This window comes from Triticum aestivum, chromosome 7D, assembly GCF_018294505.1.
Source record: "Triticum aestivum cultivar Chinese Spring chromosome 7D, IWGSC CS RefSeq v2.1, whole genome shotgun sequence".
Classification (NCBI taxonomy): Eukaryota; Viridiplantae; Streptophyta; class Magnoliopsida; order Poales; family Poaceae; genus Triticum; species Triticum aestivum.
This window is the reverse complement of record NC_057814.1, coordinates 59,905,923-59,975,324: the sequence shown is the minus strand read 5'-3', so window position 1 is coordinate 59,975,324 and position 69,402 is coordinate 59,905,923. Positions and strand designations below refer to the sequence as shown.

Sequence of the window (69,402 nt, the reverse complement as noted above, 5' to 3'; positions counted from 1 at the left end):
GATGTGATTCCTGTGGCGTTCTCCACGGATCTGGACCTCTGGGGCAAAAAAAAAAAGGTGTTTTATGGGGTTTGTTTGCCTGGGACAGGGGCAGGGAGCTGCTGTTTCTATAAAGCCACACCCAGGTATGTGTGGGTTTACAGTACTCAGAAGGACTAATTTAAGCATATCACACCAACTTGACAAACTCCAACATTTACTAATTGAAGGAATGAATGTCAAGATGGTTGAGTTTCATGCTGCTGATCTTGCCCATTTTGAATACGAAGGACAACGGATCCCTATAGTACTTCATGGTTGCTTGAAATTAGATAAGGCTACAATAATAATGTTTAAAGAAAGCAAAGGACTGGCCCATGTATTCACTTTAGTTCCAAGTATTTTTCCAGTGAAGATACCACATGTGCAAGCTTATATACATGGATATGAACAGGTTAACTGGTGTTTATTAATCTATTCATTCGTTCTTGTTTGCGTACATTATAGTTCTTGAAATTGGATTTTGATGTCATGCTATTTGTCCTTGTTATGTTTCAGTTGCAGTAGCTGGCAACAAGACGACATGGCATGTGTATGCATTTGAGGCATCTGACTTGTCCAATTAACTGTCTTCTCTAGGCAGCCAAATGCCGATAACGGAGTTCTTCAACTTACCCGCTGTTTGGATATTGTGCCCCGACTGGAGACGTTGCATTTGGATGTGAGTGCCATTTTATCAGTTTATATAAACAAATACATGGATCTCAAGTATACTGCTACTGCCTGATTGCATCGTTCTTCAAGAAAGACCTGTACTTGGACTGCTTTGACCGACTGATTGCAAACTTCTGAAATGCAGATGGTATATCTGAACCTTGACGATGGTGGGAGCGATGAGGTGGTGGAGGAGGAAGGCTCCCATATGAGCCACCATGGTCATCTCAGGACAGTCTACATGAGCGGGTTCCGGTGCTACAATGATCAGGTCAAGCTAGCGTACTGTATCTTGCAGAATGCTCGTGTTCTCGAGCACATGGAAATACAGCCAAGGGTCGCGGCCGGTATGTTCCCCATTTCAGGATCATGGCGCTGGCATTCTTGAGAGGCAACTGTCGGTGTCCACTTCGTATGTCTCTGCTGATCTGCAGGTATGGTCGCGTTCCAGTAATCACTCTTAGTAGGCAGTCAGTGTCCTTTTGATACTCTCTTGTGATTATTGTGGATTCCCCATGTAGTTTGATCTGGTGGTCGGCCTCGTCCGATAGTTTTTCTGTGAGTCGTTTGTGCGGCAATGTTTCCTTGTTTACGATCTATGGTAGGAACTTATTGCTCCAGGACTGTAGGTTTTTTTGCTAACTACAATGGGAGCCTGGGCGGTTGAGGCTCAAGTTGTCAGTTAAGCCAACCTTTTACTGCTGGGTTTGGAAGTAGTGCAGATCATGTAAATTAACTGCAGCCTGGGCAGGCAATGCAAAGCCTCGTCAACTGCAATCACATAGTCCCATACATCTATGCTTGTATTTCATGAAGTTAATTTGACACCGGGTGAAAATACCTGAATCGATTGGTTTGCTTCTGTTAGCAGCACACGTAGTTCTGACGGTACGTGTTGCTCTAGGTATTGCTTCACGAAGCTTATTCATATGCTGTAGACGTCCACTAGTCCACCCCTTCCATTTATAATTAAGTTCCCTCGGCGTGGATGGTGGAGAAAATCTAGCGTACGTATTCATCGCGTGGTCGTCCATGACCGACGATCGGCACCCATTAATTTCCACGCGGCATCATTGCTTGTTCTTTCCATGTTCTTGATATGATGACTTGGTTCTTCATGCTTGTGGCTGTCCTCAGAGTCAGATTCCGATGAATAAAAGTGTGCTGCCGGCCAGAAGCTTCTTGCAAGCTGCTACTGTTCATGGACCATGCTGGTAATTTTCCTTTTCTTGTATGGTCTGCATTTGAGAACGATTTCTGTCTTTGGCAATGCATCCGCTTGCATACAACGCTGCCATTATCCCACAAGTATTCCCAGTAACATTTGCACTTTTTTTTTTACTTCTGTGTTTTTGTCTCTTTAAAAAAAAAAATCCTTCGGTCTGCGTGGATTAGTTAGATCGTGTGACTGAACTGAACTGCGAATGTGAGGGGTCTCTGAACTGCGAAAGCTGAAGCAAGAACCAAATCCCGATCGAGTTAAGCTTGCCTGCTCATCGACGTCCACACCAGATCTAGCTACTACTAGCTAGCTAGCTCAAGCTTTGATCTCTGAGTGGGAATAGAATCGGAGAAAGGAGCATTCCCTGCCTTGCCTCACTGATTGCCGCCGTACGCGAATGGAACCGGAGGATAAAGGAGTGGATGTAGATCACGCACGCACGCGCGGGTACACCGTCCATGTTGTCGGAATCGCATTCCCCGTCCTCCCGCTCGATCGGCCTCCTCTTTATCTTGAGCTCCTCTCCCGCACCTCCTTTCTTCCCCAACACAACACAGGGACACACACAAGGTCCTTCCTCGTGAAGCAGAGCTCGCTCAAGCTCAACAACGAGGAGCTCCTTCCTTGTCGCCTCGCCTCGACTCGCACAGTAAGTTCGTCTATCTGATCTTTATGTTTCAACAATGTCCGTATGTCTGCTGTTGTGGTGCCGTTGTCGGTCTTCCTTCAGCGATTTCTATCTGTCTGTTGTTGTTGTGCCGTCGTCTGTCTTCCCCCTCCATGAGGCCGATGGGATCGACGACAGTAATAACTACTCTAACCTGATTGCCAGCATGTTCCAGGTCCCAGGCCGCTTTCTGCTCTGCTGCCACGCCATGACCGGAGACATCTTCCGGCGCATCGTCGGCAAAGATGAAGAAGAACATGACGATGAGCTTCCCGACGAGGAGCCGGCGTTTTTGCCGGTTGAACGACCTCACCATGCGCCTGCATGCATGCACGGCTCTTCCTCGACAGGTAGTACCTGCTCGTGCCTTGATGAGGTCGTTCAACCAGCAAAACGGCGGCGGTCGTCGGCGACGGCGGGTCCCGGCGGTGCCTAAGGCGGTCCGTCTTGAGGCACTCGTCAGTGACGACCACGCTGTTGTAAGCATATCTCTTGAAGCAGCTGCCAGCCGGCACCAGCGGCGGCGACCCCAATACTCTGCGGCGACCCCGATACTCTGCGAAGCTCCTTGCCTTCACCTCGAGGGCGCGGACGCGGGACGGAGCGCCTCTCTCCACGGTGTCGCGTGGGGCGGCGGCGGCTGCCGGAGCTAGCGTCGTTGCTCCGGCTCGAAACATGCGGCCGCCATGGCCCGGAGATGATATGATATTCGAGCCTATTGTTTTCTATATTTTGAATTTCCTGAGGAACGGCTGCATCCATGGCGTTGACTCTTTCTATCTTGTCTCATAAAGCAGACACCAATGATTTGCTCTAGTTTGAACCTATTCTTCTCTATATTTCGAATTCCCTCAGGAATGGATACAAATCTTGCAACGATTCATGGCTTTGACTCTTTCTTTCTTGTCTATTGTTCTCTATGTTTTGAATTTCTTGAGGAATAATTGCACATCTTGTAGCAATATTCATGGCTTAGAGCCTTAGACTCTCTTTCTCTTGTCCTGCAAAATAGATAATGCGCCAAATCATCTATTTACAGACCAATCTATTCTTTATATTATTCTAAGTCTTTTATTAATAGATTGTAAAATAGATAATTTGCTGGTGCCCGACAGGCAACAATAAGAGAGCTAATAATTCAGAGAGTACACCATCACAAGCAGCGAAATCACGCTCAACCAGTGAGGATAATCACGCTCAGCCAATCCTCACTCGACGCCTTGCTATATTAAATCACAAGCAGGGAAAGTTAAATCTCCACAACAGATATATATTAGCAATATATCATCAAACCTATACCGTTTATTTTCTGTCGCTTTGATTATCTAGCTAAAGATTAGCTTTATGATGACAACTGTGTGCAGAGTCACTTATGTCAGTCCTGATTTTTATAATTCTGCCTGATGCATCAGACTTTAATTAATTTTACCTTCCGACAATCTATCCCTCTAGTATGCAAGTCTGTTATTAGCCGTTGCCCGTAGCAGTTGAGTAATACTTGAACTGATTCATGTTGCTTTCGCATATTTTCATTAGTCTTATATATGTTCTGGGGATAATTAAGATTTTACTATTGGAGCATGTCGGGTGCTAGGCATGTAATCACATATAGCTCTGTAGACTCTTCCAAAGTACAGTATAATCTTGCAAAGACGCCTCCCTTTGGCCGATTTCTATTTGTAAACATAAACATACGCCCTTGAGGCGATGCGAGCGTCTCGTTATAAGCGAGATACGGGCATGTCATCATTTTTTTTCTGTTCGCGAACGGTTTTGTATTCATGAATATTTTTTATATTCACAAACACTTTTCAAATTATATTCATGAACATTTATATGAATTCACAAAAAAAAATGTATTCATGTATATTTTTTGAATTTGATTTTTTTTAAATTCACGAACATTTTTCAAGTTTATTGAAAAATTATTAAATAAATACAATTTAAAACAAAAAAGAAACGGAAAAAGAATGAAAAATTAAACAGGCGCCCGCGCCCCGCACTGGGCCGGCCCACAGTGCGCGGGGGTACGCGTTTGCTAACTGTCCCCCGCACAGGTCTCTCGTTGTACAGCCTCACAGATCTTCATATCAGCCCATTCCCAGCGAAAGCACAGAAGCCACGCTAAAAAAAACCTCGCCGTCGCCGTCGCCGCGGCGGCGGCAAACCCCCACATCTCCCGCCCCCCAAAAATGGCACCTCCCCGCTAGACGACCCCACCCACCTGCTCGCCAAGGTAGCCTCCCGCCTCTCCACCCCTTCTACCCCGCCGGCGACCCACTCTCTGCCTCCACCTCATCCCTCAACCCCAGCGCCTCCGCCTCCGCCTCATCCCTCAACGAAATCAAATGTGCCGCTGTGGTATTATGAAGCAGCACAAAGTTTGTGGAGGAGCAACTCCACCTTGCTGCTACAATGTGTACAGCACTAGTGTTGAAGGAACAGCTTCAACGTGCTGCGCTAGATATCGCTCTAGAGGCGAATGTAGGTTGATAGGGCAGCAAGAGTTCAATCCAGAACTCCTAGGGCACAAGATCTACTCCAAGATCTTAGATAAGAACAACAAGTTCTATTGTAGGTAGGGGTACATAGTCTGCCTCCAAAGTAGAGGCGAGGACCTCTATTTATAGGGCTTTGGGAAGCCTTCACATACTTCTACTTATAGCTGAAATACTCTAGAAAACATTATGTAAGTTTCACCATTCTACTCATAGCTACTCACAACTAGAAGACTCTAGAAAATAGTAGGTAGGATAGAAAAGAAAAGGAAAGAAATACTACACTAGAGTGGAAGCATCTAGAAGTAGCCAAACAGATCTGGCATGTGTTTTCTTTCTTCTCATCTAGTGTTCCTCATCATTCTCCCCTGGTTGTTTGGAACTCGCCCTCGAGTTATCTTCATAGAGCGCTTCTTCTGGATGGTAGAGAGTCAAGTCCGCAACATTGAAAGTGTTGGAGATACCCATGTCACTTGGAAGATCTATCACATAAGCATTATCATTTATCTTCCTCATGATAGAGAAGGGCCCATACCTTCGCTGCCTAAGTTTCCCTTTAACACCTAAAGGCAGCCTCTCTTTTCGGAGGTAGACCATCACCTTATCACCGACTTGGAATGATTTTGGCCTCTTTTTGCAATCAGCAAGTTGTTTATATTTCTGATTTTGTGCTTCCAAAGCGCCGCGAATCTCTTCAAATAACTCGGTGTAATTATCAGCAAAGGACAATGCTGATTTTGAGTTTCCCCTTGATGGCAGCTTCACCAGGTCCACCACATGTGTTGGAACTTTAGTATAGACAATGGAAAAAGGGCTCCTTCCTGTGGATCTATGCTTGGAGTTATTGTAGGAGAACTCTGCAAGAGATAAAGCCAAATCCCATTGCCCCTTTCTTTCTTCACAAATGCAACGGATCAGATTACCCAAAAACTTGTTCACCACTTCCGTTTGTCCATCTGTTTGTGGATGAGCAGTGCTAGAAAATTTCAATTCAGTGTTGAATTGCTTCCACAAAGTGAGCCAAAATGCAGCAAGAAACTTGCTATCACGGTCTGAGACAATGGACCTTGGAACTCCATGAAGTCTGACCACTTCTCGAAAGAATAGGTTTGCGACATGATGAGCATCCGTTGTCTTGCGGCATGGGATGAAATGAGCCATCTTAGAGAATCTATCCACGACCACAAATACAGCATCACTTCCTCGTCTTGTTCTTGGCAAGCCCAAGACGAAGTCCATAGAAATGTCCTCCCATGGAGCAACAGGAACAGGCAAAGGCATGTATAACCCTGTGTTCTGGACTTGGCCTTTGCAGGTCTGACATACGGGGCACCGTTGAACGAACTTTCCAGCATCTCTCTTTAGTTGTGGCCAAAAGTAGCGAGCTTCCAGGTTAGCGATAGTCTTGTCCCGTCCAACATGGCCACTAAGATCACTTGAATGGAGCTCTCTAACCAGCTTGTCACGTAGAGAACTTCTTGGAATGCACAAACGATCATTTTTGAAGAGATATCCATCTTGCATCAAATAGTCATCACCTAATGGTTGGCCCCTTGCGTGCTTTACCCAAACATGGCCAAAGTCTTCGTCACCCTCATACAACTCCTTTATTTGACCCATGCCCGGAAGTTCAGCTTCAAAAGAAGTCAAGAGGCATGCACGACGACTCAAAGCATCGGCCACTCTGTTAGTTATTCCAGATTTATGCACGATGAGATAGTTAAACCTCTCAAGATATGCTGCCCATCTTGCTAGCATGCGGTCAACATGCTTTTGATTTCTAAAATGCTTCAAGGATTGATGGTCGCTATAAACAATGAACTCTTTAGGCAGCAAATAGACTTCCCAAGTTTTCAACGCTCTGAAAACGGCGTATTATTCTTGCTGATAGGTACTCCATTTCTGTCTAGCTTCACTTAACTTCTCACTAAAGAAAGCAATGGGCTTCCTTTCTTGAGACAGGACAGCTCCAATGCCTACTCCACTTGCATCACACTCCAACTCAAAAGTCTTGTTGAAATCAGGTAGTACCAAGACAGGAGCTTGTGATAGCTTTTGTTTAATCTCATTGAAGCTAGCTTCAGCTGCTTCTGCCCATTGGAACTTCCCTTTCTTCAAACACTCGGTAATTGGTGCCATGATAGTGCTGAAATTCTTAACAAATCGCCTATAGAAAGTTGCAAGGCCATGAAAGCTTCTTACCTCAGAAATGGTCTTAGGAGTTGGCCATTCTCGGATTGCTTCAACCTTAGAATCATCAACACGAATGCCGTCACATGTTATGACGAATCCTAGGAAAAGAAGTTGTGTTTGCAGGAAAACACATTTCTTCAAGTTGACGTAGAGCTCATTTTCCCTTAGTACTTCTAGCACCTTCCGAATGTGATCAAAGTGTTCATCCTCATCCTTGCTATAGATCAAGATGTCATCGAAATAGACCACAACAAAGTGGGATAAGAAGGGTCTAAGGACTTGATTCATTAAGTGCATAAAGGTACTTGGTGCATTTGAGAGTCCAAATGGCATGACTAGCCATTCAAACAACCCTTCCTTTGTCTTGAAGGCGGTCTTCCATTCATCCCCGGGTCTTATACGGATTTGATGATATCCACTTCTCAAATCTAGCTTTGTGAACACTCTTGCTCCACTAAGCTGATCCAACATATCATCCAGACGGGGAATAGGGAATCTATACCTTACGGTGATCTTGTTAATGGCTCTACTGTCCGTACACATGCGCCAAGATCCATCTTTCTTTGGCGCGAGTAGGGCTGGTACAGCACATGGGCTAATACTTTCTCGAATGTGCCCCTTTTTGCAACAATTCCTCCACTTTCTCCTTCAATATACCATGCTCCTTTGGGCTCATTCGATAGTGTGGAAGATTAGGAAGACTTGCTCCCGGAATTAAGTCAATTCTATGTTGAATTCCTCTCATCGGTGGCAAGCCATGTGGCCCCCCAAGTATGTTCTGAAATTCTGCCAATAAACCACGTACCTTTGCTGGAATTTCAACAGTCAGGTGCTCTTCTCCCTTTACAACAAGTGCAGCACACAAATCTGCCTCCTTCAAGTCTTCCATAAACTCATGAGAGGTATGGGAGATAGTTAACATAGTTTTCCCCTCCTCCTTAGAGGTATTACCTTCGGGTTTGTTTGGTAAGATAATGATCCTTCTCTTGTTCCAAATGAAAGAGTAAGAATTTTCCTTGCCCTTGTGTGTAGTATCCACATCACATTGCCAAGGCCTCCCAAGAAGAACATGGCTGGCATCCATGTCAACCACATCACACAACACATTTGAGCGATAATGCTTACCCAAAGAAAGTGGCAGGTTGCATTGTTTGGTGATCCTCATATTCACTCCTTTCTTGATCCATCCAATAGTGTAGGGATTTGGATGATCATGGGTTTCAAGCTTTAAATGGTCCACCAACTTCTGGGAGATAAGATTCTCGCAGCTGCAACTATCAATCACTAGTTTGCATACCTTGCCATTCACCGTGCATTTGCTCTCAAATATTTTCTTCCGTTGTGTGTCATCGAGTTGTGGTGTGGAACATAGGACACGCTGGATCACACATACCACCTCTTCACCTTCTTCTTGACAAACCTCTTGTCCGTCTACATCTTCAGATTCATATTCTTCCTCATCGCTTTCACCATCATGGATAGTCGTGTTAACAAATTTCCTTAGTGGGCAGCCGCTGGATATGTGTCCCTCTTTACCACATTTATAGCACTTTGGGCCTTCATTTGCCTTACCCTTGCCTCTAGTTTGCTTCGGGATGGGCTGTTTTGTCTTTGGTGGAGTGGTCTTTTCTTCCACTCTATTAGGTTGGCTCCTAGATGAGCCTTCGGTATGAGGATATGGAGGATATGGAGCCTTAGTTGTCTTTCTCATCCTCACAAACCTCTCGGCCTTTAAGGCTAGAGTTTGTGCTTGATCAACAGACCAGATTTGTTGCATCATCAATCGATCTTGAATAGCATCATTGAGACCATTGATGTACCTTGCAACTTGTTGCTCTTCAGTTTCAGCAAGGTTGCACCTCACTTGTAGCCTTAGAAACTCCTCCGTGTAATCTGAAACATTCCTATTTCCTTGAGCACAATTTTGAAATTGGATAAATAGGATCTGGTCATAATCAGCGGGCAAAAATCTCCCTTTCACGAGGCCTTTCATTTGTCGCCAAGTTCTAACACGAGGTTCTCCTCTGAGCCTGCGCTCCTTTGTCGCCAAGTTCTAACACGAGGTTCTCCTCTGAGCCTTTCATTTGTCGCCAAGTTCTAATACACGAGGTTCTAACACGAGGCCTTTCATTTGAACGCGATGCCACCATGCACCGGCTCCTCCTTTCAGTTTGTATGCGACCAAAGGAACTCTACGATCTTCCGGAACCTCCATGACCTCAAAGAAAGTCTCCACTTCATATAACCAATCCAGGCACCCTTCAATGTCAACATTTCCATTAAAACTTGGGATCTCAGCTTTCACCTTGTATGTATCTCTTGCATATGTAGGGTTGGGTGCTCTCCGATATGCGTAGAGATTTGGCTCTTCAAGGGCATCATCATATTCTTCACCTTTAGAAGCCTCAACATAAATTGGCCTTATTGAAGCACGTTGAACAACATGTTGTCGTGGCGGTCTTGCTCCAAGATTACCTCTCCTTCTTCCTTGATGAACATCTTCCTCTTCTTTAGATGAATCTCCTTCATTGGTAGCAGGGGGGACACCCTTTCTTATCATCTCAACCAGCTGGTCAAATCTCCTATTAAGATCTTCACGCAGCTCTTTGATTTGTTGTTCAGCAGCATCCATCCTCTTCTCCAATTGCTCCATTGCTTGCTGCAACTTACTCTCGAAGAGGACAGCAAGAACTAGTATGGGTCAACGAGGCTCTGATACCACCTGAAGCAGCACAAAGTTTGTGGAGGAGCAACTCCACCTTGCTGCTACAATGTGTACAGCACAAGTGTTGAAGGAACAACTTCAACGTGCTGCGCTAGATATCGCTCTAGAGGCGAATGTAGGTTGATAGGGCAGCAAGAGTTCAATCCAGAACTCCTAGGGCACAAGATCTACTCCAAGATCTTAGATAAGAACAACAAGTTCTATTGTAGGTAGGGGTACATAGTCTGCCTCCAAAGTAGAGGCGAGGACCTCTATTTATAGGGCTTTGGGAAGCCTTCACATACTTCTACTTATAGCTGAAATACTCTAGAAAACATTATGTAAGTTTCACCATTCTACTCATAGCTACTCACAACTAGAAGACTCTAGAAAACAGTAGGTAGGATAGAAAAGAAAAGGAAAGAAATACTACACTAGAGTGGAAGCATCTAGAAGTAGCCAAACAGATCTGGCATGTGTTTTCTTTCTTCTCATCTAGTGTTCCTCATCATATTACCCGTTCAACTCTCTGCAGTTCAGTGCACACCTCAACATTTTATTTGCCCCATCAATCTGTGGGTCAATAGTATGCTATTTTTCCTGCGTTAGTGTTGATGTTTTGTGATTTTTTATTTTGTTGTGCAGTGGGCAGTGGCGGGGCATTCGTATGATCCGTTGCATGCTGTCGTGAAAACGGCGCTGTTGTCCCCTCTTTACCAGTGTGCCTCTTTCCTTTGCCATATTACAGAGAAGATGGAGAAACCATATATGAAATGGGTACAGTTGCTCTGGATGTAATGTAACAGCACATCTATCTTATCAAGTGATTTTCCAGTGATGGCTCAAACTCATGCAGGTATGCCTTGAATAGTTTTACATAGGCCAAAGTTGTACTAGCATTCATGAACTATTGTTAATGAAATTTAAGGATGTAGTGCAATATTTTTTAGCTGCGTCAGTGTTGTGCTGCCTTCTAGACTAGTAATGTTTTAGCTGCGGACATGATCTGGGAAAATATGGCAATACATGTTAATGCGCAACGAGAATCCTGGAAGTGTTACATTGATCTTTTGGTCTTGGACCTACCGTGTATGTATTTTCATTTGTTAACCCTCTCTCAAAAAGTTTTTTTTGTTTTGTTTTGTGAGTAGTAAAATACTTAGTTGTTGGCACTCTGTTACCTTTTTTTTTGTGGGAAGGCACTCTGTTACCTACCCTTATTTGTGCTTGCATTAGGTGATGATTCTCCTTGTTGCCTGACTTGAGAAAAGTCTGTCTCCATTTCTTGTGCATATTCTACTGATTTGCGTTGCATTTTTTGTTTGTGTGTGGCAGGGCCCTTTTGTGGCACCTCGATCCATCAAATCTAAACCATGACTTCAGCGATGTACTGGAAGTAATTAAAAGGCCCTTGTTTTGTCTGAAAAATAATTACATGGCCGGGTAGCATGGCGCGTGATTATCATATGCTTAGTTTGCTCCCCACCCGCGTTCTTGGAGATGTGATCATTCCAGATCTGTTTTCTTGCGACGTAATTTCACAACTCATAATACTTGGGACAAGCTTCTTTTTTGTTTTTGTGACTCTTCGTTCATCGTGGTTATGTCAGCTCACTTCTCCAAGCATATTTTACACTTGCAATTAAAGGTGCACAAAGTACAATCTAAGGTATTATTGTCTCGAGCCTGAAACCAGCAAAGTTGGTGTTCATTTAGAAAACAGAGTAATTGGCATGGCCAAGCGAAGTCTGTAAGACTCGGACTCAAAATGCTTGAAAACTCAATTAATAGGCATTCTTTGTATTATTTAGAAAATTACATCTTCTGTTAGTTATTTAATCTTCTGTAAGTGGGAACTTCATTAATCAGAGACTTAATTATTTAATCTTCTGTAGCATTCCCCACAGCACTATTATGGATGCACATGGTTCTGCATATTGTCTCGTTGCATTATACATTCTGGGTGTTGTTTAAGGAGATCACTCTATAATTTTTCCTCAGGTATATTATCTATGTATGCAGGGGTATTGGTTGGGTTCTATGCTCGGACTTTGCACAGCAGTGTTATCATCAGAGCATCTACAACCTGACTGTGCTACTTTGGCGCCTCATACGTCCGCAGACGCGTCCAGATGGTGTCCGGGCGTGTCTGCTTTGAACCCTCATTTATCCGTGCACGCAGCCATGTCTCCCAAATTGTCCGGTCAAAAGCATATGATGGGTGGGGATGGAGAGAAAGAGAAAAAAATGACTAAAGAAAGAGATAAAAGTGGTCCGGGGTGGGCTGCGTCTGACGTGGCAGACTGCCCGGACACCCTCATATCCTCCCCACATATGGGCTGAGTTTGAGGGACAGCCCGGACATATGAGGACGATTTGGGGGGTCCGGTTGGGTGGTATTTTTTTCTTATCTCTCGTATCCGGGATGTCCACCCGGACATATGAGGGCAGTTTGAGGGGTCCGGTTATAGATGCTCTCAGTATCAGTAGATGTTCTTCTTGAGCCTATAGGATGGGGAATATCCATGGAACTGGGACATAAATTTCTCTTCACACATGCTTATTTTCCAAGCCAACTAAGGGGCTTAATTTCCATAATAACTTGACCCATGCCATGCAGAAGAAGTTTCCATTTACACATGCTTATTTTCCAAGCCACAACAAAGGGACTTACTTGCCATAATAACTGCACCCATACCATGCAGAAGAATTTTGGATATTGTTTCTTACATATAAAATGTGTTTTTTCTTTCACCATAAAAAATTAAAAAGGGAAAACATACAATCACGGCCATCAAAGGGGTCGGTCATATTCAAATATAGTTCTGCTTCGTATGCTTATTAATATGCAAAGATTTTTAGCATCATGTTCAACTCATAGCTAATTGCTCCTGCTTTGTGGTGCTGCAGGTCAATGGTTGCAAATTTCCCTTTCTGGTTGGGTTTTCTACCGCTTTACTTTCTTAGTTTCTTATCAGGAAAGTTCATGTGCTTACTTATCAGAAATATTTCTGAGGAGAAAACTGCTGAATCAATAAGTGATAGCAGTCTTGCTCAGAGGGCACATTTTACCTTTCATGGTCTTGTGCCCTTCTAGTGTAGATGAATGCCACATGTTTGCTAACAATATGGAGGAGTTATCACATTCTTGGGCCAGGGACAACAAAAGATTCCCCAGTTGTGCATACCATAGTGTATTGTAAATCACAGGAGGAGACTGCGACACATTGGGAATACAGAAAAACTTCATGTGTCAACCAACCGTGTCAGTTTGTGAAGTTTTGTAGCATAACTGCTTTTGGTCAGGTGCAAAATGAACTATCAGACATCCCACTCCGATGGCCTAATTTTCTGCATTTATGGATTCCTCTAGGAGTTGTATTAGTAAGGCTGTAACATGCTAAGCAGTACACAAGCACTGATCTGGTTCTGGATTCAAATGAAGCGCAGACAAAAATTGAAAGATCATGGTCTCAATGATGATTTTTCATCCAGCTGTAGAGGTATGACTGTGGAAGATGGGCTTTAAATGGTGCATGTTTCATCTTTGTCTGGCTATTATTGACAATATTTTCTGTACAAATATTTGAATGTGAAGATGCATGGCGTCATTTTGTCAGTCAATTCAGAACCAAGGCCGGCACATATATACTTGCTCAAGTGTTAGAATTTATTGCTGAATGAGGCTCATACTCTTGATGTTTTGGCTGCAAACATGATATGGGAAAATAAGGCAATACATGTTAACGTGCAACGGGAATCTCGGAAGTGTACATTGATCTTTGGGCCCACTATGTCTTTTTTTAGTAGCACTATGTCTATTTCTCCTGTTGCCTTACTTGAGAAATATCTGCCTGCCATTTTTTTATACATATTTTACTGATTCACTTTGCATTTTCTGTTTGTGTGTGGTAGGGCTCTTTGTGGCATCTGTATTAATCAATTCTAAAACATTATCTTCGAGTGATGCTACGGGAAGCAATTACAAGAGCCTTGCCTTGTCTGAGAAAAGAATTACATGGTCTGGCAGCATGGCATATGATGGTACTATGCTCGGTTTGCTCCCCACCCGCGTCTTGGAGATACAATCATTATTCCATATCTGGTTTGTTGCACCGTAAGTTCCCACCTCATAATACCTGGTAATAGCTGCTTTATGTTTTTGTGTGTGACACTGAGTTTTATTGTGTTTATATCGGTTGGCTTCTCCAAACTTTTTACACTTAAAATAAACATGCACAATTATAATTTGAAGGTGTTGTGCCTCGAGCCAGAAACCAACAAAGTTGAAGTTTATTTTAGAAAACTGGGTCGTGAGCATGGCCAAGTGCACCCTGCAAAGCTTGGATACAAATACCTGAAAACTGAATTAATAGATGCATTATTTAGTATTTTTGAAAACTGCAAAGAAAGAGAAGGAGAGTAAAACAGTTTCATTCTTGATGAGGAAACGACTAGTTTGGTAATACCAAAAATTAGAAACAAGTAAAATCTCTGTTAGAGGCTTTAGTTGTTAGGTATGATGGGATTAGGTCCAATCATGCAACCGTGATAGTCTTAGTAATAAGTATCGAAAATTATGGTACGTTGATTCGGACAAGTTTGAATGCCGTCCTGGATCAAGCTTACGCATCCTTTCGCTCCGATCATGTTCATGTGGAACATTATGAGGCAGTTCTATGGATATTCTTCTTCTTTCCAGAATCAGCAGCTGAGGGATGATGTTGTGGAGAAAGAAACCACTCTAGGGGTTCAGGTTCTCAAAAAGATGCTGATGATAAATCAAGAATATTTGGTTGACGAGTTCAATGAGTATGTGAATAACAAGAGTTACCTGATTGTTCTTAACGCCTGAAAAGTAAGCAAGGAGAAAAATAAATTACAAGGATACTTGTGTTGGCACAGGCCCGATCAAAAGTTGCACGACGGCTCCTTGACGAGTACTTTCCGTCGGCCGAACACGTACGTACGAAACCACGCTTGATTGATTCTTCCTGAGGCAACGTGCACGTACAAAACTAGCTGATGGATGTTGAAGCTAGCTAGCTTAGTACGTAGCAACGGCTGGATACTTAATCGATCTGGACTAGCACAACTCGGCGAAACACAAGATATTTGATGGCTAATAGGTGCGTGTCGTACCTATGCTTTGTATTGCTTTGATCTGAGTTAATATTACAACGTAGGGGTACAGCAGTATATAAAGAAGCTAAGCTAGCCTACTCTAAGTACAACTCGGTGATTGCTCCTAGTCCGTACCGGACAGGACACTAAATCGTGGTTAACTCCAACAATCACCCCCCTAAACACGATGTCCTCACTTCACAGCTTGGACGCCGATCCTTCCCCGCATCTCCGTGAACTTCTGTCGTCCCAAAGACTTGGTCAGGATATCTGCAAGCTGGTCGTCGGTGCAAATGTAGTTGACTTCAATCTTACCTTCTTCCACGCAATGCCGTATGTAATATCGATGTGCTTACTTCTATCATGATGCACTGGATTCTTACATAGAGCAATCGTGGACTTGTTGTCAACATAGAGCACCACTCCTTCCGGTTCCTTGTCAGTGAGGTCACCGAGTAGCCTTTCTAGCCACACACCTTGACCTGCCGCGGTTGCAGCTGCAATATACTCCGCTTCACAGGATGATAATGCGACCATCTTCTGCTTTTGTGATAGCCAACTCACTATGCTTCTTCCCAAGAAATATGCCACGCCCGAGGTACTTTTACGGTCGTCAATATCTCCTGCCAAGTCGCTATCACTGTAGCCAAGTAGCTCCACCATCTCCTTCCGCTTCTCTCTCAAATAGACACAACCGAAGTTAGTTGTCCCTTTGATGTACCTGAGTATTTGTTTCATAGCTGCCCAATGTTCTGTCGTGGGTGCTTCCATGAAGCGACTCACTACGCCAACGGAATAGGCCAAGTCCGGTCGTGTATTCACAAGATACCTTAGGCTTCCGACCACACTTCTATACTCCGTTGCATCAACCGCGGGTGCTTGGCTCCTCTTGCTAAGTTTAAGTCGAGGCTCCATTGGAACATGACTTGGATTGCAGTCCTCCATGCTACAGCTTTCAAGAATCTTCTTTGCATATTCCTCCTGGCATAGTGTGATTCCCTCCGGCTTTTGATGTACCTCGATCCCGAGATAGTAAGTCAAGAACCCTAGATCACTCATCTTGAAAAGCTCCTTCATTTGTAGCTTGAATCTAGCAATCTCCTCCTCATCTGCTCCAGTTATCAAGAGATCATCAACATAGATGCCCACTAGGAGACGATCCTTGCCTTTACCTCGCTTATACATAGCATGCTCAAGTGGACGTTTCTCAAAACCAAGAGAAACTAGTGTACGATCAAGCTTGATGTTCCACGCCCGAGGAGCTTGGCATAGCCCGTACAATGCCTTGTGTAGTTTCAACACCTTGTGCTCCTCTCCTTTTTTGATGTAACCCGGTGGTTGCTTCACATATACTTCTTCTTTCAACTCCCCGTTCAAAAAAGCGGATTTTACATCCATGTGATGTAGCCTACAAGATTCTTGAGCCGCGAGAGCTATAACTATCCTCACCGATTCCATCCTTGTGACAGGAGCGAACACTTCCTCGAAGTCTACACCTTGCTCTTGCACGTATCCTTTGGCTACGAGCCTTGCCTTATGCTTCACCAAGTTTCCTTCGGCATCTTTCTTGACTTTGTACACCCACTTGAGCCCTATGATTTTATGGTCATTGGGTGGATCCACGAGCTCCCATGTTTTGTTGTCTTGGATCGATCCCAACTCCTCGTCCATAGCACGACGCCAACACTCCTCCGTGTTTGCATCTTCAAATTTCGTCGGTTCCTCGACGCTAAGCAGACACCGCCGTCCTCTTCCTTTAATTTTCACGGGACTTACTTTTGGAAACGCTTCCTTTGGATATAAATCCATCACTGGTCGAAGACGTACTGGTGTCGGCGGACGTTCCCTTGCCTCCTGTACAGTCAAAGACGAGGAATCATCATCTGAAGTTGCCACACTTCCGTTTTCAGGCGATTGCTGTTCTTCTGAACTGGCTGTAGCTTCAGACGAACCAGCCAAAACAGGTGTACCATCTTCACGTACATGGCCTTCACGTACAAGGACTTCATGTGCTCGTGGTGCAGCACGTGGGCTGCTTTGCTGCATGCTGGAAACACCTTCAGCCGACAGGCTCTTGCATGGGCTGGCCGGTGCTGTGCCACGTGAGCCACGAGCTGGTGTGGCCTGCTCTGGCCCTCCTGATGGAACAACGACGAGTAGTGCGAGCGGCGCAGCAGAGAAAAAGGACGCGAGGAGGCACGCGCCAGAAGCTGCGGCAGCCGACGTCAGGCGCGTATCTCGGGAGTATTGCAGGTTGGGTCGGTACCAGATCGATCTGGCGCGTCTCGGCGGGATGCAGTAGAACAAGCGGCGGCGACTCGGATCGATTCCGCGTGGTGATCTGGCGTGCAACAGAGGCGGACGGAGCGTGCAGCAACAGCCGCCCGAGAGCCAGGGCAGCGCGGTGGTGGTGGGCTGAGGCGCAGAGGCCCGGGTGGCAGCTGGCCTAGCAGGCCAAGGCCCAAGTCATGCGCAAGGCGGCTGGAGGCAAGAAGCTAGCGTGCAAACTTGGCGTCAGTCGCGGTGGAGCTGATGAGCGGGCAGACATATGCCTGGTTTGCTTGTGATGTGCTGATTAGAGGAGAAATTTGTTTGTTAAATAAAAGGAAACGACACAAGGACAGAGTCTGGTCGTGATTTGTTTGCTATCAAGAAAGAAAGAAAAAGATCCAGAAGCTACGTGCGTGTGGTGAATTAAGAGTTTGTTGATCTCTTTTGGTTCACACGGGAAGGCTACGGGGGAGTTTGCTTTGGTTTTCTTTGTCAGTGCACGTTTTGTGTATGGATGGCAAAGGTCACGATGACGGCTTGAGTCTGGAGCGTGTCGTGCAGTCGGACAAGTTCGGCTGGGTTGGACTGGATAGTCTGACGGATCGACGCGAGTCGGTTGGTACAGAAGATGGTGGTGGGATCGGCGATGACGACATAGGAGCGTGATGCTGATGGTGATCGACTTCTGAGGCGTGGAAACACGTGGCGCAGGCCCGAGGGCTTGTGTGGCTTCGACAAGACTATGTTGCAGGATTGTCAAGGTGGTGTATACACGGAGTTTGAAGTCGATGAGGCGCAGGGGTGGATTGATCATCTACCATGGAGTCATGTTGAAGGTGGAGCTGGATTGAGGGGCTACGGCGTAAGTCGACGGGGTCGAAGCCTATTCAGCAGGCGGGAAAAAGCGAGTGACATGCAATTCGGACTGGAGCCCAGTGGTCTGATGGAAGCGTAAAACTCGTCATCGGTCGGTGATGATCGGTGGTGGTCTGCAGTGGGGGTTGAGTGGTGTGGGTTCGCGACCCTTGAGACTCGACCGGGACAGCGGAGGCTCGACGCGGTAATAGCGGCGAGGCGTGCGGTGCGCACGGGGACATGGAGACGGGCCAGGGCTCTGGTGGTCATACATGTGGTGAGACAACTGCGAATTTGCCTCGGGATGACTACAAGCAACGGTGAAATTCTTTCAAGTTTCAGACAAGTGGTCAAGAAAGGAGCAGTGATGTTGAGTTCGGGTAACTCTTATGTGTGACACCCAATATGTGAGTTGTTCATTTTCATGCAGGTCAGTGATCAGTGTGTGATTGCGTTGGACGGATACTCTCGAAGTTGGAAGCACAAACTAGAGAACAAGGAACTTAATTTTGCTCGAGGTGTTGACTGTGGTCAAGAAAAGGAGGGACTACAAGTTGCATGTGGAGTCATATGGAGTCTTTGAAGTAGCAGCGGTACTCATGGCATAAGCTCAAGTCCAATGCACATGAAAGTTTGACGCATTGACGAATTCAAGATGGTGGAGAATATTCGCCAAGGTGGAGTTTGTTAGAGTTGTGTCGAATATAATGTACAAGGTAGGTTACAATTGGACTTGTAGTTGTATTGTGTTTAGATAGGATATGGAGTCGTGTCCTAGTAGGACACTTGTATCCTAGGCCTCTCGTATATAGCGGGGGTAGACACACGATGTAACCTATGCCAACATAATAGCACCTGAACGCAGGGGAAGCCGGCGGCATGTGCCGGTGTCCAGGGCGACCGGGTGCGGTATTGTAGCGGTATCATGGGGAGGAGCGCCCATAGTCAGGCCCCGGGAATGTAGCCATATCGGTGAACCTCGTTAACAAATCTCGGTGTCGTACTCGTGTGATTGCTTGGTCCTCGGATGATCGATGGTATGCCTCGAATTTATTCTAACAACTTGAAGTCGGTCCTATCACCTTTGTAGCATCGAAGATTGGCACTGGACCAGAACTTACCTTCCTGTCAACGGTAATGGGAACAGGATCATTGTGGCCGCACGGCAAGTTGAAGTTGCAAGGTTATGCATCACCCAGAAATGCCGAGTCTTAGAGCTTAAGCAATTATCCGCTGATCAAACTCTCTATGTTCTGTACCACAAGGTGATATATATTCTATGTTAAAAAAGCATCAAACTCATTCATGCTACTAGGGTTCAGAGAACCAAACTGCTTTGGCACCGCATGCACCTTTTAGAAGTACTATACTATTGATGATCAACTAAGCTAGTAGCATTGTAACAATAAATTAATTTTTGATGGGTAGCTGCTATGAACACGACGAAACATGAAGATGCTTGGGCAGTGCAAAGACAAGTGCATGTTTTCTTTATTAGAAGTGGAGATAAGCATAATAATTTCTCACCAAGAGGAGAGAGAAAGCCAAACCTCATTGGAAAGGGAAATATTCAATATTTTTATCTCTACACCTTTTTACAAAACAAAGAAAGAAAAAGCCATCGAAGGTTGCATGTTTCTGCCTGATATGATTGGACCTGACCTACCATAGCAGTGAAGGACAAGTGTATCATCTGTTTTTGCATCTAGTTTCGTCGGGGTTTTCCTTGTTTTAGAGTGTAGCTAATGTTTTGCTATGTGCTACTCCCGCTGTCCCATAATGTAAGACGCTTTTTGACACTAGTGTGGTGTCAAAAAACGTCTTACATTCCCATAATGTAAGACGCTTTTTGACACTAGTGTGGTGTCAAAAAACGTCTTACATTATGAGACGGAGGGAGTAATAAAGAATAAGTACAGGAATCTATAACTCAATGGAGGGTGGATCGATATACCCTACCTAGCGTGCACGGTGGAAAAGCATATTTATCCATCCTCACATTCTTATCCGCGCAAGTACGAAGCACCTGCCTTAATCTCCTCTTTCTCATTGCACACTCGTCCTCGCAGATGTTGCTGAAGCCGGTCTGGATGGACCTCATTGATTGGAGGCGCTTTCTTCCTATGGTTTCTTCATGGAACGGAGCCCGCCCTCACTGTCCAGCGCCAGCCTAGCATAGAGGAGCAGGTGGGAGAACAGAGCTGCACGCATGTGCGGCTCATTTGAGTTTGAACAATCAAACAGGCCATGCTGTTACCCTACCTGGTAGGCACTACCTACAGCTTCTCCTGCCGCCCCCACCCACCCACCCGAGAAAAAAGAAGACCTGTGAAGGATCCCCGTGACTCCGGTTTAGTCATATATTCTCACCACCCTCTGTCGGTGCTGACTCAACACATTCCTCCCCCGTTCCTCGCGAGGTCCAAGGCAAAGGCGTCTCAGGGAGCAGCCACTGGTTGCTCTCTCCCTCAGGTCGGCGCCTGCATTTCTTCGGGATTTCCTGGTCGAGGTATGGATCTTATCTAAGACTCTATTCCTCTAGCATCTTGCTAGATATAATTTGGTTGTTTTGTTGGATCTAAGAAACGTTCATCCTGTTCCTTGGCAAGTAGTACTGCAAGCTTGTTTGTAGCCGAGTGTGTAGTTGAGAATTCTGCATCCTGTCCTGTCTACCATTAGCTCCAACTTGAGGTGCTCCTGGTTTTCTCTTCTCCCACATCCAAAAGGATGAAGCTGAGACGATGACGCTACAGCATGTCATCATGAATTTAACTCAAAACTATCTAATTATACGTGCGCTGCAATGGGGCATACATATTCTAGTGGTTTAACATCAATCGTGTCCGACATATACCTCACATCCACCATATTCTAGATTTTTGGTAAGAATTTATTTGATTTGAGTATGGATAGGGTGTGACGCCCCCGATTTGACCGTACACTAATCATGCACGCAAATGTGTACGACCACGATCAGGGACTCACGGGAAGATATCACAACACAACTCTAAAACATAAATAAGTCATACAAGCATTATAATACAAGCCAGGGGCCTCGAGGGCTCGAATACAAGTGCTCGATCATAGACGAGTCAGCGGAAGCAACAATATCTGAGAACAGACATAAGTTAAACAAGTTTGCCTTAAGAAGGCTAGCACAAAAGTAGCAACGATCGAAAAGGCAAGGCCTCCTGCCTGGGACCTCCTAACTACTCCTGGTCGTCGTCAGCGGCCTGCACGTAGTAGTAGGCACCTCCAGTGTCGTAGGTGTCGTCGTCGACGGTGGCGTCTGGCTCCTGAACTCCAGCATCTGGTTGCGACAATCCGGTATAGAAAGGGGAAAGGAGGGAGAAAAGCAACCGTGAGTACTCATCCAAAGTACTCGCAAGCAAGGAGCTACACTACATATGCATGGGTATATGTGTAAAGAGGCATATCAGTGGACTGAACTGCAGAATGCCGGAATAAGAGGGGAATAGCTAGTCCTGTCGAAGACTAAGCTTCTGGACATCTCCATCTTGCAGCATGTAGAAGAGAGTAGATTGAAGTCCTCCAAGTAGCATCGCATAGCATAATCCTACCCGGCAATCCCCTCCTCGTCGCCCTGTTAGAGAGCGATCACCGGGATGTATCTGGCACTTGGAAGGGTGTATTTTATTCAGTATCCAGTTCTAGTTGTCATAAGCTCAAGGTACAACTCCGGGTCGTCCTTTTACCGAGGGACACGGCTATTCGAATAGATAAACTTCCCTGCAGGGGTGCACCACATAACCCAACACGCTCGATCCCAATTGGCCGGACACACTTTTCTGGGTCATGCCCGGCCTCGTAAGATCAACGCGTCGCAGCCCCACCTAAGCACAACAGAGCGGTCAGCACGCCGGTCTAATCCTAAGCGCGCAGGGGTCTGGGCCCATCGCCCTATGCACACTGCACGTTGCGAACGCGGCCGCGAGCAGACCTAGCAACCCACACGATCACGGCGGTTACGTCAAAGCGGTCCAACACGGCGCGCGCCACTCAGTCGCTGACGTCACGAAGGCTTCGGCTGATACCACGACGCCGGGATACCCATAACTACTCCCGCGTAGATGGCTAGTGCGTATAGACCAAATGGCCAGACTCAGATCAAATACCAAGATCTCGTTAAGCGTGTTAAGTATCCGCGAACGCCGACTAGGGCCAGGCCCACCTCTTACCTAGGCGGTCTCAACCTGCCCTGTCGCTCCGCCACAAAGATCCACTTGCGGGTACTCCTACGAGCCGACCCGACTTTAGTCATCACATGTGTCATGTATATAGTATTTAAGTATATGCCCGTGTTCACCGCCCAGGTGATCACGGCCCGATAGTATAGCACAGCAGAAGGACAAGAATGTAGGGCCACTGATGGAAATCTAGCATCCTAGACTAAGCATGTAGGATTGCAGGTAAAGGTATCAACAATAGTAGCAAGGATAGGCTATGCATCAGAATAGGATATCGAAAAGCAGTAACATGCTACACTACTCTAATGCAAGCAGTATAGAGGAGAGTAGGCGATATCTGGTGATCAAGGGGGGGGGGGCTTGCCTGGTTGCTCTGGCAAGTAGGAGGGGTCGTCGACTCCGTAGTCGAACTGGGCAGCAGCAGTGTCGGTCTCGTAGTCTACCGGAGAGAGGAGGGGGAAGAAACAGTAAATACAATGCAAACATAAGCATGACGATGCGTGACATGACAATGAGCGGTGCTAGGGGTGTCCTAACGCGACAGTAGGTGGTACCGGTGAAGGGGGGGAACATCCGGGAGGTATTCCCGATGTTTCACGTTTTCGGACAGACGGACCGGAGGGGGAAAGTTGCTAGTTCGATAGGTTAGGGAGGTGTGGTGGACGAACGGACCGCGTATTTGGATTCGCCTCGTCGTTCTGAGCAACTTTCATATAGAAAACATTTTCATCCGAGTTACGGTTTAAAAGATATGAATTTTCAAAGTTTATTTGAATTTCTGGAATTATTTATATTAAGAAAAATGAATTATGACGTCAGCATGAGGCAATGCTGACGTCAGCAAGTCAACAGGTCGGCTGACCAGTCAAACCAGACAGGTGGGTCCAGTGGGACCCACATGTCACCCTCTGTTAGTCTAATACTTAATTAAACTAATCTAACAGTATAATTAGAGGGATGGGCCCCACATGTCAGTGAGTGTTTAGCTAAACTAATTATTTTTATTTATAAAACATTTTCTTTTTCTTTATTTTTTTAATTTCTGCGGCGGGGCCCGCATGTCAGTGACTGGGCCTGCCCAGTCAGCAGTTGACTGGGTCAACCCAGTCAACTGGGGCCGTGGGGGCCACTGGCAGTGACCCAGGGGTGGCCCCAGGTGTGCCACGTCGGCGGCCGGCGCCGGAGCAACGCCGGCGACCAGACGCACGGCGGCGCGGCTCGGGAGGGGCGCGGGTTTCGCGTACAGGGGGTCTCCGGAGGCGTGGCTGGGCGCGTTCGACGCGGCTCGACGTCGCGCGTCCAACGGCGGCGGTCGGAGGGGCTGGAACGGCCGGGGACGACCGCTACAAGCTCGCCGGCGGCGAGGTGCTACGGGTGCCCGACGGAAGCTACGCTAGAGCGCGCGAACGGCCGAACTAGCTAGCTAGGTGGGTGCGGCACGGTGCGGTCGGACTAGCGGGCCAACGCCCGTGACCATTTGGTCACCGGAGACACGCCGGCGGCGAGCTCCGCGGCGTGGCGTTCGGGCGCGCGCGGGGAAGAAGCTAGGGAGCGCGGGCGAGCTAGCGGAGAGGGGGAGGAGGTAGAGGAGCTCACAGCGGAGCCGTAGGGAGTGGCAGCGAGCTCGGGGAGGGCGCGGGGTAGCCGGAGTCGGCGACGATCGACGGCGGCCGTGCGGGGAAGACGAGCTCGGGGAGGTCGATGTAGTGGCGCTCGGCTCGTTCCCGATGGCACAGTCGGCGTAGTCGACGGCGGGGAGTCGTTCGGGCACGTCGTCGGGGCGATCTGGGCACGGTGGCCGCGGGAACTACGGTGAACGGCGGCGAGCGCGCTCGGGCAGAGGGGAACGGAGGGGAGAGGGAGGGGGATCTGGCGGGGGAGAAGGCGCAGAGGCCGAGGGAGAGCGGGGGCGAGTGGGAGAGAGGCCCGAGGGAGCGGGGGCCGCTGGCGCCCTTATCCTCTCGCGGGGTTCACCGCCGGCGAGGGGGTTCGGCGGCGACGCTCCCCTGTTCCGACCCGGTCGGGGGAACAGGAAGGGGACGCGGGGAAAGGTGGGCTGGGCCGGGGCGCGGGTGGCGGCCCAGCTTGGGCCGGGGGGGGGGGGGTTTGGGCCGCGGGTCCAGTGGGGGGAGGCCTACTCCTTTTTTTCTTTTGACTGTTTTGTTTTCTGTTTTCTCTTATTTGTTTATTTCCTTTTTTGTTTTATTTCATTTAAAAGTATTTAGACATTTTATAAAAATGTGATTTCTCCACCATAATTACCAGTGTATTATTTAGAACCCACTGAACATTTTTGTTTGAATTTTTGAAAACTTTCATTTTCCACTTTTAAATTTAATTGAAGTTTGAACTAGGAGTTTGACAAGGGTGTGGTTCAAATGTGATCTAGCCCTGTTTAGCAATATGATTAGCTTAATCACAGGGGTTACTGTAGCATGATTCTCAGGGTGTTACATAGGGGAAGGCAAGAAAAGTTTTGATTTAGTTGAGGTTTTGGTAACATTTCATTTGATTTGGGTATGGGTAAGGGAACAGAAGGAAAATTTTGATTTAGTTGAGGTTTTGGTTAGATCAGATTTGATTTGATTGAGTTAAATTTTTTTGAATGCAGATTTGATAGTAGAGATTCAGTTTACATCCACTCCACATCAATTGTACCCATTTCATAAATGTAGTCTCCATCTTCTCGTAATATGGCAAAGGAAAGAGAGTCGCTTTAGTTGCTGGATTAGATCCAATCATGCACCATTGATAGGCAAAGTATCGAAACAAAGTGGCAAGAAGTCATTATGCTTAATTAGCTCCATCCGTAATAACCAACATCCATCTCTCTTTGCTCTCACTGAAATAGTGTGCCCATGCAGCTAGGCCCGCTGAGGTATCCTCACTGTCGTCGAGTTCTTAGTAGCAGTTTAGCACCAGGCTAATCAAAGTCTTACTTATTTTAAAAATACTACCAGCACTGTTCGTCGGCGGATGAGCTCGCAAGCTTGGGTCAGGTCCCAACAACCCATCATGTGCGTAATTTCTTTCATATGCATCGATCCTTGTTCTCGCTTTATGGTCTTTAAGATGCTAGTAGGGCTTTACAATAAATTGATTATTACTACATGCATCTCGATTTGCACAATCAGGTCCTAACAACCCAGAATCTGTACTAGTTACTTGCATGCTCCTGTGAATACATCCGTACACAACTACTACTACATTTGATTCACAATGAGCATTTTACCAGTTTAGTATTATCGTCTCAGATCCACCCAAGAAGCAACAGAAGTGGAGAGGAGAGGAGAGACTAGCAATGGAGGCAACGGTGCTGAGCGTGGGCAAGTCCGTGGTGAGCGGAGCTGTTAGCTACGCCCAATCCGCCGTCGCAAAGGAGGTGGCGCTGCAGCTGGGAGTGCAGCGCGACCAGGCCTTCATCAGGGACGAGCTCGAGATGATGCAGTCCTTCCTGATGGCTGCACAGGATGAGCGAGACAACAACAAGGTGGTCAAGACCTGGGTCAAGCAGGTCCGCGACCTGGGCTACGATGTGGAGGACTGCCTCCAGGACTTTGTCGTTCGCTTCGAGAAGTCGCCCAGCTGGTGGCGGATCCTGAGCACGCTGCTTGACCGGCGCCATGTGGCCATGGAGATGAAGGACCTCCGAGCCAAGGTCGAGGATGTCAGCCAGAGGAACCTGCGGTACCACCTCATCAGGGGGACAGCTGCTGGTTCGAAGTCCGTGGCCACCACTGTTGAGCAGTACTCTGCAGGAAGCAAGGCCAGTGCTACAATGTTTGGTGTTGACGAAGCGAGGCGTGCCGTGAAGCCGAGGGTACATCTTGCCCAGCTCATCAACAAAGAGCAGGGCAAGGATCTTAGAGTGATTGTGGTGTGGGGAACATGTGGTGTTCTTGGGAAGGCATCTGTCATAAGGCAGGCGTATGATGATTCGGATAACTTCGAATGTCGTGCCTGGATTAACCTTACACATCCTTTCGACCCAATTGTGTTCATGCAAAGCATTATGAGGCAGTTCTATGGATATTCTTCTTCTCTTTCAGAATTAGCAACTGAGGGACGAAGTTGTAGAGAAAGAGCAAGCGCTATAGGGGCTGAAGTTCTCAAGAAGATGCTGCTGATGAAGCAAGAAGATTTGGTTGACGAGTTCAATGAGCATGTGAATAATAAGATTTACCTGATTGTTCTTGACGACCTGTGTAGCATACAAGATTGGGACTGGGTTAGAACGTACTTTCCTTCCAACAGTAATGGTAACCGGATCATTGTGGCCACACAAGAAGTTGAAGTTGCAAGCTTATGCATCGGCCGGAACTGCCAAGTCTCAGAGCTTAAGCAAGTATCCGATGATCAAACTCTCTATGTTTTCTACCTCAAGGTCAAATACATTCTATGCTCAAAAACCATCAAACTCTTTCATGTTACATCCTTAATTTTGGTCTAAAGGCCACATACTGTCTTCTACTCCCTCCGTTTCTAAATATAAGTCTTTGTAGACATTTCAAATGGAACATAATATACGGATGCATGTAGACATATTTTAGTGTGTAGATTCACTCATTTTGCTCCGTATGTAGTCACATGTTGAAATCTCTAGAAAGACTTATATTTGGGAACGGAGGGAGTACTTCACATTATTTTAATTGATTGTCCAAATGACCGCTTGTCCCAATATGTAAGTAGATACTCTCGTATAATTCAAGATTGCGGGTCTGGAAGTACTGCTAATGAAACAATGTACAATGCCTAATGATTGTTTTCTTGTGTTTAGAGCCCTCAAGGTGGAGGAAATTTAATGGAGCCAGAGTCCAGCTCAAACGCGACCGCCAGTGTCACCAATAATAGAACAAACTCTTCGCTGCCCACCTGTGAGATACCAGCTGGTGATCAAGCTAAAGATGACACCGGTGGACATAATGCCATCAAAAGGAGCCTCAGCCACATTATGTCGACGACGGCTATTCTGGAGGGATCTGAAGTTGTTGGAAGGGAGAGAGAAAAATCTCACATCCTCAAACTAATTGCGGATCCAGAAAACAAAGTTCAGGTTATCTCTGTGTGGGGAATGGGTGGTCTCGGGAAAACTGCTCTAGTCAAAGATATCTATGAAAGCCGAGAACTCAGTGGCGTATTTAACAAGCATGCTTTTCTCAGTATCATGAGCCCTTTCTGTTATGAGGTACTCCTTTGGAGTTTAGCTATCCAACTAGGGGTGGCAGAAACTAGTGGTGGCACGGTGTACTCATCGCGCAGAGAGGTTGAAGGACTGAAGTATGATCTGGCAAATTTTCTGAGAGAAAAGAGGTGCTTGATTGTTCTCGACGACTTGTCATCTACCACAGAATGGGACATGATAATGCAAATTTTTCATCATTATGAAAATGGAAGTCAAATCATTGTCACCACAAGAGAAGAAAGTATTGCTAATTATTGTTCAAGACATCAAGAAAATGTATACAAGCTCAGAGGTCTAGATAAGAAGCATGCACTTGTCTTCTTCACCAAAAAGGTTCTTAAAAAGTCATGACAATGCTCCATTTGTTTCATTTGAAATTTACATTAAACCATGGTACTATTTACCATAACTTACATACTTGTCTAATTTGTTACATGCAAAAATTGCTAAACATTCACTCCCACTCGCCTTTGTCATGGCTTGTCCCTTCTAATAGTGTATATGTATGTTTTACACAATGGAAATGACTTGTTACACTTGACATGACGTATTACTCCCGACCTTAGTGTTCTAGCCACAACATCCTTTTGCTCCCTATGTGACTTAGTACATTTGACATGATTTGTTACTTCCTTCCTTATTGTTGCAGTAGAACATTCTTTTCCCTCCCACGCGTAGCACCTGCACATTGAGTACACATTATACTTATTAGTTATCACTACATCTCTGTCACTGCCAATAATTTTCTGAACCCTGTCAGTAACTGTAGATTCATGCATGCCTCCACTCATTTATGTTCTACTTGCCTAGTAACCGCCAAACCAATGAACTTGTATACATATGACTGTATGAGTCACCCATGAACGCTGATATGTCTAAAGCATGTTGCACTACTGGTGCTCTCATATGTAAACTCAAAGTAGATGATTACAAGGTCACGGATAAGCTGTGAAGATAGGTAATCCCTCCAGGAAAGGGTGGATACATTGACCAGTTCTTTAAGACAGAAATTCCAAAGTTCAAAATCATTACAAATTTTCCGCATGGTCATATAGGAGCAGTGGTCCACATTCCTAAAAATTGCTGTGTTCTGGGAATCCCAGATCTTCCAGAGAATAGGGAGTAGTGTCTCAGGCCAAACACAAATATCAAGCCCAGGAACTTCATCTCTCTCTGTCTCTCTGTCTCTCTGTCTCTCTCTACGTGCGTGCGATATCCTAAGCAAAGTGGATGAACATAGTTGGTTATTTTATTTTTGCTGAATAATATAATAGATGATTTGTACTTCCATCATAAGTGTTTGTGTGCAAATTTTAGGTATTCAAGGAAAATGAATGTTCGTACCGGCAGTATCCTGAGTTGGTTGAACAAGCAGAACAAATCTTGAAGAAGTGCAATGGTCTTCCTCTTGCAATAATCGCCATAGCTGGCTTCTTGGCAAACCAACCAAAAACTGTCACGGAGTGGAGAAAACTGAATGAGAGTCTCAGTAGTGAGTTGGAGGTGAATGCAGAGCTTGACACCATAAGAACAGTCCTTCTCAAAAGCTATGATGGTTTACCCTATCATCTCAAGGCGTGTTTCTTGTATCTGGCAATCTTTCCTGCAAACTACAAGATTAGTCTAACACGTTTGTTGCGGCGGTGGATCGCAGAGGGCTACTCAACAGAGGTGCGCGGCAAGTCTTCCTATGAAATAGCAGAAAGCTACTTCATGGACCTCATAAGCAGGAGCATGATCCTGCCATCTTGGCGATCAAGTCATAGTAGAAAAGAAATGGACTCTTGCCAACTCTATGATATCATCCGTGAAGTAGTCATCTCGAAGTCCATGGAGGAAAATCTTGTTTTCAGATTGGAGGCAGGTTGCGGCTTAAACAGCCCCGTCACAACACGTCACCTCTCTGTAAGCAACGACTGGAACGGAGATGAAAGTGAATTTGAGGGTACAGTTGACCTGTCTCGTGTCAGATCCCTAACGATTTTTGGTAAGTGGAGGCCATTCTTCATTTCTGACAAGATGAGGTTGCTGAGGGTGCTGGACCTGGAAAACACTACAGGTCTGGTTGATCATCATCTCAAGCACGTTGGGAAGCTTTTCCACTTGAGATACCTTTCCCTGAGAGGTTGTCATGGAATTTATCACTTGCCAGGTTCTTTGGGTAACCTGAGGCAGCTCCAAACACTAGATGTCATGGGTACAAACATAATCAAGCTGCCAAAGACCATCATCAAGCTCAGAAAGCTACAACACGTTCGTGCCAGGGGTGTCGGGAGCAACGATGAATGTGTCTATGAAGAATATCCAGATGGGTTGCCGAAGCTGATGAGGAATAAGCTATGCATCCTGACATCCTCCACGGTGGGGTTCTGCGTGGCATGCTGTGCGCCACAGCTCCTGAAGGATTGCATGGACATTGACGGGGACACAAACAGGCGCGACGTCTGCACCGTGTGCTGCTGCTCCTATATGCCGATGTTGATGACACGTCGGAGCCCACGCGGTGTTGCGGTGCCCAGAGGAATCTACAGGCTCAAAGCCCTGCACACGTTGGCTCTCGTGAACATCTCAAGGGGGAAGGCCGCTCTGCGAGAGGTAGAGAAGCTCACCGGTCTGCGCAAGTTGGGTGTGACTGGCATTGACAAGAGCAACGCCAGAGAGCTATGTTCGGCCATGGCTAGCCTCAGCTGTCTACAGACACTGCTGGTGCAGTCGGAGGGTAAGCCGGGTTTATCTGGCTGCTTGGATGGCCTGTCCTCACCTCCTGCAAACCTCGAAAGCCTGAAGCTGTATGGCAACCTGGTCAAATTGCCGGCATGGTTCGACGGCGGGCTAAAAAATCTTGCCAAGCTCAAGCTGCGGAGTTCCAGGATAGAGGACCATGATGCCACCATACAAGTCCTTGGGAGTCTACCGAACCTAGCCATCCTGCGTCTATGGAAAGAGTCATTCACGGGTGAAGAGGTTCATCTTCATTTCGAACAGGGCGCATTCCAGACCCTAATACTGCTTGAGCTGAGTTCCCCAGGTAAGCTCAAATCTGTGGTGTTTGAAGATGGAGCAACACCTAAGCTTGAGCTGCTGCAGTATTCCGATCAGCGTAATGAAGACGTCGTTTGGGAAGAAAATGATGACAATCAGTCTGAAGAATCATCCAGAGTTGGGTTGTTTTCTGGCCTAGCTTCTCTGGGAAACCTCAAGGAATTTCTGTTCAAGGCTGGCAACTACAAGGGTGACTTTGTGAGAAACTTGCGATCCCAGCTTGAGTCGAACCCGAGACGGCCTCTTCTTAAGATGGAGTGAGCTGCGCTCCAAAACCAACTATTGTCACTTCTGCATGTATCATTTGTTGTCTCTGCTGTTGTTCGCTTGTTTTGAATTCCTATGTACCAGTATTGAGGTCATGTCAGCTGACCAGTATTCATGTCGACCTCTGCCACTGAAATGTTTTTGAGTTATTTGACTTGTTTGTAAAAGAACTACTTAACTCCTCCCAATTATTTGCCAATGCCACTTTAACTGTACCATGAAGTGGTTTTCATATATCTTTTCCGTCTAAACTTCTTAATTATATCGAACGTTTCCTCCTTGTACCTAGTCTGCAGGTTTGTAACAGTGGTTTTGCTGATATGGCTAGTCGCATAGACATTGCATACAATGTTTTGCTTGCCATCAAAGGCTCAGAGCTCCTGTTGGCAAAAAAAAAAGGTATTATCTTCAGATTTATGGCAGTCATACTTCAGCTCAATTTGTCTCTACTCTTTGCTCCGAGATGGACCAAATCATATATTGATCATAATAATATCTTATTTATATAATGGTACAGAGGGAGTATCTTTTTATTTCCTCAAGTGCAGTGATTGTGTTTAATCTATGCTGAATTCGTGTATTTATGCACCAACCGCTCCAGCAATATACGATGTATTTCGGAACAAAGACGGCAGCGGTAGTGAAATTCAAGAAGTACGTGGGGGGGGGGGGGGGGGGTAGGATTTGTTAAAGTGTTTATTAGATATAAATTTTCTTCATGAAATACAAAAAATGTTCATCCAAAATTCAAATTTTATTCATTAAAATACAACAAATGTCCACAAAATTGACAGCATGTTCATTAATTACTGAACATTTTTATATTTTGCGAATATTTTTCATTTGTGAACATTTCTGAAAATCTATTTTATTGAAATACTGAATTTTTAAAGAAGCAAAAAATGCTCTTGAATTCAAAAACATGTTAACTTATTTTAAAAGTTTTCATCAAAAAAAGTTCATTGAAATTCAAATAATGTTCATAAAAAATAAAATTATTTCATCAAAATTCAAAAAAATGAAAAAAGTTCATTTTTATTTGTGAAGTTTTTTTCCTGAATTCGTGGCCGTTGCATTAGAACATTTTTCCAAAACTCATGTTTTTTTAAATTCCCAAACTTTTTTATAGAAGCGAAAAACAAAAATAGAAAAGAAAAGAAAAAAGATTAAGCTTGTTCATAACTAGAAGTTACATGTTAGTTTGGTTGCAAACTACAAGCTGACGATGAACTAAACAATGGTACATAACTGGAAGATTAAGTTTGTTCTTACTTGTTGCATTCTGTATAACTGGATCCTGCAATGGGGTTGTGATGAACTGGTGCCTGAAGAGGAAGATGTGATGCCTGATGATGTCAGCTCTGGCCATGGTGTGGAGGCATTTGACAACGAAGTCTGGAAGAAAAAAAGGATGGAGTGAGCACAGACAATTTGAGATAACAGACGTCAGACAAGGATCTAAAGAAGAAGTGCCTATTCAACCATATGGCTTTTAATAATTTGTACTGCCATTTCATAGTATCTAGGATGAACTGTCATATTGGCTACTAATTGGTTGGTTACCAAGTTGCCTTGTCCATCTCACATAAAGTTGCCAATATTTGGCAACTCATAGTATTGCCAATATTTGGCAAGCCAAAAATTAGTAGCAAACTAATCATACTCAAGAATGTAGCTTGCAATCAAACAACGTGTGATATGTGCGCCTAGTACAACACAGACGACCAAATGGCGGGCCAATATTAGTTCCCTCGTCCAGGCAGCACATATGCTGGTTTTTTGGTTGTTTTACCTAAGCCAGACCCATCAAAGAAACACATGCAATGCAGGCAAAATCGATGCAGACAACCAAACACACCCCAAGTTATACAACTGCATGCTCAAATCCCTAGACATGCCACCGGTCTGGATAATATGAGCATATGGTTGTATGAGCGGTATCGAATTTCCGAAATACAAAAGGCTACACGACTATATAAATATACAGTACTCTAACACAAACCTTGGTTTCTGGAATTAAAACTCTCACAATGCAACTTTGATCTGAAAGAAGTAACACAAGGGACTGGTTGTTGCTCACAAAAAGAAGAAGAAAAGTTGATGTACTGTATTATTCCTGACATTTATGTTGAACAATGTCATGCTAAGATATTTATAACCACACGAAATTTCTCTCTTTATTCAGTTTCTTTCAGGGCATGGCGAACAAAGTCATACTAAGATATTTATAACCACGGGGAATTTCTCTCTTTATTCAATTTCTTTCAGGTCATGGCTGCCTACCAGCCACTCCTTGGATATGTACAAATATTGTATAACAAGGGTTGTAGATTCCTACCAGCTCCTTGGGGAGGCAAGGTTAGGGTTTCTTGTCGTGCGTAGGCAACGGCGATATTTGGTACCAGGTTCTTCAGAGACGGCGACGACTGCGGCTCCAGGGCGCTGGTCCTTAGGGGCACATGCACGAAGACTTCCCGGTTGTCATCGACAAGTCAAGCCGGCTCCGGTATGAGAGCGGCGATAATGGCACGTCGGCGGCTCATTCTGACGATGGCAATGGTCGTTCGGTAATCCATGATCCAATGTAATTTTTATTATGTTTGAGGTGCTTTGTACTTTCGAGGAATATTTATAATATATCTGATCCTTTTCAGAAAAAACAGGGTTGTATTTTTTCCAACAAAAGGTCACTTGCACATAAACAGTGTGAATAAATGAATAAGGAGTAGCATAGCGATAATTATTTTGGACCAATCCAACTTCTACAACAGGGAAGGTTCAAGAACCTTCTACAATGGGGAAGAGGCTTGTTTTTTCTCCTTGATTGCCTCCTGGACAGACTTCAGGACTGATGGCATCAACTGTTTATTTGTAGCAATGATGCCTGTGTCACGATCAAGATATCTGCCTTTCGAGAAATCGAGATCGTTTCCTGAGGCATCTTTAACTACACCTCCGGCTTCTGGGAAACATCAGAAAAAATGGAAGTAAGAAATGTGTATTCTTCAGTTGAGTTCGTTGTTTCAAAAAACAGAGAAATGCTCTTACCTGTGACGACAATTGAGCCGGCTGCATGATCCCATATCGTTTCTCTATAACCCTCGTGTGGAAAACGCCAGTAAATGGCACCATCTCCACGGGCCAGCGCACCATATTTTGCTTGGCTATCTATTCTGACTGGAGGAGCTTGGACACCAAGTTTCTAGTAGGACTCAAACACAAAATTAGTTTCTACTCCAATGGATATAGCCTAAGCAAAGAGTGATCAAGATCAAACCTCCGCTACAGAGCCAGTAAAATCACGCATCGAGTGTGCTCCTTCATAGGATTCAAAGAACGAGGCATTGGCTGGATTGTCGATGGTACAAACACTGATCTGTAATGAAAGTTAGCCAGAAGCAAGTCAATCACAAGAAAAGAAAATAACTCACATAGGCACAAACAGCCTTAACTGATTAAAATCAAATAAAAGAGATTGAAAGTGGTAATAACCTTTTGTGGTGGAGAGCCATCTAACGACTGTACTTCAGCACCACAACCGATTGCAGCTGAAAAGAGGGCCCCAGTTTGATCTCCTGATGAGCTACCACTGAGGTTACTTACTGATGTAAAAGGAAGATTTGGACATCCCAACACACCCAAGACAACTCTGCCCTCATCAAGCAGTGCCAGTGCAATGGCATATTGGCCTCCTCTCACGAATCTGAATCAAGTTATTAAGACAAAACCAAGATCAAAATGTAGTATAGGCAAAGGTAGTAACAGCATGAGGTGTCATGATGTCATCAAATGACTGCAATGTCTTTCTTTTCAAACAATGCTATTAGTGTTCACAATTAATCAGTTTAGAATGTTTAGTTAAAATATGGGGCATGAAAGAGAGGTACTTAATCTTGCCAGCTAACTGATCAGTTGTTAGCACTTCACAAGCTATCTCAGAAAAGAGAACCGTGTATAGTTTACATAGAACTGCTTCACGAAATTTCCATAGTAATATTGGCATCTCTACTGCTTAAATAAGATCGTCAGTAAAAGAATTCATTTCCGTATGCAGAAATTAGAGTCAAAGGTCAGAACTCCAGTCGTTTGAAAGATGGCAGTGGTGCCTGCTTCCTTGAATAATTAATGATTAGAAAAACGCACAGCAAATTAAAGCAGCAACGCTGGTTTTGGTGAGCAAGAAGGCAGTTGTAAAAACTACTACTCCCTCCATCCCAAAATAAGTGTCTCAAGCTTAGTACAACTTTGTACTTTTCCGCAAAAAAAAAAAGTGAGACACTTAATTTTGGGACGGAGGGAGTGCAATAGATGGTGCAATTGGCGGAAAAAACAGGCATTTTTTTATCACATTAGCAGAATGTGAAACCTGCAGGCTGGAGTTACCATAGCTCACCCTTTAGTCCCATCAATTGGATCTAGAACCCAATGTCGGCCAGATGGACCTCCCTCGGACATCCCGGTATCAATTGCAGAGAGGATAGCTTCCTTAGATAATACAATGTTGTATGAACCATCCTCAACGAGAGTTTTGTTTACAAGATCAGTAATGCGCTCCAGAATTTCTTCAGCGCCATCCTTTCTCAAGTCTTCCGAGTCCTGCGTACGTACAAACACTCAGGTTGTGTAGAATACTTATGTATTATACACAGAAATGATTTAATCGAAACTCAAGTGATTTACCTCCTCAGCCACCATAGAAAAGGAACCAGAAGTTACTTCCATATTTAACACAAGACTTACCAATACTTGAGACCCTACATGTATGAAAAGGAAATTATCACCTGAATGGGAAGTTGAGAGAACGAACAAGTTTCAAATGTGAATGTAAACTGATGAAGATCATACGACCCTGAATGTTCTTTACATCCCCGAGCCATGTCATTCAGAAATCTTAACATCTCCATGTAAGTTAAATCAAGAAACATCGACTGACTTGAATTATGGTTTGAGTATGAGGACTGCTAATTGAGCATCAAACAGCAGATACAGGCACCTGGAGGTAAACAGTTGCAAAGTGAGCACGTACCATAATCAGCAACGGTCACAGGAGTCTTATCCGCCTTGGATTGAATGTCTGACTGCACGATTTCCTGCTGCACCGTCTGAAGGAGGAAGAGTCACAGCGCAAACACAATAAGTTCCAACTGCAGCAATGCATCGACAATCTGATGAATAGCGAAGCAAGCAGTTTGCAATCAACATAATCAAAGATCTCTCTCTGGTGATTATCATAGCTAGGAGTGCCTACGTTAACATACTTCAAATCTAGAGTTGGTTACACTTCAAAAGTGGTCACTTCTCCATGTTGACCATCAATCAGCGATGCTTCTCCAGTTAATTTCGGAGGAACGGTGGAAGAAAACCAAGAAGACAACTAGACAAGGCACAGCCCAGCAGCCGGCGACGGCAGCGCGAACTCGGTTTCCGCCGAGCAGCGTCCCCACGGGCGGACGGGCCTCGGCACAGCAAGGAAAGAAAGGATTTGGGATCCGAGGAAGGGCACCTGGCATAGACGGGCGGCGAGGGCGACGGCCTTCTTGGCCGCGCCGAGCTCGGCGGCGTACGAGGGCTTGCCGGCGGGCCGCGACATGGCAGGGGCGGCGAAGATGGACGGCGCTTTGTGGGAGGAGGCGAATCGGCCGGCGGACGGCGGTTGGTGAGGCGGGCAGGTGGAGAAGACAAGTCAAGCTGACGCTAAAACTCGCATCCTCATCCTTCTATTCCAGATTCAACGGCAGCGATCAATCGTAAGCCAAATCGAAGCCAACGCATCCAAAGACTTCTCAACAGACCCAAACAACGCAGCCAAATTTTTTTTCCTGGGGCCCGAACTCCAGATATGTTATTTTAGAACAAACGGCTCAAATCCAAAACAATAAGGTGCACTACAAGGGGGAGTTACCGTGATGTCCACGTGTCCTTTAGCTAGCGATAGAAAAAAAAACCCAGAGGGATACAAGAGATCGAAAGCAAGACCTAGCCCTGGGTTTTTGCACGACCCACTTCTCTCGCCGCCGCCGCCTCTTCCCCGATAGCAACTAGTTAACGAGCGCTCCTTCGGAGCGCTCTTAACGAGCGGTTTGGGAGCACTCCGCGCGTGACATGTGTCACGCGCGGAGCGCTCCCGCCAGGGAAAACCAGCTGGCGCGGTTGGTTCCCGGTTTTCCCTTTCCGGTTTATGGTTTCGTACGTTTTGCAGTTTGACCCTTGAACTACCAGAATTTTCTGTTTTCCCTTTCCGCGCGATCACACAAAGAAAATACCACTTCGCGCGCTTGGTTCCCTGTTTCACTTTCTCGTTTCCCTTTTTGTTCCCATTATATTTTCGGGTAATGGAGATTTATGGGGTAGTTACGGGCGGGGACTACCAACACTATCAAATGTGACCTTTCAAGTAAGGAAAAAATAGTAACTTTTTAATGCACAGGTGTAGACTAGCAGAGGCACGGCTGTATAACTTTACTAAATTGAAGAACAGCGCCTCCGGCGCAGGGGAACCTCCTGCTCGCCTTCGGCTCGTTTAATTTTCATAAACATCTTGAAGGGGGGTCATAGGTCGAAGTGTGTTTTGGTCGTGCAGCGTGCTGGTTCGTGCGGCGCGTTGTCCGTCGTGGTGTGACACGGCGCCTCCGGCGCCAGGGAACCTCCTGCTCGCCTTCGGCTCGTTTAATTTTCATAAACATCTTGAAGGGGGGGCATAGGTCGAAGTGTGTGTTGGTCGTGCAGCGTGCTGGTTCGTGCGGCGCGTTGTCCGTCGTGGTGTGACACGGCGCCTCCGGCGCGAGGGAACCTCCTGCTCGCCTTCGGCTCGTTTAATTTTCATAAACATCTTGAAGGGGGGGGCATAGGTCGAAGTGTGTGTTGGTCGTGCAGCGTGCTGGTTCGTGCGGCGCGTTGTCCGTCGTGGTGTGACACGGCGCCTCCGGCGCCAGGGAACCTCCTGCTCGCCTTCGGCTCGTTTAATTTTCATAAACATCTTGAAGGGGGGGCATAGGTCGAAGTGTGTGTTGGTCGTGCGGCGTGCTGGTTCGTGCGGCGTTGTCCGTCGTGGTGTGACACGGCGCCTCCGGCGCGAGGGAACCTCCTGCTCGCCTTCGGCTCGTTTAATTTTCATAAACATCTTGAAGGGGGGCATAGGTCGAAGTGTGTTTTGGTCGTGCGGCGTGCTGGTTCGTGTAGCGCGTTGTCCGTCATGGTGTGACACGGCGCCTCCGGTGCCAGGGAACCTCCTGCTCGCCTTCGGCTCGTTTAATTTTTATACAGCAGGTCGTGCAAAAGGCAAGCTCCTTTGTTTCGAAAGGCACGAGTTTGAAGCATGTACAGTCACGTCTGCTCAAGAGCTAGGCATGGTTGAGACTCTATAGGTATGTGCGTGCATGCACATGTGTGCATCCTACGAAGGCATTGGTATGTTGTTTTCGGAGGCACGGGTTTGAAGAATATGCATTCACGTGTGCGTAGGAGCTAGCCATGCTTGCGTCTCTAGAGGAATGTGCGTGCATGCACGTGTGTATTGTCCGAAGGCATTGGTATGTTGCCTCCGGAGGCACGGATGTGAATCATCTGCAGTCACGTGTGCGTAGGAGCTAGCCACGGTTGAGGCGCTCTTGGTATGTGTGTGTCTGGATATTGCCCGGAGGCATGGTGACCCAGGCTTTGGTGGCACAGGGCCATGTCGCCTGTCTTCAGAGTCACGCGTAAGGGTTCATTTTGGGATACACTGCTGTCGTACAAATAAGAAGAGGCATTGTTGTTTATAGTGTACTGGCACTCTCTGATGATGTAAGAGGCACTGTTGTCGAAATAGTTCTCTTTTCAAAAATGAACACGCAATTTCTAACTACATTACATACAAATGTGAGTTACTGATAAACTGTTTTGTCACGTCTAGATAGAATTAGCCTCACTGGCTAAATCAAAAGTTTTAGTCTTCATTCTTTCTGAAGATCTTGCTAATCTCGTCACCCATTTCACTAGCTTTGACTTGATTCATCTCGCTACTTAAGAGAATATACATTGCCTCTGCCCTCCAGTCTTCGACCTCATCCTGTGAAATTTTGCTGAGAAGAGAAGTATATTATTAGAGTTGGTGCATAAAAGTTGTTTATAAGTAAATATATATAGACTTACTGTCAAATCTTCCAGGTCTTCGATGAACTTTTCACCATTGTAGAGGAATGCAAGCTTTAAAACAGCAAATGGTGATTCACCCTTTTCTACCACTGGAACATCTTGCACGGTATGAATCTGTCATCTTGTTTTCTTTGGATTCATTGTTTGTTCAAGTATGGCGTTGAAGACTTCTTTAATCCTAGGTACATGGGAATTGCATTTTGTAATTGTTTTAATACTGCAACTTGTAAAACTGAAAAAATTGTTATGTATAAATGCTTACGATTGCCGACTTATGAGCGTGATATTCCTGAAACTGTGTTTCTCTTTCTTTTTGAGCGTCTTCATGTTCCTGAAGAACTCGACATGCTTCATTTGGATCCAATTTATCCACGTCTATCTTTTCTTTCTCAAATTCCTCTGGAGTCGCTTCTCGAGGATCAATAATGTGAACTTTGTGTTTGTATTTGTCCATCACATATAGTACGTAGCAGTCATGCTTCTCCATTGGAATGAATATCTGCGTACAAAATACTTGTTGGTTTCCTGACAGTTTAATATAAAGTAATTTGATAGAACGCATATTTTGTGATTTTGTCGCGGAGGAAAGGGATGTTACCATGTTTGCTGTTGAGAGCTTTTTCCGTTGATTTTCTTTGAGATACATGGGAACAAGATTCTTTGTTTTTTGCAATTCACTTTTAAATTTTGCAACACTAGTTTTGTCTTTATTTAATTTTAGTATATGCCGCAAACAATAATTACGATGAAAATAACTGTTAGAAAAAAGAGCTGTGTAACAATATAAAAAGAGTAGGTGTTGCAATATAGACAAGATTTTGCTTTTTAAAAGTTTACCTCTGCAAAGTTTGGGCCTAATATTACTCTGTCACTCTCTTTTGAATCTTGTCTGCTTTCCCAGATTTCTGCTATGTCATCGAGCACCCTCTTTTCCATATGATGTGGTATGTTCGTCTGTGCTGGTCTTGGACCAAATACTGCCTTCAGTTGGGCTCCAGTAAGTTGCGTGCTTTCACTGTCCCTACGGAAGCGCCTAAATATAGTTTTGCTGCGACAGGGAGATAAAATAATTTTGGAGGTCACGGTCAGTGAGAAACAGATTTTTACATTATTTTTCGCCTCTGTCCAACTATTTTGAGGTGCAACAGAAAACAACTCACTTTTTGTATTCCTCCTGCCAGCTGTCGCTCATGACTAGTTGGAAGAGGTCGGACGCCTCCTTTGTGTGTTGGAAGCAATGATAATGTTTTGGGTATGGACTGGTGGTTTGTATTTTTTTTTCCTTTTTGTTTCATCTGTTTCTGTCAGCGGAAGCAGATATGTAATATGTAAGCTCTCGTGATACGAAAGACATTCGTCAACCGTGGGATGGGTAGATCATTACCAAAAAAAAGATAACCAGAAATGATTTTCTAACCTTTGTTGGTGGAAAAGAAGTTTGAAGTTTCTGGTTTGAATTCTTTGATTCTTCCAGGTAGTTGCTCGCACTTTACTTGGTTTGTTTCACCAAATATGGCTGTAAAAAGGAACTCTGGTTTCCACTCGGCATCTACGTTGCTTTGCTGCATGGAGGTCATCGGATATTCTTTTATTTTTCTTTCATGAGATAATTGAAGTATTCAAGTAGTGCTGCTTCTAAAAATTAAAATTGTTGCTCTCGTACTATTCACTTATAGGAAATCCTCATCATCTTTTATGAGATCAATGCCATTCCAGTATTTTGCAAATTGAACCATGAAGTGTCCGCATTGGGTACCCTGCTGTTTTGGAACGCAAACTCTGTTAGGTGTTTCTGCTATCCTCGACCAGTTCGGTTCGCTGTTGGCTCGTAGTTCCGCTTCGCCGTAATGCTTCTTCATGAGTGCGTGCATCCTTTTAATCTGTGATTGCGGTTTGGTTTTATTGTTGGATTTTGCCATTAATAAAGGGAATGAAGGAATTGGAAAACCAATTAGAAAACCAAGGTTGAATTGACGTACCAGTTTTGGGTGATCCTTATGGTGTGTTTTCCATGTATTTTTTCCTCCTCCGTGTCTGTAATTCAGTGAGTCCAGTATGTCGATGGAGCTCGTGTACTTGTTGAGCACGTACAGTGTGAAGTGTTTAGCTGTGTTGTGAGGTATCATAATTTGCGGTGTTTGGAGACAGAGTAAGTTAAAGTTCATTCTTGTCAGGAGAATTAAATGACATGTAAATGTGCAATCTGTAGGAAGAATGAATTATGTTTGTATATTTCTATTAACTTACCAGCTTTTTCTTTAAAAGTTCCTTCCCTGTTACAAGGGGTGCAAACTGTTTCAATGCTTCGTCCTCATTGAATTCTGCTAGTCCTCCTTCTTCTCCAGTATTAACACCGAGCACAATCTGCGACCAAAAAGTTTTCTACTTTTTAGTTCAATCTTTGTAATCACTGAAATGATGCAAGTGTTTTTGTCAAATTGGACTTCATACGTTTGCAAATTCTACGGGAAGTATGGCTTTATCGGTTGTGTTGTATTGTTGCTGCACTGTCCATTCTTCGAACAATGCGTTTGCGATGGAGCCCTCCATCTGTCCTGATCTCCTTTCTGTAGCTGTTCCATTATTTGTTTTCCTGTAATCCAATCGGGTCGCTTCGAGCTAATATATACGTTTAGACTGCAAGCAGAAAAAGTTTATACATTAGTTAGGTTGGTTTAAAAAGGGGCAACATTTCTTTTTTTTTGTTGTGACAAGAGAAAGTACTTACTCTCTGCATTCGTCCTGTCCTTCTTTGCTGAATAGGTATTCATGAAGTGCTCTGGCTTTGTTCATAAATTTGAAATCTCCTGGGACAAAAGTAGGAATCTTGATTTTTTCCATGGAGCCTGCTTGAAGGCTTTACCGTCCTCTTCTTGACCGAGATTTTCTTGTCTGAGCTGTTCTTAGATGATTGACCCATTGAATGTTCTCCTGATTCTTGCTGCAAGCTTGTCAGATACGGCGTGGCATTTTTGTTGAACTCAAAGTCTTCCTGGTAAATCATTGCTGTTTTGATTTCATCGAATGTATGGCCCATCTGTTTAAGCATATATTATTGCATCAGTTGGTCCGGGTCAAGGCTTAAAATAAATTCATCAACTTCTATATGCTTTTTCGTTGTTTTGTGTTTTAGGAAGTCTAAAGAGATGGTGATGGAGATGCCTTGCTGATTGCTTGTCGAGTCTGTTTCTTCTTGAAGAAGAACATGTTGTTTTTTCTGCTCGGAAACCTGTTCTTGTGTATTTGGTACGTCGTTGCTTCTGTCATCCTCTTTTAAATCAGTTCCTGTTTGTTCAAGTTGCTCTGTGCTCGCGATATTGCTGTTAATATTTTGCTCGTCCGTTTCCTCTTCAGCATGGTGTGGTATCTTGTCGTCTGGTGGTGGTTGATCTGGTTCTATTGGTGGATCCTTTTCTTCGTGGTCTGTGCAAGATTCTTGGGCAACGGCGTGGCTGCTGACATCCATAATCTCTTTGCGTTTACTGGATATATCAATAACTTCATGCTCTTTTGTGGTTGTCGCATGCATACTATGTTCTTTTGGCTCGGGATTTGGCGGAAACTCTTCTAGTACGCAACATTCTGTCTGTTGCATTTCTTTTTCTCCCATACCGACTTCATACTTCAGCATATCTGTTAGAATCAAAAAATAATATTTAAAAAAATATTACTTCTTCTAGTGTGACAAAATTGTAAGGTTTAGTTTCTGAAAAGACTAACCTGTTGTACACTTGATTAATGACAGTTTGGTATTCCCCTTGTGTTGACTGATTAGTTGATATAGAATTTTTTCCTCAACTCTGGTACTTGTTCTGGCTCTAAGGTTGCTGCTGTTCCATCATTGGAGTAGTGCTTCAGGTTCATGTACATATAGAATGCGCAGTCCATTCTGCATGTAGAGGAATGGTACTAGTAAGATTGTTGCATTCAAGAAACGGAAAGAAGAGAAATGTTGGAGCAATGGTACTGGTAAATGTTGCATTGAAAAGACGAAAGAACATAATTATTTTAGTAATTGTAGTAGTGAATCTTGCATTGAAAAAAAGAAAGAAGTGAAATGTTGGAAGTGCTTACGTTTCTTCTTCTTGAAGTGGCACCTGCAGTTTGACCCTTTTGAAATGGTCGATGTTTTTTTGTGAAAGCTGTAGCTCTGTGCTTACGTGCTTCCAGATTTTCATTAATTTACTGGTTACATTGTTGAAGAATTCTATTATGCCTGGATATGCAGTTGAAGAGTCAAGGAGTTCAAAGCGCTGTTTTTGCATGTTAACTGTAATGGTGAAGTAATGACTTATAATTTCGTCTTTCTCAAACCCGCGAAACGAACATGGTAGAAGGAACTGCAAAACAAAAAATAAAAAGAAAACATTTAGAAATCTTCTTATATTTAGAAACATAAAATAAAAAGAGAACTTTGCATAACATATACGCAAGCTGATCTGCTTACCATTTTATAATCTTGCAGTTTTTCTTCTTCTTGGATGTTGAAAATGATCTAAGCTTGGCATGTAGTAATTTTTTGTAATGTGTTCTTGATCATTTTTTTTAGCACATTGGATCTTCGTCGTCGACTTCCTTTATCGAGTGCTGCTTGTTTTGTAACAGATACACAAAGGGAATTTGTCAGTTCAGTTATAGGGCAAGTTTATCTATTTATAAAGTCATATATATTGTTTTCAACGTGATTCTTTTTTCGTGATCTTTACTTATTGTGTTGCTTAACGACAGAATCTTTCTCCCTGTGCCATTGAGTTGTCTTCTCAAGATTGTTAGCATGGGCTCGATTGCTTCGGTGCGTACTGATTTACCGACCTTGAAGCTTTCGGCGATATGGCCTAGATTGACATCAAACTTGTCCGTTGTAATGAAAAGCTCATCCCTGCAAAGTATATTTAGAAAATGTTTTAGTTTACACATGATACAGTCAAAATGATCGTGTGTAAGAATGTGTTTTGTGTTAGTTGTATGAACTTACATTTCTCTCTGTGTCCATGGCTTGTATACAACGTTGTACATGTCTTCGATGGCTTTGTTGACGGAATCACTATCTTTGCCCCCTTTCTCCATTGTGCTTGCGATGATTTTGAATTTAATGTAAATAATTCCAAGTCACAAGATCACAAGATAGCAATTAAGTTTCTATTGTCTTGCCTGCTTCGATGCTAGAAGATATGCCTTGTCCAGTGTTGTTCCTTTCTTGTTCTCCTTCTGCTTCTTGTGGCATGTTATGTTCTTTTTGCATTGTACCCTTTTGTTCAGTTTCTGCTCCATCCTCATTTGAGTCGTCTGTGATTTTCTTAGCATCATGTTTTTCCTTGTCAACCGTCATGTCTTGCTGGTGGTCTTTTCCGTCTTGTTTTTCAGTCTCGACCTGGTTGGCACTGACCTCTCTGCCAGGGGAATTGGCATCGTACGACGGTGTAGGGTTTTCTTTGATAGTTTCTGGTTCTTTCTCTGGAACAATCTGTGTGTTTCCTTGATTGGTTGTATCTCCGTGGTCACCTTCTTCGTGTTTCTGTGTTATCATTGAAAAAGCATTGAAATAATTTAACTTGCTACTTTATTTTAATTATAGCAGCTGTTATGGGAAAATAGCGAAGCGTTCGGTGCGTGGTTTGAGCTATTTTGATTGTGATTAAGTCGTAATTTTGTGGAAACATTTTGTGCAACTTCACCTGTTGAGCTGTCGTTGGTGATGCTGACTGTTCCACCCGTTCTTTGTTGAGTGTAGTTTCTTGGGGATCCTCTTGTTCTTTCTTTTGGTGTTCATCGCCACTGTCATGGTTTTTGTCTTGCAGCTGTTCAATCATAAAGGTGGTTAAGTTGGAGTGCATTTGAGTTCTCATGGAACTACTTTGTATTTTCGTAGAATCAGCTTATGTAACTTTACCTCCTCAATCTTTGCTACTTCTGTTGTCTCTGCTACAGTTCTCGTTGCTGCTGCTGACTATTGTGCTTGTTCTTCGTTGAGTGGAGGTTTTTGGTCATCTTCTTGTTCTTTCTTTTGTAGTTCATCGCCGCTGCCGTCGTTTTTGTCTTGTAGCTTTTGAAACACACAGGTGGCTTAGTGGCAGTGCATTTGAGGTTCCACATAGCTATTTTATACTTTCATAGGATCAACTTATGTAACTTTACCTTTTCAGTCGTTGTCGCTGCTGCCGTCTCTGCTGCGTGTTTTTCAGTGAGTGAATATTTTGGGGCTTGGTCTTCTGTGACGTTGATGTCTGCCGTTTGAAGAACATGATGCCCTTCTTCAGTGGCCTCCTTTTGCTCACTGGCCTCCTCTGACTGCGATGCAGGAAAGTAGTGAAATGTCAAATGCGTGTTTTGAACTATAAGATCGTGAAGAGGTATTGTGTGTTTTCACCTCTGTATTTGTTGTTGTTACTGCTGATTGTTCTACATGTTCTTCGTTGAGTGGTGGTTTTGGGTCCTTCTCTTGCTCTTTATTTTGCTGTTCATTGTCACTGACCTTTTTTTTTCTTGCAGCTGTTCAAACATAGAGGTGGCAAAGTGAGAGTGCATTGGAGTGAATACAGATGTGGTAGGTTGGAGTTTATTTGATTGTGCACGCAACAATTTTATAATTTCATAGTTGCAGGTTTCGTAACTTTACCTTTTCAATCGTTGACGCTGCCGTTGTCTCTGGTACCTGTTGTTTGGTGAGTGAATTTTTTGTGGCTTGGTCTTCAGTGGCATTATTGTCTAGCGTTTGAAGAACATGTTCGGGTTGTTCATTGGGCTCCTCTGGTTGTGTTTGATGGTCTTGATTGTTGGTGCTCTCTTGAGCTTCTTGTGCCTGCACCAACACAAAAAATATTTAAGAAATGGGTGCATCTCTGACTGTTCAGTTACAATTTTTTTTAAATACCTCTTTCTCTGGAGTTGCAGGACTGTCTACTGCTGGAACTACGGTTTCTCCTTGTCTCGTGTTGTCCTGTTGTTTTTCTTGTTCAATGTCTATGCCAGTGCTTTCGCTTGCTTCCTCTTCCTGTTTAGTAAAGAATGAAATTATAGATTGAACTTCATTTGTGTCTGAGCTTTGTAACCTCACCTCTTCAGATGTTGTTGTTTGAAGTTCTGTGTGTTTTCCAGTTTCCTTTGGTTGTGCTGCTTCTTGATCTTCGAGATCAACGTACTCGTTTGTTTCCTGCATTTGTTCAAAGAAAAGGGGGAGACATCCCTTATAATCCTTGTATTGCGGTGGCGGGGTGTATTAGGTAGTTCAGACATCATAAATGTTTTGAAAAGTGGTTGTTGTTGTTGTTGTTGAATTTTTACCTCTATGTTGATGACTGGGTTATTCGTGCCTGCATCGACTGTTTCTTTGTCAGGTATAACAGTCTCTAGTTTCTCATCGGCTGGGATGTCTTGGGCTTTCTCCTTTATACTCGTGATGGTGATCTGCAATGTTGTGGCACTAGAAATCTCTTGTACACAAACTTCCTGTTCTGTGACGCCTTCGTTTGTTTGAGGTTCACTATGGGGTTCAATTTCAACGCGGGTTGTCTCTTGGTCTTGCAGTGCTTGTGATTCCTGGAGATCAAACAATATGAGTTTGCGGTTGACTTTCTTTTCCTGCCATTATGAGTTTCCGGTGTGGGGTGTAGTGGGCTATGGAAGTTTACCTCCTCTTCGTTGGTTTCTTCTTCTTCTTTGTCGTTTGTTATGCTAACCGTTGATTGTGGGTCGGCCTCTTGCATTTGGTTGCCGGGACTGCTGACTTGATTGTTCTCCAGCTGAGCCTATATTTTGTTGGAGGTTTGTCAGTTAACTTATAACTCTATCTAGTTTTGAAAGGAAAAATGGATGTTCATACCGACCTCTTCACTGGTTCTGACGTCGATCGTATCTTGTGCTTGTGTTGGGGTAGTTGTTGTTGTAGCATTGTCTGTTGTGAGGTTGCTTTGTTTGTTGCGTTCATTCTTGTTTTTGGGGTTGTTGACACCATCCCACTGTTGGAGTTTATCTTGGCCTGGCGTGCTATTGGTACGTTCCTGAAAGCACTGAGACACTTCTTTTCAGTTGAGGTATGAAAACAGGGGTTTGCTTTAGGGGGAGGATGGCACTATGCATTACTATTTATTTACCTGTTTTTGCCGCTTTATCTTCTTCTTGTCAATGCCCATGTCCCTTGATTTTGTTCTTCTCTTCCTCTCTTCGTCTTCTTCTTCTTTCTTTATTTTTCTCCTTTCTCTTGGTTCTTTTGTGGCTATGATTTCATTCGTGCAGTTGGCATCGGCTAGTCTACTTGAGGCTGCTGGATCTGCTTGCTCTAGTGTCTGCAGGGTCGCGTTGTCTGTCAGGTACCTTGTGCAAACTATGTCCTGAAATTGTCTGAGTTGTTCTAAAGAATCCATCAGGGCAATTGTTTGTTGCACGACTGATTTCTTGTTTTTTCATCCAATCTCTCTTCTTTTTCGTTGCATTGGTGTTCAGCCCTGGTGCTTACTGCGGGTAACTGTTCTGCTTCATGGAGCACTTTTTCCAACAATTTCTTTATCCTTTGGAATCTTTCTTCTAGTCCTGTGCTGATGCTTTTGTTTGGTTCCCTGCTTCCACTTGTGCCGACACGTGGTTTGCGCCAGCGTTTGGGTGGAGGTGGTAGCAGTTTGGTCGTGTGCTGGTGTTGCTGTTGTTTACGATGTTCTCTTGCTATCTGGTGAATTGAAGACGAAGTTGATGCTGTGCGGGCATAGAAGATCCTCTCTGCTGTTCCTTTCCATGTCTACATCGTTTCGGTGGAATGGAGTTGATTAGAATGGAAACCGTTTTCAAAAAGGGAAGGACTGATTTATGTACAACAGAACTATACCTGTATCTTGCCAAATTCATAGTCATCTGGTCGTGCTTTTCCGTCCCTTTTCATGTCTGCTCTAGCTATTTTCGCTAGGTCACTCACTTTGAGATGGTTTGCTTGTGGTAATGAGGTCTTGTCCATTGTCTTTGCAATCTTCCGCATTTCTTTAGTGTCGGTTAGCAGCAGCAGGGAGTCGAGGTACATGATTACTGGTCCTTGTGCCAAACCATTGACATGCTTTATGTTCTTTTCTTCCTGAGGCAACATCGTGTGCTTCTGCATATCTTGGCTCCTTCCTTAATACTTTCGACGATTACCTCGCAGAAATCCATCTTTGCCATTTCTGGATAGTCCATGTCCTTGACCATTATAGCTTGTCGGGCGAAGATAGCGGCGCTTGACCCGCAGACAACATTGTGGAAAAAAATAAGGAAAAATATTTTAACTGATTTCCTATTTGACTATTCGTCATCTAGTTCCACCAATTTTTTTAGCTCCGTGAACAGTTCTTTTGGCGTGAAATTTGTATGTTTGAAGCCAAGGTCTGACATCAGTTCTTTCATTGAAGTTGGGCTCTTTGCTGGCCTTGGTGCTGACTTTTCCGTGCCGTTTGGGTATCCAAACACCTTGTGTATAGCTTCCTTGGTAATCTTGATTTTTTTGTCTTCGGTACCATCACCGAAGGTTATTGTCATGCTTTCTGTGTCCAGGTTGTCGTAGATGTGTGCTGCAAGCGGTCTGCAGATGGAGCCCGTTATTTTGCAGTTCTCTATGCTGCCAAATCCTGCCGTCCTAATATGTTGCTTGTGACGGTCTTTAAGTAAATTCCATGTTTTCTTGACATGAGCGAATGCTGCCACTGCCTTGATTTGGCATTTCTCTTCGTTTGTTTCTTGCTGTTCTTCGTCAACTGTTGGTGTTGCCAATTCTTTTCCGCTTGTCTTTCTCCTCTTTCTGTCCTTCTGGCCTGATTTGGGCTGCTTCAGAAGAAAAAAAGAAAGGGTTTTGTTAGAAAGGAATGTTAGATCCTGAGTGCTGAATAGTGCTATTCAAAATTCGTACATAAGTGTGTTTTTACATCGCCGTCATGTTCTGCGTCGCTGTCGTGCTCTTCGGCATCATCGCCGTCTGTAGGAATGAAATCTGCATCATGCTGTCTGTCATCGTCGTCATCATTGGTATCCGAACCTTTGCTGTTGGTATCGTCTTGTTCTTTTTCTACCCTTTGTCGTTTTTTTCTTCTTGCGTTCACCTTGTTTCTTCATGCCGGTTGGTGCTGTTGGCGGGAGTACCATTAGAGGTAATGGCTGATGCTCCAAGGTACTAGTGTCGACGATGTTTTCAGCATTGTCCTTTTGCTTTTGCCATTTTGCTCCAGGAGTAAAAACAGTGCTGGCATCTGATTTTCTCTTTTTTTGCTTGTTGCTAGATGTTTAATCCTGTTGAGCCTGGTGTAAGCTACCATTTCTGCCGCAGGTGGTTTGTTCCTCATGTTTTGTTCTGTGTCCTTTTCTGATGAATGAGGAGACATGCTGTGTGTTTCTGCGCTTTCAATATCACCGTCTTCGTGTCCTGCATAATGACCAGGTAACAAAAAATGATATTCTTTTGTCCGAAAATAATTGATACACATTTAAAATATATATCTCGCACGATTATGCATAAGGAATGTGAAACTCCCAAAGGGGATTTTTAGTTTTCTGTTTTTGGGTTAAGAAAGGTTATTACTACTGTTACCAATTGAGCTAATCAGGGGATGGAAAAAAATTAATTATGGTTATGAGTGCAGCTGGGGAAGTGAAGTTAGGGTGAAGCATTTTCTGAGACAAAAATGCACTCTGCAGGTGATATTTCATAATGGGAGGAATATCATCAATGAGAGTTGAAGATTTATTGGGTAAGTTAAACTATTTTTGAATTAAAAATAAAATAGTGTGCGAACATTTTTAATGTTTTCTATAAAGAAATATATAAAAAGTGGCAGGTAGTTTTATTTGTAGACATAGTTAAGTTATTGTTGTCAAGGATAGCAGTTAAGTTATTAATGTCTCGATATAGTTTTTTGTTGATAGAGAGTGGACACTTTTGCTAAAACCTTTGACAGGAGCTTGCTGGATTGCATGCTCTTCAGCAGGGTCTGCGTTAGTATTTTGCTGGGTTTTAGCTTCTTCGTGAGGATTTCTCATTGTTGCATAAAAAATGGGCAGGTGTTAGAAGCAGAGTCGAGTGACAGAAAAAAACCCTGGGTGGTGTGAAAACAAATTTGTATGGATAGAGAGGCACGGTTGTTTTACCCTAGAAGCACAGGGTACACCTATTTTTTGTTCACTGTTTTTCATACCAGAGGCACTTAATTTGATAAACGGTTACATTGAAGGGACAAGGGATGTAAATCTCGTACGGTTATCAGGTTTGGCCTCTCAGGATGCTTGCTGGGTTTGGATCTATCGACGTATTCTAGTTAGTGATGTTTCAGGTTTAGTACCTTTGAGCACATATCGTATGGCAAAAATTCCAGGGCGGAGAGCAGTAGCATTTCTATTAAATCTCATCTCTGCGCTAGTTCAATTTGTTAGACAAATTGATTTAGGTTATTGGAAAACTCCTTGGTAGCGATGGCTAGGGTTGCTGTTCCTGGAAGTGGAAAAATCACTACGATCTACCTGGTGGAATGGAGTGGGATAGAATGATAATTGCCTTCAATTACTTGTGCGGTGTTCTTCGCTTCCATCCGCTTATTGTGTCGTTGCTCCTTTTTTGTTGCGATTTCCGCCGCCGCTGTTGAAGTCCTCGCCGTCGGTCGCCGTAGCCGGCGGGGTTATTGGTGTTGTCGCGGGCAGTGTGTGGCTGTGTGTATGTCGGATTGGAGGGTGGTTGGCGAACGCGGTGGCGGTTGTCCGGTGACGCGAACTCGATTTCGAATTTGTGTTTGTGTGCAGAAGGAAGGAGGAGAGCGTGCGGGAGTGATGAAGGTTTCGAGATTTACTTTGCGGAAGGGGAAGCAAGCTAGTAGAAGAGGGAGGGAGAGATGGAAACCATCGAACCGTCTCTAATCTTCAACCGTCCGTTTGAGCATCAAGATTCGTTATGCTTGGCTTGGGTTTTTTGTGTGCTACAGTATTTTTTTAGTGTTGAGACTAGTAGTGCTGAAGTGGAGCCTCTCTACAGGCATGTGGATGCAGGCATACGAGGCATGGAAGCGCAGGTTCTACAGGCATGTAGATGCAGGCACAGGAGGCACGGAAGTGTAGGTTCTACAGGCAGTTAGAGAACAACGGGACAGGCAAGTGTCACGTGAGGCACGTGGATGTAAGCATTGGATGCATGGAAATGAAGCCAATACAGGTACGGACATGCTGCTCCTCGAGGCACGGCTATCAACCCTGTGGATGTACAAGAGCGCGTCGGCAGAGGCATGTGTTAGAATGCTCGGTTAAAGAGGCATGGTTGTGAAGTTTCAGGAGCGACGCGGGCGTGGCAGTGGGACCATGTAAGAGTCACGGCGCATGTTACGTTAGGCACGTGAGGCACGTGGGTGCAGGCACGGAAGGCAGAAAAGGTGAATCCACAACAGGCACATACGTGTGTTTTCTCAAGTCACGGGTGTGCACTCTCTGGATGCACAAAAGTGTGTCGGTAGAGGCATGGGCCCGACTACTCGGTTACAGAACCACGGTTGTGAAGTCACGTGGGTGTGGCACTACGGGGCAGGTAAGAGTCTCGGCAAGTGTCACGTTGCGCACATGGGTGCAGGTACGTGTAGGCACAGAAATGAAGACACCACAAGCACATACGTGCACTCTTTGGATGCACAAAAGTGTGGCGCAAGAGGCATGGGTCCGGGTACTCGGTTAGAGAACCACGGTTGTGAAGTCACGTGGGTGTGGCACTATGGGGCACGTAAGAGTCGTGGCAAGTGTCACGTTGCGCACGTGGATGTAGGCATAGGAAGCACGTCATTCAAGGCAACGCAGGCACGGACTTGCGGCTTCTCGAGGCACGGAGTATCAACCGTGCGGATGCAAAAAGAGTGCAGTGGCAGACGCACATGTCAGGACGCCTGGTTACAGAGGCACGGTCGTGAAGTCTCAGGAGCCACGCATGTCACGTTGCGCACGTGGGTACAGGTACGTGTAGGCACAGAAATGAAGGCACCACAGGTACGTATGTGCACTCTTTGGATGCACAAAAGTGTGGCGGCAGAGGCATGGGTCCGAGTACTCAGTTAGAGAACCACGGTTGTGAAGTCACAGAAGGAAATATGCCCTAGAGGCAATAATAAAGTATTATTTATTTCCTTGTATCATGATAAATGTTTATTATTCATGCTAGAATTGTATTAACCGGAAACATAATGCATGTGTGAATATATAGACAAACAGAGTGTCACTAGTATGCCTCTACTTGACTAGCTCGTTAATCAAAGATGGTTATGTTTCCTAGCCATAGACATAAGTTGTCATTTGATTAACGAGATCACCTCATTAGGAGAATGACGTGATTGACTTGACCCATTCCGTTAGCTTAGCACTCGATCGTTTAGTATGTTGCTATTGCTTTCTTCATGACTTATACATGTTCCTATGACTATGAGATTATGCAACTCCCGTTTACCGGAGGAACACTTTGTGTGCTACCAAACGTCACAACGTAAATGGGTGATTATAAAGGTGCTCTACAGGTGTCTCCAAAGGTACTTGTTGGGTTGGCGTATTTCGAGATTAGGATTTGTCACTCCAATTGTCGGAGAGGTATCTCTGGGCCCACTCGGTAATGCACATCACTATAAGCCTTGCAAGCATCGTGACTAATGAGTTAGTTGCGGGATGATGTGTTACGGAACGAGTAAGGAGACTTGCCGATAACGAGATTGAACTAGGTATCGAGATACCGACGATCAAACCTCGGGCAAGTAACATACCGGTGACAAAGGGAACAACGTATGTTGTTATGCGGTCTGACCGATAAAGATCTTCGTAGAATATGTGGGAGCCAATATGGGCATCCAGGTCCCGCTATTGGTTATTGACCGGAGACGTGTCTCGGTCATGTCTACATAGTTCTCGAACCCGTAGGGTAAGCACGCTTAACGTTACGATGACAGTTTTATTATGAGTTTATGTATGTTGATGTACCGAAGGAGTTCGGAGTCCAGGATGAGATCGGGGACATGACGAGGAGTCTCGAAATGGCCGAGACGTAAAGATCGATATATTGGACGACTATATTCGGACTTCGGAAAGGTTCCGAGTGATTCGGGTATCTTTCGGAGTACCGGAGAGTTACGGGAATTCGTATTGGGCCTTAATGGGCCATACGGGAAAGGAGAGAAAGACCCCAAAGGGTGGCCGCACCCCTCCCCATGGGCTAGTCCGAATTGGACTAGGGAGGGGGGGCGCCCCCTTCCTTCTTTCTCCTTCCCCCTTCCCTTCTCCTACTCCCACAAGGAAAGGAGGAGTCCTACTCCCGGTGGGAGTAGGACTCCCCCTTGGGCGCGCCACCTCCCCTTGGCCGGCCCTCTCCCCCTTGCTCCTTTATATACGGGGGCAGGGGGCACCCCATAGACACAACAATTGATCCTTGAGATCTCTTAGCCGTGTGCGGTGCCCCCCTCCACAAAATTACACCTCGATAATATCGTTGCGGAGCTTAGGCGAAGCCCTGCGTCGGTAGAACATCATCATCGTCACCACGCCGTCGTGCTGACGAAACTCTCCCTCAACACTCGGCTGGATCGGAGTTCGAGGGACGTCATCGAGCTGAACGTGTGTAGAACTCGGAGGTGCCGTGCGTTCGGTACTTGATCGGTCGGATCGTGAAGACGTACGACTACATCAACCGCGTTGTGATAACGCTTTCGCTGTCGGTCTACGAGGGTACGTGGACAACACTCTCCCCTCTCGTTGCTATGCATCACCATGATCTTGCGTGTGCGTAGGAATTTTTTTGAAATTACTACGTTCCCCAACAGTCACGTGGGTGTGGCACTACGGGGGACGTAAGAGTCTCGGCAAGTGTCACGTTGTGCACGTGGGTGTAGGTACGTAAGGCACAGAAATGAAGGCACCACAGTTGTGAAGTCACGTGGTAGTGCTGAAGTGGAGCCTCCCTACAAGCATGTGGATGCAGGCACACGAGGCACGGAAGTGCAGGTTCTACAGGCACATAGATGCAGGCACAGGAGGCACGGAAGTGTGCACGGTTCTACAGGCAGTTAGAGAATCACGGGACATGCAAGTGTCGCGTGAGGGACGTGGATGTAAGCACCGGAGGCACGGAAATGAAGCGAACACAGGCACGGACATGCTGCTTCTCGAGGCACGGGTATCAACCCGTATATGTACAAGAGTACGGTGGCAGATGCATGTGTTAGAATGCTCGGTTAAAGAGGCACGGTTGTGAAGTCTCATGAGTGATGTGGGCGTGGCAGTGGTACCATGTAAGAGTCACGGCGCATGTTACGTTAGGCACGTGAGGCACGTGGGTGCAGGCACGGAAGGCAGAAAAGGTGAATCCACAACATGCACGTACGTGTGTTTTCTCAAGTCATGGGTGTGCACTCTCTGGATGCACAAAAGTGTGGCGGCAGAGGCATGGGTCCGACTACTCGGTTAGAGAACCACAGTTGTGAAGTGATGTGTGTGTGGCACGACGGCCCCGTAGGAGTCACAACAAGTGTCACACGAGGCACGTGGATGTAGGCACAGGAGGCATGGCATTGAAGGCACAGGAGGCACGGACGCAGGTACAGGAGGCACTGAAGTAAAAACACTGCAGTGACGGACATGAGGCACTTAACTTGAAAACAGTTACAATCAAGGGACAACGGGCAGAGAAAATCTGGTGTAATTACCAAGTTTGAGCTCTCAGTATGCTCGTAGTATTTGAATCGTTTGAGGTATTGTAGTTAGTGATGTGGCAGGTATAGTACTTTTAAGCACATATCGTGTGGTGAAAATTTCGTAGCGGGGAGCAGTTGCGTTTCTATTAAGTCTTGTGTGTACGGTACTTCAATTTTTTAGACAAGTTGATTTTGGATAGTGCAAAACTCGGCTTTTGTGGTGGCTAGGGTTGCTGTCCCTGGAAATGGACAAATCACTACGATCTACCTCGAGGAATGCAATGGGATAGATTGGTATTTACCTTCGATTGCTTGTGTTCGGCTTCTCGCCTCCATTGGTCTATTCTGTCTGTTCGTCTTTTTTTGTTGTGATCTCTGCTGGCGGTGTTGAAGTCCTTGCTTCGTCGCCGTCGGGTGGGTAGTTTGTCTTGTTGGGCGCACCGTTTGACGGTGTGTATCTCGAAGTGGGAGGGTGGTTGGCGAAGTGCGGTGGCGGTTGTTTTGTGAGGGGAACTCTACTTCGAATTTGGGCCCGTGTACTGAATCTAGGAGGAGACCTTGTGTGAGTGCGGAATGCGAGATTTACTGTGGAAGAGAGGAAGCAAGAGAGTAGTGGAGGTGGGAGAGATGGAAATGATGGAACCGTCTGTAATCTTCGACGGTCTGATTTTAGCATCAAGATTCGTGCCGCCTGGCTTTGTTTTTTTTTTTTCACTATAGCATCTTAATAGACGTCTGAGGCACGGAACACCAGGCTCTAAAGGCACCGACGTTGGAATTATAGAGGCACTGGTATCAACTCTGTGGATGCACAAATGTGTGGTGGCAGGGGCATGCATCCGAAGACTTACTCAGAGAGTCACGGTTGTGAAGTCTTTAGAGTTACGAGCGTGTGTCACCACGGGCACGTGAGAGTGATGCGTCGGGAAGTGTGGTAGTGGAGGCATCGGTGCGAATAGTACTCAGAGAGTATCGGTTGTGGGTCCACATGTGTGAAGTCTGTGCAACATTGGTCGTGTGGTAGTAGCGGCGTGCGTCGGGAAAGGTGCGAGCAGTTCAACATAGTACGTGCTTAGTATCTGAACAGAGTGCACACTATCTAAGCGTGCCAGTGCAGTGTGTGCTTAAATGGTTTATGGAAAAACATTTGTTACGTGCTTAATCGGACGATTTGACGGTTGCTTTTTCCCGGCAACCGCGAGCACTGCCACTCGGCGGTTGCCCCGACGCACATCAACGGCGAGCGCGTGTCTACCGCCCTCACTACCACGATGAGGCCGCGTCCAACCGCCTCCTCCACGACCCAAACCTTGCCACAAAAGGGCAACTGCACTTCCATAGCCGCTCAATTCCGAAAACATTATTGCCGCTCCATCTCAACTAGCAACTCCTCACAATCTCTGTGTCAAGGCCGCCATCGCTGGAGGAGCGTAATGGCGGAGGAACCATCTGCCAAGCGTCCCCGTGGTGAGACGTCCGACCAGAGCACCGAGGTCGACGACGTTCAGGTCCCCGGTCAGAAGCACGACTACAAAAGGCACCTCAAGGAGGTTGACATCCACGGCAAGGAAAAGCTGGATGTCGTATGCACCAGCAATCCTGACGAAGCCGACAAGATGATCAGCAGGATCCTGAAGAGGGTCTGCGGCTTGTACCCTCAGTACATCGGCGTTGATGTCGAGTATACCAGGGAAGACGAACCTCCGCAGAGGGCAGCGGTTCTGCAGTTATGCGTGGAGGAACTCTGTCTGGTATACCACATCACCGCGGCAACAAAATGGTGAACCATCCTACAGTTTCGACCTCTCCATGCTTCTGTTTAATTAGCTTTTCACCCTGAAATTTGATTAAATTGGTTTATTGACTTGATGTATTAGTGAAGTTTCTGAAGTAGATGCAGTACAATAGATTTTGAACATGACTCACTAGATCAGTTTATGTATTTGATGCACTAGATTAATTTATGAATTTGATGTACGAGATTATTTTCTGAACTTGATGTTCTAGTGTACTTTCTGTTCTAATTTAGTTTCTATGTTTGATGTTCTAGTGTAGTTCAGTTTCTTGAATTGATGTGTTAACGTGGCTAAGAAGTAGATAGGTCATTGATTCAAGTGTAAATACCAAAAATAAAAATAACGTGCTGTGCTTGTATTTTATTTCTAAACTTTGCATAGAAGTTTCTGAAAAAATTTCGTCCATGAATTATATGTACTATATAAGCATGTACTTGATGGATACTTGATGGATCCACCTTAAATGTGTCATCCCCCTTGCAAGCCCAAGAGCCTGCGCCCATTCCTGAAGGAGGACAGGTTCTACACCTTTGCCGGCTTCAGTATTGAAGGTGACAAAGAGATGTTGCGATGATCTGGTTTGGAGATCAACCCCGACAAGTACATCGACATCCAGCGCAAATGGAGAGTTCCTTTCAAGGGAAGAAAGAGGTACATACTCTTTGGCTGATGTTGCAGGGAGCGTGATCCACCCATTCTACAAACAGATGAAGGATAAGATTGACAGGGTTGAAGACCATAAATTGTGGGGGTTCAGCCCACTGCCAAATTACCTCATCGAGTATGCAGCGATAGATGCGTACGCCACCTACGAGTCGTGGAAGAGAATTGAGAACATCAGAGAAGGTCTGGAGAGTGCAGAAGAGGCAGAGAAGAATTATGACGATCCTTACTACGGCTACTAGTGATGACGAAAGCATAGAAAACTGGTCGTGGAGTTGCTTGTGTTTCTGCTTGTCCTTTCTATTGTTTTCAGGTTCGTAGTTTATTTCTGTTAGAACGAAGCAGTTTCTAATGTCATCTGTATCAGGTTAAACAAGTTTTCTTATGTCAAGTTTGTAGTTTGTTTATGTGATTGAACAAGCTATTTAGCTTGCTAAGTACTATGTTTATTCAGCAATCATGTGATTTTGAAGTAGTAATGTTGCTTTTTACTCTAAAAACAACAAAATACAAAGCAGTCTTTTTACGCTAAGTACAGTTTAGTTGTGCACACAAGCGCGATTTCTTGAGGAGTGGGAGGAGTGGCATGGGTCGGAATACACAGTTAGAGAGGCACAGGTTTGCAGTCTCTAGAGCCACCGGCGTGTGTTACTACAGGGGTCGGAGGCACGGAATTGAAGTCTCTACAGAAATGAAGACATAACAAGCATCGAGAGGCACGTGGACGGAGTAGGAGAGGTGAGCTCCGAATACATAGTTACAGGGTCACGGTTTGGAAGTGTGCAGAGCCAAGGGTGTGCGACACCATGGGGCATGTAAGAGTCATGGCAAGTGTCATGTGAGAGAGGCACCTGGATGCAGGTATGCAAGGCACGGGTGTAACATCCCAATTTTCAATTTGGATGTTTATAATAGATCATTCATATGCATCCATGATTTATGCACTTTTGCCCCATTTGTTTTATTTCATTTTTTGATCCAAGGAACTTTGAGCAACTCAAGGACCAAAAGTGAGAGTTGGAAGTTTCCCTAAAAACCAAATTTGAATTTTTTCGAAGTTGGGAGTTTGGATCAAATTTGGTTTCACCAAAAAAATTCATTTCCATTATATCAAAAATAAAATAAAGAAAGAAGATAAAATGACTTCTTCAAAATCAGAAAAGAAAATATTGGAAATTGAATTTGGAACCAAAATATATTTGTTGAGTTTTATTTGCAATTTATTTTATTAGCATAGCAAAAAGTATTTTTTTTGAAAACTTGCATTTTAGGCCGGATAAAAGTTCATAAGGTCATATATAAGACCATATTACTATGTGAATTTTCTGGCAATTCTTAGACTTATTTTCATTCGTCTTTTGGTGCTTTAATGCTGCTGTAAAAAACGTTAAAAAAAACGCAGCCCAGCAGGCCCATGCCCAGGCGCTATCTTCTTCTTCCTCTGAACGTTACAGAAACATGTACGCACGCACGCGTTGGGGCGGCCCCCTTCCGACCACAGCAGACTGCTGTAGTGCTTTTAGTTCTGCTATGTATGATGTAACAAAGCTGTTGATAGCAAAAGGTGTTTGGAAAATATCCTCGTACATGGCCTTTCTTCGTGAACTCCATAACGCCCATAGGGTGACCACAAAAGCAAGGAAATCCTCCTGGTTGAGAGCTTCATACATTACGAACAACCACCTCTTTGGATTTTCCTCTCTGCAAGTACTCAGTTTATCCAAAACAGCTTCCGTTGAGAGTGCCCAAGTGCTCCTCGAGACCGAGCAGTCCACCAAAGCATGTCGCCAAGTATCAACAGCCCCGCAAAGGCAACAAGCCCTGGAAGATGACATGTTTCTGTGATGGAGAAGTGCAGCTGTGGGAATAGAATTTCTAGCGAGCCTCCACAAGAAAAATTTCAGCTTGGATGGAACCCTGATCCGCCAAAGATCAGTCCAGCCTTGGTCGGCGCCCTGGGAGTCGGAGGAGCCCCCCTGCTCGTACAGCCATGCCTCCCGGCCTAGCTTTGTCCGTTGAATCATCAGGTATGCTGAACGCACTGAAAAGATACCCTTTCGATCCTCGGACCAAGCCCAAAAGTCATCTATCTGTCTTGTGCAAAGAGGAATTTGTAAGATGGCCTCTGCGTCTATCGGTATAAACACCGAACACACCAAGTTCTCATTCCAGGTAGACGAGGTATGGTCGATCAGCTCAGCCACCTTCCTCGGTGAATCAGGAATTAAACAAGCAGTAGGCCTTCTCGCATGTGATCTCGGCAACCAGTTGTCGTCCCAGATATTGGTTGATTCCCCATCTCCAATCCTGCGCACCAAACCTTGAACCATAATGTCCCGGTCATCAAGAATGGCTCGCCAGATTTGCGAGGGGTGTGATCCCAAGGTTGCACCGAAGATATCTGTATCAGGATGATAGACTGCTTTCAGGATCCTCGCGCTCAAAGACAGGGGGTTTTGCAACATACGCCAGGATTGCCGAGCTAAGAGGGCCAAGTTAAAGATCTCCATGTCTCGAAAACCAAGGCCTCCAAGGTTCTTTGGTAAGGTCACCACGTCCCAAGCCACCCAGCTAGGCTTCCGCTTTCCTTGTTTGCTCCCCCATCAGAATTGTCTGATTAGCATAGTAACACTTTCGCATAGGCCCCGAGGAAGACGGAAGCATGCCATAGAGTATACTGGAATTGCTTGAGCAACCGCCTTGATTAGTACTTCTTTCCCTGCGGAGGATAAGAGTTTTTCGATCCAACCTCTCACCTTTTCCCAAACACGATCCCGCAAGTACTTGAAGGTCCCATTCTTCGAGTGTCCGACCTCCGTTGGCATACCCAGGTACCTGTCACTGAGTGACTCATTTTGCACATTCAAAATATTCTTCATATCATCTCTAACCTGTTGCGGGCAGCCTCTGCTGAAAAAGATTGATGACTTATCGTGATTTATCCTCTGTCCTGATGCCAAACTGTATGTGTCCAGTAGGTTTGATACCGCTACTGCCCTCTCATTCCCTGACTTAAAAGCAGCAGGCTGTCATCGGCGAAGAGAAGGTGGTTCACGGCGGGAGGCGTAGGTGCCACCTTTAATCCTACAATGTTTGATGACGAAGAACTGGTTTTCAGGAGGCACGAAAGGCCCTCCGCTGCAATTAAGAAAAGGTAAGGGGATATCGGATCTCCCTGCCTTATACCTCTGCTTGGTACAAACTGATCAAGCTTTTCTCCATTAAACAGTACTGAAAAGGAAACAGACCACACCATGCTCATGACAGTTTTTATCCAGGGGACGGCAAACCCTAGCTTTCCCATTATGGCCTCCAAATAGTCCCACTCCAGCCTATCATACGCTTTCATCATATCAAGCTTAAGAGCACAATAACTGTTAGCCTTCGCTTTATTGCGCTTCATGAAATGAAGACACTCATAAGCACTTATAATATTATCTGTTATGAGCCTGCCTGGGACGAAAGCCGACTGCTCCTCAGATATGATATCTGGTAGAATTTGCTTCAGCCTATTTGCAATGACCTTAGATGCAATTTTGTATAGGACATTGCAGAGGCTAATAGGCCTAAATTGTGACAAGATGGAAGGATTTGTTACCTTGGGAATCAGAACGAGGATGGTGTCGTTTATGCTCTCCGGAGTTTCTTCCCCTCTCACAATCCTCAAAACAGCATCTGTCACCTCTACACCACATAACTCCCAGTGTCTTTGATAGAAATGTGCCGGAAAACCGTCGGGACCGGGCGCCTTTGTTGGGAACATTTGAAACAAGGCTGCCTTAACCTCCTCATTTGAGTAGGGGGCACACAACATATCATTCATCTCTGTCGATACTTTAGTTGGGATGCAATTTAAAACTCTCTCCATATTGCTCACCCCCTGCGATGTATATAGAGTCTTATAAAAGTCATTTACCATCGCCTTCAACTCCTCTGGATCATCTGTAATTACCCCCAGCGAGTTTTGCAAAGCCTTGATCATATTCTTTTTTCGACGGATACTTGCCCTTAAGTGAAAAAATTTGGTGTTCCTATCACCCGATGTGAGCCACTCCACCCTTGATCTCTACCTCCACATAATTTCCTCCCTGTGATATAGCTCTACAAGCTTCTCGTTGATTTTGAGCTCAACATGTGTTGGCGCAGTACGGCTTGCGTCCAACCTGAGCTTCTCAAGCTCTCCCTTTAGCTGTTTGATCTCCTTGCGGACACTCCCGAAAGTGTCTCTGTTCCATCGGTCCAAATCCTTGGATTGCACCTCTGGATGGGCTAGTCAAACTCAATGTAGACGCAGCGGTGGGACGATCGCTTGGAGCAGTGGCAGCTGTCTGCAGAGATCGAGATGGTGTTTTCATGGGAGCATCGGCGGTGGTTTTCCCCAACTTGTCAGATCCCGGCATTCTGGAGACACTCGCTATCAGGGAGGCACTGGCTTTATCTGATGATATCTACGTCGGAAGGATCCATGTGGCATCGGATTGCAAGGTGGCTGTCGACGATATCCATCAGCAATATAAAGGGAGCTACGGTGCAATTGTGCAGGAGATTATGCAATATAAATCGTCTTTTGAAACTTGTAATATTATTCATGAGTTTAGGAGCTCGAATATCGAGGCTCACAAACTGGCAAAGGGGACTGGCCGCCATGCTTGGTTAGGCCAGCCCAACGAACTTGATTTTGTCCCTGTAAACATTGTGACGATCTAATAAAGCTTTGCAGTTTGTCTAAAAAAAATGTACGCACGCACGCAGGCAGCACCCCACCCCCTCCCCTCCTCTCCCTCGCTCCAAAACCGCTCTAAAACGGTTCCCCTCACCTCCCTCTACATTTTCCCCTTCACTAGTGCGCCTTAATTCCCCCTCTAATGGCCATTAGAAGCCCAAGTAACAGCCACCATTAACATCATAAAGTCGGCAACGCTCAGCTCATCTTCAGACCTCCCCAAGCCCTATATAAAGCACCCCTGGGAGCTCTTCTCACCCCTCGTCCGAAGCCCTCTTTTTTTTGGAGTTTTCCCCCCTTCCTAACCTCGCCAATTGCTCGCCGGAGTTCGTGAATTCCGGCGACCTCTCACCGTGCGTACATGAAGCAATCTACAACCACAACTTGTGCAAGTGGTTCAACTCATCGTCCTCTACATCGTTCCGCACGCGTGCACACCGGAGCCACCTTCTTCCTCGTCTCCGGCGACAAGTCCGGTGAGCACCCAGGCAGCGAATCACAGAGCGCCACTTGTCCCTGGCCGATTTTTTTTCTTTTTCAGGATTTTTTTTTCCAAATTCAGATTCTTTACCAAATCTTCTTTCTTGTATATCTTTTAGTCTATAGATCCAATTTAGTTGATTCTTTTTCCTACTAGTTCATACAAATCTCATCTATTCAGAGAACCAAACGAAAAATATTTTTGAAAACTTTAAAATTTGAATTCAAACAGGTCTGAATTCAAACTTCGTTAGGCCGTATCTCGAGTTCCGTAATTCCGTTTTAGGTGATTCTTTTTGCAAATCAAAGCTCATTACGTGTACTTTATGTTAAAACCAAAACCATTTATTTTTGTTGCTGTAATAATTACATTCTGTACAGAAACTTTATTTGGTTGTTTTTGAAGTTTTCCGGAGTCCTCTCTTTGTTTTCTTTTTTGATTCTTTGCTTGTATGCTTATGTATGTTATTGCTTGCTTACGCTAGATCATCCGGAGTGCGAGACTTGCTACTACGAATCTTTAGAGTTCAACGATCGTCAGCAAGGCAAGTTCACAGTTTGATCATAATTTTTAATACCCAGTTTTTAATATGCATTAGTTTCACCCTCAAAGATTGCATGAGTAGGATTGGGAACTTGTGGTTATGCTTTGTAGTTCATGTGGTAGGAACCTGTGACCTTTGATCACCTTGGGAATATTCGTTATGTCATATATTGCTTAGTCATGCTCGTAGACGGGGATTGGTATGTGTGATCCATGCAAGTTGCGAGAGTTAATAAGTTTGGGACAACATAAGGTGGCAACTTTAATACACATCTGGGTGGATTGTTTGGGGCACCTGGAGCAACCAGTGCTTGCCCAAGGGGAATCCCGGAGTACCCGTGTGATTACCCTAGGTCCGCCACCAAGGCTCAAAGGGATCATAAGATATTTCATGCCTAGAAACTTTCGTGTGCAGCCACAAGCCATTATGGGCTCTGGCATAGTTGAGTAAGTTGGGTGACCTTTTTCCGTGGTAGATTAGCTGATGTAGGGGAAAGTAGGTGTACCGGTCTACCCAGGGTTAAGGGGAAACGCTTCTGAAAGGCTATGTCTCGATCTTCCGATCATGGAGGTGGTCGATTCTTGCGGGGAAAAGTGCGCAAACTTCTGCAGAGTGTACAAACTAATCATGATTAGCCGTGTCCCCGGTTATGGACAACTTGAGTATCTAGAAGTGAATTATTGGTTGATCTCATCACTCTTTTAATGAAATTATTGGGTTACTAATAAGTTGGGAATTTTGGGATTGATTTAGAGGAACCTTCTCAGTAATGGCATTTTAACTTAGTAGTAATATAAAAATTATTCCTTTGTTGTAGGGTAAAATTTGCTTTATGCAAAAAATTAAACTTAGAGCCTCCACCAGCTAAATTTGTATATAGAGATAGTCTTTTTCATCATTACTCTATAGTGTGACATTGCCAGCATATTCCATGTGCTGACCTACACAGCTGCAATGTCTCATGTTGCAGACTTTTCCGACAAAGATTAAAGGTGCGATAGGTCGTTGTTCTACACTCAGTTGGCCGTGGAGTTGGATGGACTCAGTTAGCTTCAATGCTTCCGCAGTTATTTTTATTGAGATGGCCTTTGGCCATATTATTGTAATAAATACTCTTTTGAGGACCTTGATGTAATAAAGTGTGTGATTGAACTCTGTTATAATTCCTCGAGTACTGTGTGTCAGCATACCGATCCAGGGATGACACTTAAGCACAAAGACTTCGATCCATTTGGGTCAGGTCGCTACAACGGGATTGCGACTTCTCGATGCACGGGTATCAACGTTGTGGATGCACAATAGTGTGGTGGCAGAGGCATGTGTCGGAGTGCTCGGTTAGAGATGCACTGTTGTGACGTTTGTGAAGAGACACGGGCGTGGTACCGTGACCATGTAAGAGTCGCGGGGCTTGACACGTTAGGCACGTAGATGCAGGCACGAAAGGCACGGAGGTGAAGACGCAAGAGGCACGGAAGTGGGTTTTTTATTGTCGCGAACAACTATCAATCCTGTGGATGTTCAAAAGTGTGGTACCCGAGGCATGCTTCTGAATACGTAGTTAGGGAGTCATGGTGTGAAGCCTCTAGAGAGTCACGCGTGTCTGGCATCACGGGCATGGAGTGGTGTGGGGCTTTGAGAGGCATCACTGGCCCTCAACCCTCTGGATGCATGGTGGTGTGGTAGGAGAGGCTTGCTTGCTAATACCGAGGTAGGGAGGCACCATTGTGGATGCACAGGTGTGAGGTCTCTAACGGCGCGAGTGGGTGGCACCACATGCATTTGTTTGAATACTGATTTAGAGAGTCACATTTGTACTCACGCCAGATGCATGCCGTAGGTTGGTGGCATTCGGCAGCACACGGTTGGAGAGAGGGGGAATGTTTGTGAAACATCAAAGTCACTGGCGGTCACGCGTGAGGAGTATGTAGAGTCATGACGCGTCGACATGACGCACGTATGTCTAGGGACGGACTTGGGGCTTTATGGGGCATGGTCATCAACCGCCTGGATCGATAGTTGTGAAGTGTCCAGGGGCACCGGCTTGTGTTCGAATGCTTGGTTACTGAAGAATCAAGGAACTACATCAATAAAAAGAGACTGTTGCTTCATTATCACAGCATGATGTGCGGTTAAACCGTTTTCTGAGGTTTTGATGGAGCTAGGCTCGTTCGCTTATCAACAACTTTTTAGTCCCTGATGTCGTCGTAGATCTTTCTAATCTCATCGCCCATTTTGCTGGGTTCGATTGTATTCTGATCGCTAAATAGTAGCCTGCACAGTTGTTGTGCTTTCCGTTGTTCCGTGCCATCCTATAAAAAGTTCGGTGAAAAACAAGGACAAAAACACATCAGAATTAGGTCATGCAGTTGTATGATATCTAGCAGATTTATTGCGAGTTTTAAGTGAAAACTTACGTCGAAATTATCTATCTCTTCGACGAAGTGGTTGCCATCAAAGAGATGCGCGAACCTTAGAACAACAAACGGGGTTTCACCTTTGTTCACCTTTGGAACGCCCTGTAAAAATTGAACTTCCCATCTAGTCTTTTCCTTTTCGAATTTTTCACCGAGTAATATTTCGCATACTTCTTTAAACCTGGGTACCTAGGATTTGCATTTTGTTTTTGTTTTAGAGAGACATGTAGTGTAATTTGTAAAACTGAAAGATGGTGTTATTTACAATTCTTACCAGTTTGTCTTTATGGTTGTGGTATTTGTTATGCTCCTTTTCTTTGTTGGCTTCGTTGATTTCCATGTAAGCAATTTGCTTACTTCGTTGATTTTTCAGGTATTCTTGCCTCTTCAATTCATCAAGAGAGGTTTCTTCAGGCTCGATGATTTGAAGCTTCCTTCTATATTTGTCGAGCACTAATAGTGTGTATCGGTCTTCCTTTTCAAGTGGCATGAATACCTGCGGTACAAAAGTTTTATTGTTAGAGGAGAGTGTAGAATATAGTATTCTGTTTGAAATGCTTATTTTTATTTTGTTGTATGGAAAACGCTATTACCATTTTTGCTATTTTGAGCTTCTCTGGTTGACATTTCTGAAGGAACAAAGGAACCAAGATATCCTTCTCTCGTGTGAAATCATCTCTGAAGTTCTTTATAGATTTTCTTTTATCCTTTAAACCCAGAATATGCTGCAACAAATAAAAAACGATAAAAACGAGTTAAAAAAATAGATCGGTACCAAGAGATTAAACAATAGTTGCAAAAAGATGAGTTTATATGATCACTGTGTTTTTTTTTAAATTTACCTCTGCAAAGCTTGGGCCTAATAATAGTCTATGTCTTTTGTGTATAGTTTGGTTGCTGCTTTCCCATGCTTCTGCTAACTCATCGAGCAGCTTCTTTTCCATTCCTTGACGTTTTTTCTTGTTTGTAGGCCCAAATATTTCCTTTAGGTTTGATCCAGTAAGAGTTGTGCTCTTGCTCTGTGGTTGATCTCTCGAGAATACTACTTCTCTGCTTACATGCAAAATAGTAGAAGATTTTTTTTGAAAAAGTCATTAACAAGCAAGCTGATAAACAGGAATTCAAGGTTCTTTCTAGTTTTTGTGTTATTTGTGTGATTGCCGCCTAACTTAAACTAATTTCATCTGCAAAAGGAACCAAGTCACCTTTTGAATTTGTCCTGCCATGTGTCACTCATGACTATGTCGTAGAGCTCGTTCGCCTTACACACGTATTTAAACGAATGCCGGTGTCGCGGGTATTTCTTGGTGCTCTCTGATTGATGTTGGGTTTTTTCGTCTCGCTCTGTCAAAACAGATAAAAAATTATGGCTGTTGTTTCTAAAAGATATATTTGAAGCTCCTGTGATTTTGACTGATGGTAAAAATGAAAATAGTTATATTACCTTACATGGGCGAAAAAAGGTTTATAGTCTCTGGTTTGAAAACTTTGATTTTTTCAGGAAGTTGATGGGTGCTTTATTTGGTTGGTTTTACCACATATGAGTGTGAATATGTACTCTGGTTTCCATTCGGCATCCACCTTGCTGGGCTGCAGGCATGTCAAAATGTATGGTTTATAGTTACGTGTTGTCCACCATTGTGAATAAACTAATTACGGTAATAAAGAAATCAGGTAATTTGACGTGTATGTATTGGTAACTTACATGAAAATCCTCTCTGTCCTTGACCAGTTCTTTCCCATTCCAGTATTTTGCAAATTGGGCCGTGAAGTGTCCGCATTGTGTTCCTTCTTGCTTTGGTGTGCAGACCCTGTGAGGCCTTTCTTCTATCCTTACCCAGTCTGGTTCGTTCTTGTCTTTTAGTTGGTGGTACTTGTTCATCAGCACAGACATCCTTCTCATCTGTGATTGCATTTTGGTTTAGTTGTTTGGGTACGACATTGATAAAAGTAAGAGTATCATACTATCACGGGGAAAAGAATAAATCAATGTACAAAAAGTACATACCAGTTCTGCTCGATGCACATGGTGTTTACTCCAAGATAAATCGGCGTAGTTTACATAGTTCAGTGAGTCAAGAATATCAATGCTATCTCTGTACTTGTTCATTACATAGAGCGTGTAGTGGCTGTCTGTGTGATGAGGTATCATGATCTACGTTGAGAGAGGAGATCGTTGTTGATGTAAAAATTGAATTTCATTTAATTGTTGAAGCTCAAGGAGAATAAGTCATTTGTTCAGTAATAGTTCTGAACTTACCATCTTCGAATGCAGGGTGTTTTTACCTCGCACGAGTTGTTCAAATCCTTGTAGTGCATCGTCCTCGTTGAATTCTGATAGCTCTCCTCTATTATAATTGAGACCGAGCACCATCTTCAAGAAAGAGAGTGTGTGGTTTTAGTTAAATATTGTACCATAGTAATGACGGTGGTGTTTTTGTGGGTGAGGTATGCATACATTTGCGAATTCTGGAGGGAGTATAGTTGTGACGTCTGGGTTGAACTGTTCCTGTTCTGTCCATTCGTTCAGTAACGCATTTAGCATGGAGCCCTCCATTTGTGTATCTCCTTTCCCTGCTTGTTCCACGAAGGAATTTCCTGAAATGTAGCCTTCACGCTTTGGGCTTTTATATAGCTGTTCTCTGCAATCAAGGAGGGTTTAGAAGTAGTTGAGTGAATGGTTAGTTGGATGTTAGAGAATGTGCAGCTCTCTGTAATCGTTTCCATGGAACAAGGAGAATCTGCTTACCGTTTGCATTCTTTCTATCCTTGTCGGCTCATCAGATATCTATAGAGTTGCATTGCCTTTTCTTTGTAAATGAAATCTCCTGGAACAAGTGGTGCAGCGTTGACTTTCTCAATTTCCTTGCTTGCTCGCTTGAATGGCCTCTTAGTCGAGATTATGTTTGCTGAGTTGATCTCATATGATTGAATCGTCGAGGGTTTTGGGGAACTTGTCTGCACTCTTGCAAGATGCCTTGCCTTTTTCTTGTCGTGACCTAACTGCGCCTGCTTGTTAAGCTGCCCAGGTGTTGGTGTTTCCTTTTGTGTGTTGTTGTTTTTTATGCTCGGTTCTACTGAGACTACATCATCGCGTTTCCTCTTTTGAAGTATCTTTTCTAGTAAATCCTTCTCTTTCTGCTTCTTTTCTTCTTGTGCATGTTTTGCCTCGGGTGATGTTCCTGATATGCAATCTTCGCCAACAGGGTTCATGTTCTGTTTGGAAAGCTGTTGTTCTCAAGTTGGTACACTCTTTGTCATGTTATCCACTTCTAAAGGCGAGCGTGTTATGCCTTGGGTGTTTTTATCTGGGGGTGGTCTGTCTGGTTCTATCGGGGGATCTTTCCGTTCGTCTTCCTTTTGTAAATCAGTGTCTGGCTGTGCGTGTTGTTCCCTCTGTAAACCAGCATCTGTCTGGGCTTGTTCTTCCGTGAGTGCTTCTTCAGACACCTTGGTGGTATCCTTGCTGCTCACATGATAATCTTCTTTCTCCTCATCGCTGCTTGTGTCATTAATGTCAATAACTTTTATCTCTTGAGCGCTCGTCCCAATGTGCTCGGGAGTTGGAGGAATCTCTTCTTGAATTATGTCACAATGTATTCGTTGCATTTCACTGTCTTCCATATCGACCTCAGAGTTCAGCATATCTGTTAAAATAAAAAATAAAAACTTATTGGTGTGTCTCTGAAAATTAGATAAGTATAATTTTACTTCGTTGTCTTTAGGAAGAGAAACCTGTGGTGTAGTTGATTAATGACAGTGCGGCCGTATCACTGTATTGGCTGATTATTTGATAGAGAATTTTCTTCCTCAACTCCGGGACTTGTTCTTCTGTTAGTAACACTGTTTCTCCACCGTCGGTGTAGTGCTTTGCGTTCATGAACATATAGAACGCACAGTCGAGTCTGCAGGTAGAAGGATGATTGGTTATTGTCGCTGTCCAAAGATGGTTGGGAAGTTTAGGTGAAGTTGTCCTAACGTCCTATGTTTTTTATGGATTGCATTAATAATTTAATTGTTACAGTGAGTAAGGAAAAGGAGAAAGGTTTGTAGTGCTTACGTTCCTCCCTGAAGTGGCACC

At 44.7% G+C, this 69,402-nt stretch overlaps 2 protein-coding genes across 2 annotated transcripts; one reads left to right on the top strand and one right to left on the bottom strand.

The window, feature by feature from the left end:
- Positions 1-20,636: 20,636 nt before the first annotated feature.
- On the top strand, positions 20,637-31,125 carry LOC123163906 (disease resistance protein Pik-2-like). Its single transcript, XM_044581313.1, has 4 exons — positions 20,637-20,736; positions 25,690-26,819; positions 27,213-27,950; positions 28,935-31,125. The coding sequence occupies exons 2-4, from the start codon at positions 25,737-25,739 to the stop codon at positions 30,918-30,920; spliced, it is 3,807 nt and encodes a 1,268-aa protein (XP_044437248.1). The 5' UTR covers positions 20,637-20,736; positions 25,690-25,736; the 3' UTR covers positions 30,921-31,125.
- Positions 31,126-33,617: 2,492 nt separating this feature from the next.
- LOC123166325 (3'(2'),5'-bisphosphate nucleotidase-like) lies at positions 33,618-36,670 on the bottom strand. Its single transcript, XM_044584111.1, has 8 exons — positions 36,430-36,670; positions 35,953-36,028; positions 35,607-35,680; positions 35,320-35,522; positions 34,419-34,629; positions 34,204-34,302; positions 33,975-34,128; positions 33,618-33,888 (listed from the first exon to the last, which is right to left on the bottom strand). Exons 1-8 carry the CDS (start codon positions 36,514-36,516, stop codon positions 33,716-33,718), a joined length of 1,077 nt encoding a protein of 358 aa, XP_044440046.1. The 5' UTR covers positions 36,517-36,670; the 3' UTR covers positions 33,618-33,715.
- Between the last annotated feature and the right edge of the window lie 32,732 nt (positions 36,671-69,402).

Coding starts and splice junctions, on each gene's coding strand:
- LOC123163906 (XM_044581313.1), top strand. CDS start 25,737: ATGGAGGCAACGGTGCTGAGCGTGGGCAAGTCCGTGGTGAGCGGAGCT. Junction 26,820..27,212: donor TCTATGTTTTCTACCTCAAG/GTCAAATACATT, acceptor TCTTGTGTTTAG/AGCCCTCAAGGTGGAGGAAA. Junction 27,951..28,934: donor TTGTCTTCTTCACCAAAAAG/GTTCTTAAAAAG, acceptor TGCAAATTTTAG/GTATTCAAGGAAAATGAATG.
- LOC123166325 (XM_044584111.1), bottom strand. CDS start 36,516: ATGTCGCGGCCCGCCGGCAAGCCCTCGTACGCCGCCGAGCTCGGCGCG. Junction 36,029..36,429: donor TCGCCGCCCGTCTATGCCAG/GTGCCCTTCCTC, acceptor TTCCTCCTTCAG/ACGGTGCAGCAGGAAATCGT. Junction 33,889..33,974: donor CGGCTCAATTGTCGTCACAG/GTAAGAGCATTT, acceptor GATGTTTCCCAG/AAGCCGGAGGTGTAGTTAAA.